The 62,490-nt window shown below is 38.5% G+C and overlaps 3 protein-coding genes across 7 annotated transcripts; 2 read left to right on the plus strand and 1 right to left on the minus strand.

The window, feature by feature from the left end:
- Positions 1-6,455: 6,455 nt before the first annotated feature.
- On the minus strand, positions 6,456-22,394 carry RCHY1 (ring finger and CHY zinc finger domain containing 1). Its single transcript, XM_030877871.3, is given in 10 exon segments — positions 6,456-7,026; positions 7,028-7,117; positions 8,924-9,044; positions 10,017-10,043; positions 10,132-10,190; positions 10,301-10,345; positions 12,003-12,081; positions 16,851-16,966; positions 17,218-17,337; positions 22,093-22,394. Coding segments are annotated over 10 exon segments (789 nt in total). The 5' UTR covers positions 22,183-22,394; the 3' UTR covers positions 6,456-6,984.
- Positions 22,282-42,706, plus strand: THAP6 (THAP domain containing 6). Of its 5 annotated transcripts, none has more exons than XM_060299484.2 (7): positions 22,402-22,417; positions 23,326-23,428; positions 24,283-24,387; positions 24,795-25,002; positions 28,015-28,167; positions 28,337-28,462; positions 39,877-42,706. In XM_060299484.2, exons 4-7 carry the CDS (start codon positions 24,838-24,840, stop codon positions 40,129-40,131), a joined length of 699 nt encoding a protein of 232 aa, XP_060155467.1. In that variant the 5' UTR covers positions 22,402-22,417; positions 23,326-23,428; positions 24,283-24,387; positions 24,795-24,837; the 3' UTR covers positions 40,132-42,706. The 5 variants fall into 5 exon arrangements, with proteins under 5 accessions (XP_060155463.1, XP_030733733.1, XP_060155467.1 ...); XM_060299483.2 differs by lacking the exon at positions 22,402-22,417 and adding an exon at positions 22,431-22,650; XM_060299480.2 differs by lacking the exon at positions 24,283-24,387 and having other exon boundaries at positions 22,282-22,417; positions 39,877-42,699.
- Positions 42,707-47,567: 4,861 nt separating this feature from the next.
- Positions 47,568-56,292, plus strand: ODAPH (odontogenesis associated phosphoprotein). Its single transcript, XM_060299485.2, has 3 exons — positions 47,568-47,700; positions 47,812-49,680; positions 55,681-56,292. The coding sequence occupies exons 2-3, from the start codon at positions 49,614-49,616 to the stop codon at positions 56,043-56,045; spliced, it is 432 nt and encodes a 143-aa protein (XP_060155468.1). The 5' UTR covers positions 47,568-47,700; positions 47,812-49,613; the 3' UTR covers positions 56,046-56,292.
- The last annotated feature ends 6,198 nt before the right edge of the window (positions 56,293-62,490 follow it).

A 62,490-nucleotide genomic window follows, 5' to 3' on the forward strand; every position in this document is an offset into this window, starting at 1 on the left:
CACACAACATAGGAGCACCTCAATACATAAGTAAGGCATTTGCTAACAGCTCTAAAAGAGGAAATCGACAGTAACACAATAATAGTGGGGGACTTTAACACCTCACTTACACGAATGGACAGATCATCCAAACAGAAAGTTAATAAGGAAACACAAGCTTTAAATGACACAACAGACCAGATAGATTTAATTGATATTTATAGGACATTCCATCCAAAAAACAGCAGAACAGCAGATTACGCTTTCTTCTCAAGTGTGCACAGAACATTCACCAGGATAGTTCACATCTTGAGTCACAAATCAAGCCTCAGTAAATTTAAGAAAATTGAAATCATATCAAGCATCTTTTCTGACCACAATGCTATGAGATTAGAAATGAATTACACAGAAAAAAACATAAAGAACACAAACACATGGAGGGTAAACAGTATGTTACTAAATAACCAAGAGATCACTGAAGAAATCAAAGAGGAAATCAAAAAATACCTAGAGACAAATGACAATGCAAACACGACGATCCAAAATCTACTGAACCAGGAAGCAATAGAACACATGAACAGACCAATCACAAGTAATGAAACTGAAACTGTGATTAAAATCTTCCAACAAGGCTTCCCTGGTTGCGCAGTGGTTGAGAGTCCGCCTGCCGATGCAGGGGACACGGGTTCGTGCCCTGGTCCAGGAAGATCCCACATGCCTCGGAGCGGCTAGGCTCATGAGCCATGGCCGCTGAGCCTGCGCGTCTGGAGCCTGTGCTCCACAACGGGAGAGGCCACAATGGTGAGAGGCCCGTGAACCGCAAAAAAAAAAAAAAATCTTCCAACAAACAAAAGTCCAGGACCGGATGGCTTCACAGGTGAATTCTATCAAACATTTACAAGAGAGCAAACACCCATCCTTCTCAAACTCTTCCAAAAAATTGCGGAGGAAGGAACACTCCCAAACTCATTGTGTAAGGCCACCATCACCCTGATAACAAACCAGACAAAGATACTACAAAAAAAGAAAATTACAGACCAATATCACTGATGAATATAGATGCAAAAATCCTCAACAAAATACTAGCAAACAGAATCCAACAACACATTAAAAGGATCATACACCATGATCAAGTGGGATTTATCCCGGGGATGCAAGGATTCTTCAATATACGCAAATCAATCAATGTTGATACACCATATTAACAAACTGAAGAATAAAAACCATATGATCATCTCAATAGATGCAGAAAAAGCTTGACAAAATTCAAAACCCATTTATGATAAAAACTCTCCAGAAAGTGGGCACAGAGGGAACCTACCTCCACATCATAAAGGGCATATACGGCAAACTCACAGCAAACATCATTCTCAATGGTGAAAAACTGAAAGCATTTCCTCTAAGATCAGGAACAAGACAAGGATGTCAACTCTCACCACTATTATTCAACACAGTTCTGGAAGTCCTAGCCATGGCAATCAGAGAGGAAAAAGAAATAAAAGGAATACAAATTGGAAAAGAAGATGTAAAACTGTCACTGTTGCAGATGACACGATACTATACATAGAGAATCCTAAAGATGCCACCAGAAAACTACTAGAGCTAATCAATGAATCTGGTAAAGTTGCAGGATACAAAATTAATGCACAGAAATCTCTTGAATTCCTATGCACTAATGATGAAAAATCTGAAAGAGAAATTAAGGAAACACTCCCATTTACCACTGCAACAAAAAGAATAAAATACCTAGGAATAAACCTACCTAGGGAGACAAAAGACCTGTATGCAGAAAACTATAAGACACTGATGAAAGAAATTAAAGATGATACAAACAGATGGAGAGATATAACATGTTCTTAGATTGGAAGAATCAATACTGTGAAAATGACTATATCTACATATTCAGTGCAATCCCTATCAAATTACCAATGGCATTTTTTACAGAACTAGAACAAAAAAATCTTAAAATTTGTATGGAGACACAAAAGACCCCAAATAGCCAAAGCAGTCTTGAGGGAAAAAAACGGAGCTGGAGGAATCAGACTCCCTGACTTCAGACTATACTACAAAGCTACAGTAATCAAGACAATATGGTACTGGCACAAAAACAGAAACATAGATCAATGGAACAATATAGAAAGCCCAGAGATAAACCCACGCACCTATGGTCAACTAATCTATGACAAAGGAGGCATGGATATACAATGGAGAAAAGACAGTCTCTTCAATAAGTGGTACTGGGAAAACTGGACAGCTACATGTAAAAGAATGAAATTAGAACACTCCCTAACACCATACACAGAAATAAACTCAAAATGGATTAAAGACCTAAATGTAAGACCGGACACTATAAAACACTTAGAGGAAAACACAGGAAGAACACTCTTGGACATAAATCACAGCAAGATCTTTTTTGATCCACCTCCTAGAGTAATGGAAATAAAAACAAAAATAAACAAATGGGACCTAATGAAACTTCAAAGCTTTTGCACAGCAAAGGAAACCATAAACAAGACAAAAAGACAACCCTCAGAATGGGAGAAAATATTTGCTAACGAATCAACGGACAAAGGATTAATCTCCAAAATATATAAACAGCTCATGCAGGTCAATATTAAAGAAACAAACAACCCAATCCAAAAATGGGCTGAAGACCTAAACAGACATTTCTCCAAAGAAGACATACAGATGGCCCAGAAGCACATGAAAAGCTGCTCAACATCACTAATTATTAGAGAAATGCAAATCAAAACTACAATGAGGTATACAAGAATGGCATACCATTCAGAATGGGCATCATCAGAAAATCTACAAACAACAAATGCTGGAGAGGGTGTGGAGAAAAGGGAACCCTCTTGCACTGCTGGTGGGAATGTAAATTGATACAGCCACTATGGAGAACAGTATGGAGGTCCCTTAAAACACTAAAAATGGAACTACCATATGATCCAGCAATCCCACTACTGGGCATATACCCAGAAAAAAACATAATTCAAGAAGACACATGCACCCCAATGTTCACTGCAACACTATTTACAATGGCCAGGTCATGGAAGCAACCTAAATGCCCATCAACAGACGAATGGATAAAGAAGATGTGGTACATATATGCAATGGAATATTACTCAGCCATAAAAGCGAACGAAATTGGGTCATTTGTTGAGACGTAGTTGGATCTAGAGACTGTCAGAGTGAAGTAAGTCAGAAAGAGGAAAACAAATATCATATATTAACGCATATATGTGGAACCTAGAAAATGGTAGAGATGAACCAGTTTGCAGGGCAGAAATTGAGACACAGACACAGAGAACAAACGTTATGGACACCGAGGGGGGAAAGCCACGGGGGGTGGGGATGGTGGTGTGAGGAATTGGGCGATTGGGATTGACATGTGTACACTGATGTGTATACAATTGATCACTAATAAGAACCTGCTGTATAAAAAAATAAATAAAATGCTAAGTGAATTAATAAAGATTATCCAAAAAAAAAAAAACTGGAACAATACTGTAAAGACGTCAATGTGTGGAATCTGGGCTAAATCAAATATACGGTAGGGAGCCTGTACATTATTTTGACTAAAATTATAACAAGTAAGTTTAGGAAAAGTAATCTGGCAAGATGGACGTGAGGCAGACAGAAAGTGAAATCAGATGGAAGACAACCAAGTAGGTATGAAACTATTATGGGAATGAAAACAGATGTGTAAGAACAAATTACAAAAGCAGACCTGCCTAAAGGTGGCATGTAATACAAAGGATTAACTGGACAAGCACAAGGGGAAAAAATCGACATGAAAATGACAATAAGAAATAAGTCCACATAGTAAGAAATAAATTCAGTGAAATAATACAAACGGCAAAAACTGTAAGAGAACTTAGAGATGATTAAAGAAATGACACAGACTTTTGAACATCCATTTCAAGTTAATTAATTCACTTCAAATTAATGTATTCACTACTGAACACCTATTAGGTGTCAAGCACATATAAGATAGGATGTTGGCTCCTTACTACTCACATTTGTTGTGATTCATGACCAAAATTTTTTTAATTAAAAGAAAATTAAATAGTGTACAATATGAAAATAGGTTTTAGTGGAAAAAAAACAAGAATGAGTTTAAAAATCTATGACACCATAAACATACTACTACTTCAAACATGAGCTAAAGTCAGTATCATACACAACTCCACAATCTGGTTAAGAAGACTCTAGAAACTACAAGAGGTAAAAAGTGAACAACTTGATATACACACTTCATTAATGATAAAAGGGGCCAACAGGCTTCCATGCATCAAGAAATTCATAAACACATTGAGTTACTGGTTTTTACACTGTAAGTACACTGTACATACAAATTCTGTGGCAAGGCAATCTGACTTATTTTAGGGACAGATAATTCTGCTCTACCTTATTTCAGGGACAGATAATTCTACCATACCACCATACCAAAGATCAGACTAAGTGTTTAACATTCCTAAGCTTTTTTAACGTCTCTATGAACAAGAAAAGAACGAAGTTATCCATTAAAAAATATTAACAGTAGTCATCTCTGAAAGATGAGTTTTTTTTAACCTTCTTTTCCTATCTCTTTCCTACAATAAAGATATTTTTGAATTAGGACAAGCCAAAACAATTTTTAAGGTTTTCCATTTTAAGTATTATGTATTGAATGCTAAGGAACTTCTGACTGTGAATGAGAACTGTTGAAGGATTTTAAGCATTGAATTGACATGTCATGGACAAACCCTTGAAGAAACCCTTGGTACATAAACTTCAAGGGCATTTGAAAACTGCTTCAAGCACATGACTGATATCATAAACACAAGCACATGATATGATAAACAAGCTTTTACATTACCAACTCTGCATTATTTTGGACAGATTTGCACCCTGAGTTGAAGATATAACTAATCAGATTTAGAGATAAAAGAAGGCAACTAAAAATGGAAGGTCTATCAAATCACAAGCTCCTCCATGACAGATGACTTAGCTATCAAGGGTAGTTTAGCAAAATGGAAGTTTGAGTTAAAGGCAGCATGGTATAGTGGGTTTGGGGTCATTGACCTGGATCTGATTCCCAGCTCCAATACTGAGTGCCTGTCACTAACTCAAGCATGTCATTTAACCTCTGAACTTCAGCCTTCTCATCTATGAAATGACAGCACCTACCCTACAGAATTATGGTAGTGATTAATGCTAATCACTAAGCCTGGCAAACAGTAGATGCTCAAATCAGAACTTTGTTACTATTACAATACTCACTCCTACTCAAAGAGCCAATGATTCTATGATTAAAAGCAACAGTATGATTTAAATCAGTTTAGCAGGATTAGATAACAGAAATAAAAAGTAATACGACTGGAAAACTAGTCTTTCCTTATCTGTATACTGACTGGTAATACCTAGCAAAATATCCCATTCCTTCCCCAAATCAAGATCAGCATGAGTGCTCTGCCCAGGCGGAGGAAACGGACAAAGGGAGAGAACACAAGAGCAGAACATGGAAGACAGGAAGACAGGATACAATAAAGAAGATCTGGGCCCAAAACTGGAAATCAATACTGCTGCCTTGACTTCCCTGCCAGCCCAGTGGTCAAGATTCTGTGCTTCCACTGCAGGGCGTGCAGGTTCGATCCCTGGTCGGGGAACTAAGATTCCCGCAGGCCACACAGAGTTGCCAAAACAGACAGACAAACAAATATTGCTATCTTTGTCCAGGTAGAGATTTCAACAAAGAAATAAATGTACCAGAAATGTGAGGATTTTTAGTTAAAAGCCTATCTTCCTTATTCACAGGAGATTCAACTAACTCAAAGCTGGAAACATAATTGGTGTTTAATAAATACCTGTTGACTGATATGTACACATTTTACGTCCTAACCTAAAGCTTTTTATAAACAGACTAAGTTGGATACTGGGACACTGCTGTAAAAAAGTTCAGGTCATCAAACATTTTTGTGTACCATGTTCCTGAATTAAGAGGTATATCTAATTCCATCACGAGTCCCTGAAAAAGTTACATTTCATGTCCCTTCTACTCATCCATACCTACTTTCAAGCATTTAGAGAAGAAAGAACCCACCCCATTCACAACAAAGACAACCACTGCATACATAAAGAAAAACAAGGAAAAAGCTAGTCAAGTGTGAAGAACACTAAAATGTAACACCATGAAGGCAGGGACTTTGGTCTGTATTGTTCACTGTTATCTGTATAGCATCTAGAACCACAGCCAGCACATAACAGTTGCTCACTAAATAATTGCTGACTGAATGAATAAATTATTCTTTGAAAAAATAATTCTGGACAACCAAAACGATTATTTTCAATGTTGATGGCTTTCTTAAGGCTTAGAAGAGTTCTATTATTTTACCTTTTTCCCAATTACTCTTATAGAAGAATACTTCAAAATAAAGAAAAGAGAATTGCTCTGAGCCAAAATAGATAGCCTTGGAAAAAAACTTTCTATAAAATACTGTTTCAATATAGTTTTATTAGCAGTTATTACATCATAATTCACATTTACAGGATCCAAAGGACCGTCTTAGAAAATTCTAAAGTATATGTAATTAGATTTTAACAGTAAGATAGAACATATTCTCACAGCACACCCCGTAAAGAGTCAAGAATAATACTGAGAATTAAGTACAGTTCTATCAAGAACTAGAAAGGAATTCTGTGTGCATAGTGTCACTTAAAACAAAGTTCCATGTAAGTATAATACATCTATGGATGTGAATTTCAGTGGCAAACATTAACTTCCAAACAACTGACACCAAAGGAATTTCCAATCAAAACACAAGCATGGTGGCTGTCATTCAACGTAGAGCTGTGATAATTCTACAGAGACCCTGAATCCTTAAGTCCTGTAATATGATTTTACCCTGTGACACTAATACAAAACACATCAACTCTAATGCACAGATTCTGACGCACCATGATAAAAAGATAGCCTTTTTCTATATCAGAAAATGCTCAGTTGTCCAGTACAGTATAGGCTGGTCATTGCTGATCTACTGAAATTCTACATCCTCCAGACTGAGCGAGCAGTATTGTAGGACTCACAAATATTACATTTCATGCCTAATATATGGAACTGGACTGTAGATTTTCCATTGCAATCATTGCAGAGAATCTGAAAAGAGATGAATTAAAATTAAGTATACTAAACCTTATAAATAGAAAGTGGCACTGTCTGCTCAAAACAATTCCTTGAAAATCATACTAAAGATATGAAAACATACATATGTTAAGTCTAAACGTTTCCATAAATAGAAATACCTTTTATTTGTTCACTAAAATCTCTAATAAGAGATTAGCTGTGAATTTAGAAAATGAAAATGTGGATTTGAGCTAAGAAGTCTTATTTTAAAATAGTTCCCAAATAGTATAAATAGTAGTAGCACAAAAATTAACATAGGCATCATAATCAGATCAACGCCTATACTAATTCAAAACAACACACAATTTCATTATTTTTCACTGACACTTAGAATATTATCTTAGTTAACAAAACGAACTTTTACATACTTATAATATTTTTGCTTATCCTTTAATATGCTAAGTTCCTAGCCTTCCATGCCTCAAAAATGAATTAAAGTCCAAAAGAATACTTTCTAAAGTTGAACAAAGAAAAGCTTTTGGCTCGTCCCTAAAATGACAATAAGATGCCACTTAGGAATTAATCTCTTCTAGTACTGAGATACTGAAAAATAAAAAAGGTGTTAACCTGAAAAAAGATCAATAAATTACTATGTGAGAGAAACATTAGCTTTAGAAGAGCCACACCATAATAAGTAGAAAACATCCAAATTTTCTCTAAATTATAATTTGGAAAGTAATTCTTTTAAGAATATGATCTAAATGTAGAAAGTAGATTACTCGTTGCCTAGAGCTAGAGGATTAAGGAATGACTGCTAATGGCTATGGGGTTTCCTTTTGGGGTGATGAAAATATTCTAAATTTGATGGTGGTTATGTTTGCACAACTCCAAGAATACACTAAAAAGCACTGAACTGGATATTTTAAATGGATGAGTTGTATGATATGTGAATTATATCTCAATAAGGCTGTTATTTTAAAAAATGATCTAAATAGGACATAGCACATTACAGGCTCTAATAAAACATGACACAACTATCAGTATTACAAAAGTGATCTTTCATTGATCTTACTAACAATTCAATTATCCACATGAATTATGAAATGCTCCAGTGTGAATAAAACAGAAAATAATTTTTATCTGTCTTTGTTAAGTGATTTTTATCTTTTTGTGTAGAAGTATTTGAAATGAAGATGTTTTGAAAATTCATGTCAAAAAGTTATTAAAGCACCAGAAAGCTATCTACTTTCCAATTCTAACCTGTAACTGAATGTACTATGCTGAGACTAGATAGCAGCACATCTCAATTAATGGAGAAAAGATGATCATTCTCCACAAGGCAAAAGGCACAGAAATACCTCTTATATTTTAGATTACAGGCTAAGACCAAATAAAGTCTTAGACTAAAAAGGGTAATAAACATTAAAAACCAAGAAGTAATCTTAAAAAAAAAATCAGTAAACATGTTTGCCTGAAATAAAATTTAAAATAATTAAAATTAAAACATAATTAAAATAAAACATCAAACCAGTAATCCACCTCTACTCAGTTACATTACCAACTGACTCTGTTAAGTAATATGTAAATTATTCAGAATAAAGTTTTTGCCTGCCATCTAGTGTTGGAAAGAATTTCACAAAGGTATTCTTGGATTTTTTTTCCTGGTCTTTTGAGTTCAGAGTAACTAAAATTTAAAGATTATTCTGTCCTTCCCGTTAATCATCACATTGGCATCTATGCCCAAATAGTATTTTTTAGACAGATCTGAGCAAAAGGGCAAAAATAAACATGAACATCAACAAGGAACCTGAAGTTTTTTTAAGCATTGATTCTACTCACATCCACAGTCATGTTCTGATATTCTGATGGCATAGGAGTCTGTGCTACCTCATCATCCAGCTGTCTCCAGTAACTAGTCATATCTAAAGCAGAATGCATACATAATGGACACCTGTAGTCTCTAGGAGAGATAAAAGTTATTTCCCAAACATTAAATGGGGAGTATATCAACTCAGGTATACAAGAAGATGCATGCTAACTGGTACATAAACCATCCAAGATAGGTATTATTTTATATTTCAAGATCATCTTACAAATCTGGAAACTTTCATAATGTAAAAGTTTTCAATTAAATCCTGTGTCATAGGGTGTTTTTTAAACCTACTTCTTTTTCCTCAGTTCTCTAAAATGAAGAGGAATTACTCAATATTCTCTGTAGAATATACTCAATATATTTTAAAAACCAATTAAACTGCTTTTTAGCTAAACAGCCTCAATTTCTTAACCTATTCAAGCAAAGGAGAGATTGTATTCCTTAAAACTTATTCAGATCATATTATTTCCTTTCTAAAAATTCTGAAAAAGTTCCCTTCTATCTGGCTCTTAAAGTTTCTACTCATTAATTTGCAAGACCAAAATACATTTACACAGTCTCCTCTTTCCTAACTATTTGCATCTCACTTTAGCATCCTTTCCCCACAACAAAATCAGCATTAGATAAATCTTGTTAGAAGCTTTTTTTGGCAGGTCATTATACTGGGCCGATAAAACAACTAAGAATTTTGAGCAACATGCCTCAGTATTTTTATTTTTTACAACGCTATGACTGCCTCTGGCAGAGACTGAGCTCCCCAACAAGTACAGCCAGAAAATGAGAGTTATCTGTCTCAAGTTGCGGGATGAGATAAGGCATAACAGAAACAAGAGGACAAAGGTATAGTCCTATGCCCCCACCATGCTTTTTGCTCAATTTAACACTACCCATCTACCCAACCCATCTCGAGAGAAATATCTACCATGTCCAATATGGTGCAAGTAACTGCAAGGTTTGTCCATTTCCCCCTCCCCTCAAAAAAACAAAAAAAAGGAAAGAAAAGAAAAGAAAACAGAGGTCTTACAATTACAGTTTTTTTAAATCCCATGAAACACTCACTTTTTCAACATTTCTTCATAACACGTTCTGAAAAATATAACATTATTTTAATAAAGCAAAAAGTACCTCCACTATTTCCAAACATTTTTTAGGAGAAAAACCAAAGTTACTTTACCTGTGTAAAAGATGTCCACATGGCAAGACACGAGCAACAATACGGGATGTGTGAATGTCCTGTAAAAGGAAATAAATGTTAGTGCTTAATTACATGAAGACAATATAAATACCCAGTATTTTAAATTCAAGAGGGGATATTTCCAAAACAAAAAATATTTTAAGCTTACCTCCAAACATATTGGACAATCCTGCCGGGAAACATTTTCAATACACTGTTTAAAAGCAAAACTAAAATTACCAAAGCTTAACTAGATGGAAATGATATAACCATAGTATTAATAATAAAAACAAAGGAAACCATACCAACTTATTAAAGATAATAATGAACATTAATACACGTTTCTTATATGTCAGGCAAAAATTGAACAGTTAACTCTCACAACTATGAATATGTCTTAATTATTCAAATTATTTTATAAATAATAACAGTTCATATTACAGAGATTGTACTACATGCCATATGCCAAGTTCATTACCTGTATTACCTCAATTAATTCCCACAACACTAAATCAAACAGGTACAATTATTACCCCATTTTACAGATGATGTATTTGAGGCCTAGAGAAGCTAAAGAACTCCCAAAATTATATGGTGGCAAGAGGTGGAAATATATTTGAGCTCCAACACGGTGCCCACAGGGCCAGAGTTCTTAACTGGACAAGACAGTGTCTGATTAGGTGTGAGGAGGTAAAAGAAAAAGCACCAAGCCATGGATGATGCCCAGGTTTTTTAACTAAGCACCTGAGTAGATGATACGACCATTTACTAATATAAACAATAAAAAATAACTGAGAAACAAAATAAAAATACCACAAGAGAAAATGAGTATAGTTTTCTAAAGACAACACAGGAAGCATATCTTGCTATCACCCTAAACTCAAGTCGGTAAAACCAAACCCAATCTTTTATCTCCTACAAATTCACAATCTATTAATCAACTACTTTAAGCCAGCACTAAAAACCTTGGATGTCATCTTTATTCAGCCCCATTGTTTCTTCCTTATACTCCTCACAATATCCCCTACGTTCATTATTCACCTCACCACCTCAGTATTTTAGGCCAGTTATTATCTAGTATCTATTTTTAAAACACCCTCGTTAGTCTCTCCATTCTCTAAATTCTTGGATAGAATCAGTACTATAAACGATAGTTTATTAGATTTTCTCCTAAGTAATGAAAAATAATTTTTAACAGGCCTAGGATCATGACATAAAATTTCTACATCCAAATGAAAAATATTTGTCTAATTATGAAAGGAATACTGAATTTTCTTGGAATGCTGTGTTAACAAAAGGTTACACTGCTCTGTATTTCTCCTGTACCGCATTTTTTTTTTTTTTTTTTTTTTTTTTTTTGCGGTATGCGGGCCTCTCACCGCTGTGGCCTCTCCCATAGCGGAGCACAGGCTCCGGACGCGCAGGCTCAGTGGCCATGGCTCACAGGCCCAGCCGCTCCGCGGCATGTGGGATCTTCCCAGACCGGGGCACGAACCCGCGTCCCCTGCATCGGCAGGCGGACTCTCAATCGCTGCACCACCAGGGAAGCCCTCCTGTACCACCCTTTTTAAAAGCTATTCTTAATACCAGTATCAATGATAAGAATCCATAAGTCAATTTAGAAGTTGTCTACATTTCACTAATAACTGATGGAAGTATTCTTACACACCATAGAGAAGAAACGGAATTGTAGATCAGATATTCTAAGGTGTATACTTTAGAATATCTACTTAATACTGCTGAAAAATAAAAAGCAACATGATTGTACTCGGTAATATCTGAAAATGAGCATGCTTTTAAACAAATTAGGATTTGAGCTGTTTTCAAAAACACTGTAATACTTTTTAAATCATGCAAACTGAATTATATACCTTGTGCTTTCCTTGGAGATTTACTGTGAGGCATAAGTTACATTTCAGACAGTGGAAAAAATCTTCCTTTGGACCAATCCTAAAAACAGCATGAAAAACAAACACATCTTTTACTACAGTGATAATCTGTTCATCATATGTAAGTTTCGTTTCACTGTAAAGAAAGTTCAAACCACACTGAAGAAATGAGGTAAACCCCTACCTCCCCAACAGCACTCCCCAAATGTAAAAGCACTATAAGCAGAATGGTACCTACCCTTCCATGTCTTTTTCTCCTATAAAATTGCCCATATATATATACAGACACACACACTTTGGGTTTTGTTTTTTACAAAGATGGATTCTTTCTATATATCCTGTTCTGCAACTTTCTGAAGAAAACAATTATTTCCTGAAGAGTATTCTATGTATGAATACATAGAACCACTTTATTCCTCTCTACAGTTTCATAATATTACATGGTATGGATATATCATAATTTTTTTAATATTCTTTTATTGATATAATTTACTGTCTTTAGTTAATACAATGATACAATAAATATCTGTATACAGACATCACTCAACCTACATGTTGATGACTTTTTATAAGATTCCTAAAAGTGAAACTATGGGATCAGAGGGCATTGCATCATCAGTTCTGATGCTGCCAAACTGACCTCCAAAGACAGCACAGTTTATACTCCCACCAACAATGTGTGACAGCACCCATGTTCCCCACACCCTAGCCAACACTGGTTACCTATATGACAGACAAATTTGAAGAGTCTTTTTAATTTGCATTTCTCAAATGATGAGACAGGGAGCATATTTTAATGTTTATGAACCATTTGGATTTCTCCCGTGGATTGCCTGTTCATGTCCTTGGTTCATTTTTCTACTAGGGTATTTGTCTTTCATCAACTTTGAAGAGGTCTTTTTGGGACACCCATGGTGGTCCAGTGGTTAAGGCTCCATGCTCCCAGTGCAGGGGGCCCAGGTTCGATCCCTGGTCAGGGAACTAGATCCCACATGCCACAACAAAGATCCCACACGCGCCAACAAAGATCCTGTGTGCCACAACTAGGGCCCAGCACAGCAAATACATAAATATTTTTTAAAAAGCTCTTTTTTTTAACTGAAGTATATACTTGATTTACAATATTATATTAGTTTCAAATATACAGCATAGTGATTCAATATTTTCATAGAAGACTTCCCTGGTGGCACAGTGGTTGAGGATCTGCTGGCCAACGCAGGGGACACAGGTTCGATCCCTGGTCCGGGAAGATCCCACATACCGTGGAGCAACTAAGCCTGTGCGCCACAACTACTGAGCCTGAGCTCTAGAGCTTGCGAGCGACAACTACTGAGCTCGCATGCTGCAAGTACTGAAGCCTGCACACCTAGAGCCCGTGCTCCGCAACAAGAGAAGCGACCGCAATGAGAAGCCCACGCACTGCAGCGAAGAGTAGCCCCCGCTCACCGCAACTAGAGAAAGCCCGTGTACAGCAACGAAGACCCAAAGCAGCCAAAAATAAATAAAAATTTTAAAAAATTTTTCATAGATTATACTCCATTTAAAGTTATTACAAAATAATGTCTATTATTTCCCTGTGCTATACAATATATCCTTGTTCCTTATCTATTTTATACATAGTGGTTTGCATCTCTTAATCCCTTACCCCTGTATCTTGCCCCTCCCCCCTTCTCTCTTCCCACTGGTATCCACTAGTTTGTTTTCTATATCTGTGAGTCTGTTTCTGTTTTGTTATATACATTCATTGTTTTATTTTTTAGATGCTACATATAAGTGATAACATACAGCATTTGTCTTTGTCTGGCTTTTCACTAAGCATAATACTCTTTAGGTCCACCCATGACATTGCAAATGGCAGAATTTCATTCTTTTTCTGTGGCTGAGTAATATTCCTCTGTGTGTGTGTGTGTGTGTGTGAGAGAGAGACTGTTATGAACAGTACCACTTGGGGTGCATGTACCTTTTTAAATTAGTGTTTTCATTTTTTTCGAATATGTACCCAAGAGTGGAATTGCATATAGTATCATATGGTAGTTCTACTTTTACTTTTTTTGAGGAACCTTATTTAAAGGAGCTCTTCACATACCTTGGGTATTAATCTTTTTCACTTGCGTATGTTACAATTATTTTTCTGGTATGTCATCTTTTTTTTACATCTTTTGTTATACAGTCATTTTAATTCTTATGTAATAAAAAGACGTATTTTCCTTTATGCCTTATGCTTCTGCCTCTGGTCTTGAAAAGACTTTTGAAACCCACAGGTCATGAACATATTCCTCTATATACTTCTAATACTATGGCTTGTAATTTTTATATTTTTCTTTCATCCATTTGAAATGTATTAGGTATGGTAAAGGTGAGATTGCTAGCTGTCCCCAAATTTCTCTTACACCTCTTCTTGCACAACAACAGAACATTTAGCTAGGCACAGGGCTGCCAGAATAAAAACTATTTTCTAACTTCTCTGAAGGTATGAACAGAAAAGAGAAATGAAAATTCTGTCTCATGCCCTTAGGAGAAAAGGGTATACCTTCCATTCACCTATTTCCCCCTTTCCACTGATATATCAGAATATGGACTCTTCTAAACTATGTAGGCAAGAAAACAGCTTATGGATGGCAAAAAAATAAGAGGAACCTGGACTTCTGTTTAATTAACTACATGGTTCAGACTTTTCCATAAGAAACATAAACGTCTACCTTTTTTGAAGCACTTGTTATTTAGAGTTTCTGTCGCAACATGCTAAAACCATATTCTAATGAATGCACAGTTTTAGTAATCAATTTTTTGTTCGCAAATGGATAAACAATTTTCCTAATTCCCTTTTCTCCTGATCTGAAATGCCACTTCTGTTATAAATTCATGTGTATAAATATGTGAATGTACACAAACACACACACACACTCACAAACACACTGTTCTTCCCTTTATCTATTTGTCTATTCCTGTACAAAGAACACACCATTTGAATTACTCTAACTTTATCATGTTTTGATTATGTGGAAATGCAACCCCCTCCTTGTTATTCTTCCTTTTCAAAATCTGCTTACCTACGTGGATTTTCTCTTCCAAGTGAAATTTAGAATCAGCCTGTCAAATTCCACAGGTAAAACCCTGCAGGGAGGCTTCCACTACTGCCCGAGACAGAATAAGAGAGACTGGATCTACCCTCTTGCCTAAAACCACCACCACAAAACCCAAACAAAATATATGAAACAAGTTTCACTGAACATCAGGCAATGAAGGACAGTGATCTGTGAGATACGGGAAGCAAATTAAGTGAGCCCTACAATTGCCCCAGTTTACTGCTTAGAGCACTTCCAGGCCAAACAAGTTGAAGGAAGTAAGGCAGAGTCAAAAAGACTTCCTGACTGAGAAGATGGCTGGAGTTCACAGGACAGAGTACCAGAGAGGACAGAGCTGCACAGGGGAGCCCCCTCAGGTATTTAGCAGGATACACATCAGTGCATCCATGTGAGGAAACTACCCAAGGCCAGAGAGAGAACCATCCAAGAGAACTAGAAGGAACAGTGCTCAGCACTCAGACATGGCCAGGATCAGTGCTTACTCCCATCAGCCAGACTGGAAAACCTTAGAACTCATGGGATACTGGGTAGAGTACTGAGGAAGGTACTGAGTAATACCTCAGTAGTGAGGAATAATTATTCCTAGAATAAGCACACCTCCAGATCCATCTAACAAATTAAAAAAGCAAGTCCCAGAAGTACCAAACTGTTTCCAAGTAACTTAACTGCATCTCAAAATAAAGCTCACGAAGATTTGTAGCAATATGAAAATATCCCAACAAGGTAAAAAATCACAATGTCTGGTATCCAACAATGACCAGTAACACAAAGCAGCAGGAAAACCCAACCAAAAAATAATAATCCATCAATCAGAATCAATCCAGAACTGACAAAGATGTTAGAATTAGCAGAGAACATGAAACCAATTATTATTTCTATATTCCACACGTTCAAAGAGTATAGACATGAAAGCTATAAAAGACCCATATCAAACTTCTAGAGTTAAAAACTAGAAAAAGGTTGTTTGCTTATGATTGGTACATCTTTTGATATGTTTGTTATCCTTCCTTAAAAACAACTACATAAAAGAAAAGAAAGCGATTTAAAATTCTCCAGTGGGATCAAGGAGAAAGGATTAACATAGAATACTTAAGAGCTCCAGCAGTATTGGTAACATTCTATTTCTTAAAATGAGTGGCTTGCTGTATTAGTATACTTTAAAACAAACACGTTACATATATGCTTATGTATACATCTAACACTTCAGGATTTTTAGAAAGAAAAAAATTCCTATATACCAACATGTCAATAGTACCTTGTCAGTGGGTGATTGGACTTCAGGCTGTTTTATCAATACTTTCATTCTTTCTACTTTTCTGTATTTTCCAATTTTTAAGTCTGTAGTGATTTTATCAAAACTTTTGACAATTTTTTTTAAACTAATCTTCAAAAAGGAAAAAAATCTACCCTAATTTTTTACCTTCGTTGCCTACAAAACACTTCATATAAAAGCATATTTTCTACCCCAAAGTTAAAATTTAAATAGGCACACAATTGTTGATGGCCTAGTTAAATGATGAAGGCATGAAGAAACTTTTTAGAATAATGGAAATATTTTTTATCTTGATTTGTGTTGGTAGTAACACAGTATATGTATTTGTCAAAAGTTACTGAACTAGACACTTAAGATGAATGCATTTTATAAGATGTATCAATAATTATATTCCAACTAAGTTGATTTTAAAAACTACTATTCCTCAGATATATCAGAAGCAATTAGAAAAGAATACTTTACATACAGTACCTACAAATTCCGCAGTCTTCACAATGATACTGTTTCTTGTCTTTGTCAAACAGATGGCATATACTGCAATAATATTCTCCAAACAATGTGCTACATTCTTCACAAGTCTGTTGTGCCTAAAAAAAACACGTAACTAAAAAATTAGAGTTTACCAAAACATTTTGAATTACTATTTAAATATCCAGAATTTTTATTAATGTACACGCAGTTTTATCTTTACAAGTTTTTATACACTGAAATCCAAGATAAGGCTTACTTTAAGAGCTAAAGAAGTCATACTGGCAATACTCTTGATTAAATTTTTAAAACCACCTTAGGATAATTTTTTTTTAAAGAAAGAAAATAGAAATTTGTGATAAAATCTTACACGTTGGATTTTTTCACAGTTTATGCACTGCACTTCCTTTATTTTAAAGCGATCTAGCAGATGATCTTCATTGTTATCATGACACAACCGGCAAGAATAAAGCTTGTCACAGCATGGTGCCTAATCCCCAAGGGAGAAAAACAGTTATAAGAAGCAAGAAAAGACAAGTTTGCAATGCAAAAAGAAATTTCCTTCCTCCTCCTCCTCGGAACAAGGTCAAAAGATTACAACCAACAGATCATTTGGTAAACTGACACTAAACATGACATTTCACTGTTTTTCCTTCAACATCTACATTTCTGTGTCAAGCTGAACACAACCTTGTAGTTAAAGACAGAAGAACTGTGAAGGATGGAAGTCCCTAGATTGCAAAACTAATCCCACAATACCCTAAACTCATTCTCAGCCTAAATGGCACGCAGGCAATTTCTACTTAGACATTCCAGATAAATTCATTTACCAACTTCAAACCCGAAGCATTAAATACTATAAAGATTATATTTTAGTCCTCTTAAGTTTACTAACCATCAGCTATGTATCTGATACTTTAGAAGATGCAATAAACGTAAAAGACAGTCCTTGTTTTCAAGAGCAGCAAAGACTGCCAGTTGTCCAACAAAATCTACTGTCTCCTTCTTCCCGGGCACATGACTGCCCAGCTATACTACAGTTTCCTTGCTGTTACCTGTGACCAAATGACTAAGTTCTTACAAACAGAATACACACGGAAGAAATCAGTGCCACTCCTGGGCCTACGTATTAGGAAACTGGGCATGCCTCCTCCTCCATGGCAAAATAATACAATGGAAAAAACTTGTCCCTAGGATAATCATGTGAAACAAAGCCTCATTACCAAACTGGATCATTCACCTTGAATTGTTAGGTGAGAAGAAATAGACTCTTTATTCTTTAACTCACATTACTACTGGGTCTTTTTGTAGACCTTACCCTAACTAGTACATGGAGAAGTCTGCAGGCCAGTAAGCTAACCTGATACTTTCCAGTACACCGTGACCTTTCAGATCCTCTCATTTCTGAAGACTTCCTATGCCATGACTTCCCATAACATGGATCATTCTTTTCTTATTTTAACACTCAACTGGCTCCTTTTCTTTCCAATATTACTCTTGTCCTAAATCTTAGTTATCTGCACATCCAACAGTGATAATCCCTCCAATACCCTGAACGCTCAGTTCCCTTTCTCACTTCCAGTGGCCTTGTCCTCCAACCCTCCTCAACCACATATTCTCAGTCATGCCACAAAACAGTGGTTCTCAAACATTGTGGTCTCAACCCCTTTACCTATAGTCTTAAAAATTATGTTGTATCCCAAAGAGCTTTTGTTTCTGTGAAATTATATCTATTGACACCTACCATATTATAAATTAAAACTTACAGGTTTTAAAAATATTACTTATTTTTAAAATGATAGCAACAAACCAATTACATGTTAACATAAATAACACATTTTAATGAAAAACAGCTATATTTCCCCCCAAAATAGGTAGCTTCTCGTATGTGCTTCTGCATTCACACAGTTTTGGCTGAAGTATATGAAGAAATTTTGGGCTCACACAAATATGTAGTTGGAAAAGGGAGAGGTATTTTAATAACCTTCTTAGAAAATTATGGATATTCTTCTGATACGACACCAAAACTCAACAAATCTTAAGAACAGGTAGTTGCAACATGAAATCTGAAACTAATCAGTTAACTTTTCTCCCTTCCATTGATCTATCTTGCATTGTGAATGGACCTTTTATCCACCCACTGGTCATTTGGAAAATATCAGTTCACTGAATTATGTAGCTCTTCCCAATGTTCCCACATTTCACATGCAATATCAAAAAATCACATTTGTTAACATCACTAACCATCTTAACAGAAAAATAAGTACTGTGAAGCTTTCAAGCTCACAGAGGCTGACACAGGTTTTCCAAAACTCTAATTTTGACATGAAAGCTTGAATTTTATCAGTGCTGACTGTTTTCCTTGCAATGACAGTCTCACTTCCCTCCTAGTGGAGAAAATGTCCAGCAAATACTCAAGTGTGAATAATCACAGTTCAAGTAAAAAAATGTCCCATTAAAAAAGAAATTCATTCAGTTCATAATCCAATTGCACAGAACTTTTCCTCATAACAAGCACCTAATGTAAGTCTGCAAAAGTGCCTGATGAAAACATCCCATTTCAAACATACAAAAAGACATGTATTCAATGGTTGGTATTTTATACAATTAATAATTTTACTGCTTTAATTCTATCAATGACATTCTTAAGTGAAACTGGATTTTTTTTTTTTTTAAACTATAGGTTTAGTACAGTTCGGTGCCACTGCCTTGATTCACGTTAAGGTGCTAGCAGTTTTAGTCATTAGTTTCACACATGCTAAAAAAGACAATAATGTCTTAGCAGTATAAAGTGGTCTTCTAATGGGCCTCAGGAATTCCCAGGGGTCCAATCACCCACACTTTAAGAACCATTGCTTAGAACAAGAACTGAATCCTGTTTGTATCTTAATTTCAAGCATTAAATTCCCTAACCACTACCTCCTCCTTTTCCAACTAATTCCACTTCTTCCCTTGCATACACCCTAGTTCCTTCCTTCTCTATTTACATACTCACCTACCCAGAACCCCAACTCTGGTTAAATCCAATTCTCTCCTACTCAACCTGCATAGGAACACCTAAATATGGCTAAAGCAAAAGTACCACCACACTGGCTGTTCTCACGTTTAAGTCATAACCCCTAATAAAAAGTGGGGTCTTACTACCATGTTTCCCTAGTCAATTCCTTCATTCTTCCACCGTCTAGGACCGAACACCTAGCTGATTATTTCATATCTTCTCCTCTCTCTTCAAACCTCAAAAACGTCTTCTTCCTGCTACACTCTTGCTTATTTCACTATGAAAACAGAAATAATCAAGAGAGAACATTCTCCCACAAACTCTGTCAACCTACTTGCAAATGTACCTCACACCGTCTGTCCTTCTGTTACAGTCTACAGTCCACGTTTTTATCTAAGGCCAACTCCTCTCTTTGTACACTGGATCCCCTCTTCAGTTTGGCTACTCAAAGACAGGTCTCCTACAGTTTTCCCTCTTCCTCCTGCATGATAAATGTTCTCATTTTGGGGGGGGTCACCTCTAAGAATATACATACATGCTGCAACACCTCCCATCTTTCCCTCCCATGGGGGGAAAAAAATCCCATGATCCCACATCTCCCAACAACCACAGCCTCAATTTTTTTTTTTTTTTTGCTCTCTTTTACAGCAAAACTCCAACAATTGTCTATAAAGGCTATGTCCATTTCCACTAATCCCATTCTCTCTTGAATCCACTCCAATCACACTCTATCCCAACCTCTCCACAGAAACTTTTCTCCTCAAGATCACCAGTGACCGGGGTCTCCTTACCAAATTTAAAGGCAAACAGCAGCTTTTAATTTAGTTGATTACTTCCTCCTTAAAACTCTTCACTTGGTCTCTGGTATTTAAGGGAAGGGGTGGGGGGCAAAAAAGCATTTGATACTCAGGGTCAACTACCTGAGTGCTATGAAACACGGAGGTATTTGTGTGACTTCTTGGGGGGAGAGGAGGATGAGGATGTTGAATTCAGTTTTAGACCTGAAGTTTGAAACTCTAACACATCTCAATGGAAATGGAATCATACGGATAGCACTCACTCTCCTTCAACAACACCTGGTGAATGACCACCTTTGAAAGAGCTTTATCCAGTGCAGTGGAGGAATGGTCACCAAACCACCGCCTACAAAAAAGGCTTTAGGTTATCCTTACAGGCCTCATGCTTTTTTATGAAACAGGAACTTCTATCACCCATATTTTATATGTGGGGCATTAACCAGTAGTTTTCTCAAAAGTACTGAGTTATCGGGCTTCCCTGGTGGCGCAGTGGTTGAGAGTCCGCCTGCCAATGCAGGCGACACGGGTTCGTGCCCCGGTCCGGGAAGATCCCACATGCCGCGGAGCGGCTGGGCCCGTGAGCCATGGCCGCTGAGCCTGCGCGTCCGGAGCATGTGCTCCGCAACGGAAGAGGCCACAACAGTGAGAGGCCCGCGTTCCGCAAAAAAAAAAAAAAAAAAAAAAGTACTGAGTTATCAAAGAGCAGAGCTAAAATTTGGGGGGTAGGGCTGTGGGACTCCAAAGCTCAAGCTTTCTAAGCAAAATCTTTAAACCGCTTCTTGCAAGAAAAATTAATGAACTTTAATTGGACGGATGTGAATTTTTAAAATTCTAGATTGACTAGGAATTTTTCTCAAACAGCTAAAGTAACAGTATATGCATACTAGACACTCTCCTACACATAATTCCCTATTTTGTGGCAATTACATAACTGTCGTCCTATTACACACATACGTTTCCTCCTTGGCAGGCTTAGGCATAATCCCTGACTCTAAAACGAAACTGGCAAGCTGTAAAACTTACTTACGACAGGAGATGAAATCGTATTCTGATTCTAAACCTGCTTACCCCTCTTCTCTTATTTCATCACACACCTGAAAGTGATCCTGGAGAAAAGCCGGCACAGGCCTAAGGCTGCCTCAGTCTACTTCCAGCAGCGAAAGACTAAATAAATGAACCCACCGATAAACTAACCAATGTGCAAGGCCAGGCTCTTCCCAAGCAAGATGAGCTTTGCTCGCAAAGCACAACACAAGAGAATAAGTGGGCCCTGTGGTCGCCTTGCCATAAACGTTCTCTACAGCAGGAACCCAGTTAGAGGGGAAGGTATCCTGACAACAGCTTAACCTCAAATTTCAGCCCAAAAGCCTAAAACTGCCCTGCCTGCCCACCCCGCCCCCAGCCCAGCCCGCCGGAAGCTCGTAGGGGAAGAGCCCACAGAAGTCCTCACCCTCAGGAGACATCCTCTATCATAGTGCTCGCAGCCCCGCCGCCCTTGCACTTGCCCGCGGGCGCCGTCTTCCCACGCCAAGGCCGCCATCTCCTCCACCTCCCCTCAAATTCCACGGACCCTTCCCCCAGGACGAAAGCTACGTCCTGAGAAGCATCGCAGCTCTACCCTACCCCCTGCCGGGTACAGCTCCCACCGGAACCAAGATGGCGGCTGGGCACGTGACCCGGGGCAGCCGGATTTCCGGTTCCCGAGCTGACGGGACGGAAGCGAGGGGAAGCGCAATCTCTTTAGTCTGCGTTAGTCGCTGCCTTCGCCGCAAATGGTAATGACTCTTAGGTTGCCTCCCCTTTTCCCCCTTTCGCTACCCGCCCATAGCCTGGGCGTGGTTCGGGGCGAGGAGGAAAGCCCCTGAGGAAGGGCCGCTCTCCGGCCGCATCCGCACTTGTGATAGGGCGGCCCCTCCGTCTCCCGGCGGCGGCCGAACCCTCGAGAAAGGGGCCGAGCTCGGCCCGCCCTCCTGGCTCTGAGCTGGTCCGGCGCGTGCCCCGCCGGCAGGTAGGCGCCCAGGCGCTTCTCAGCGCCCAGAGCTCCTCTTCTCCTTTACTTCCTCTTCATTCCTTCAGTATATATCCTAACATTTACTTTGTGCCAGTCAGCAGCCACGCCGTGGGGACAAAAGTGAGAAAAAACGCACGCCCCACCGTGCCCTCAGGGAGCTCACAGACTGGTGCCGAGAAAGACGTTCATCGGGGACTCTGAAATAAATGGAGGATTACAGCTTTGAGAAGTGCTAGGAAGGAGACGTGTGTGTTCCCCGAGAGCTAATCCTAGAGAGGATCTGACTTAATCTGGCTGTCAGGGAAGGTTTCCCTGGGGAAGCAACGCTTGGGCTGGGAGCTCAGCCTAGGTTAGGGTGCCAGGAGGAGTCAGTGTGCCAAGGCGTGGTGGCGAGGGAACATGGTGCCTGTACGAAGCGGTGGGAGGGACATGTACCGGCCTCCTAAATGGAAATCGGGCGCCTCTGTGCATCGCTAAATATGACTTGCCTTATTAAAGAAGCCAAACCCCTAGAAAATTGTATGAGCAGAGCTGCAGGTTTTGCAAGAAAATATTTCCCTTTGGCTTTCTAGCATGATTTCATGTTACCTAGAACATACTGGAAGGTACCGGGAACGGTAACTGTGTTACTCTTAGCTTTGGAGTTAACTAACCCTTTTAATTTTCTTTCAGTTCTGGTATGAGTTGCTAAAACCATGGTGAAATGTTGCTCGGCCGTTGGATGTGCTTCTCGCTGTTTACCAAATTCCAAGCTAAAAGGACTGACATTTCACGTGTAAGATTCTGCTGTAGTTAAGCCAAGTACTTCTGACTGTTAGAAAAAGCAAAAGATAGTTCTACTTTAATCATCAGTTTTGCAGCCAAATGCTGTACCCCTGAGCTATACGCCCTAGACGTTCAATTTTGAACTTTAGTTTTCAGGTTCTTTTTAAATAGCCTTTTGAGTTGAATTTGAAATGACAGTGATACTCTTACACTTTTATCATTTCGTTTAGAAGCTTAAGATACCTGCAAAGGTATCACAGGCTGATTACCAAAACTATCATCAACCTCATTTTTGCTAATATTATTACTTTGTATTTTAACATACCTGCTAAGAAGTTCAGTGTTGTTTACGTATAGTTTACAATCCGAAGGATCTTTGCCTAAATATATTCTGTCCTTTAGAAATAGATCAAGCCTATGTTGTAGAGAAAAAATATAAATTACAAGTTCAGGATGGTCCTGAACCAAATTACAACCAAGATCGTCCTAATTTAAAATTTTAGTCGTTCTTCTGACAGAATAGGAAAGAAGAAGCAATAAGATTTAATAATTATGCATTTGCTAAAGGTTTATTTTGCTGCTTTTGGGCCAGACACTGTGCTGTGTGCCAGAGAAAGACCTGCTAACTACTTTGCTAGGTATAAGGAAATCAAAAATGAGTATGTGTACCCTACCGTATTCCAAAAAGGATTTGAACCAGCTGGAAAAATTGGAAAAGATATGGTTATTGGCCTCCAGATCTCAAAATAATTCTGATCTCCAGAATTCCAAACTCTGCAGGTGTTCTCTGCATTCATTCACTAAGCATTTATACCCCTGTTTTGTATTAAATGCTGTACTAAGCAATTTTTTTGATGCTGACAGAAGAATGAAAGTACAAGTGTCTCTGTTCATCTGGGATAAATTCCTCAGATAGGAAAAGGCCCAAGTGATATTCTTTATCATCTACAGATGAAGAAAAACCTTCAGGTGTGGATCTTACTAAAAGGTGTTAAATGTCTTTTGAAACTTTACTTCTTTATAATGTGAGAAAGATGTAAATGAGGGCCATATGCCTGCAGCATGTTTGGTAGAAAAATCTGACTATGAAAACTGAAAGTTAAGAAAGCATGAGTCATGATGGTTTCCTCAATATTCCAGTTCCCAAGAGTAATACCAAGAATCAATTTAGGCACAGCCTTAATTCAAGTATATAGATATATAGATATATAGATATAGTATATAGATATATATATCTATAGTGTTTAATTTTAAAATGCTTCTTGTATGTATATAGTATATATATATACTATATATATATATCTATATATATAGTATATAGATATATATATATCTATAGTGTTTAATTTTAAAATACTTCTTGTATGTTTTTCTAGATTCCCCACAGATGAAAACGTCAAAAGAAAATGGGTATTAGCAATGAAAAGACTTGATGTGAATGCTGTAGACATTTGGGAGCCTAAAAAAGGAGATGTGTTGTGTTCAAGGCACTTTAAGAAGACAGACTTTGACAGAAGTACTCCAAATATTAAACTGAAACCTGGAGTCATACCCTCTATCTTTGATTCCCCATCTCACTCACAGGTTTGTTTATGACATACTGCTTACCATCATTACCCACTTTTTTTTTTTTTTTTTTGTGGTACGCGGCCTCTCACTGTTGCGGCCTCTCCCTTTGCGGAGCGCAGGCTCCATACGCGCAGGCCCAGCAGCCATGGCTCACAGGCCCAGCCGCTCCGCGGCATGTGGGATCCTCCCGGACCGGGGCACGAACCCGTGTCCCCTGCATCGGCAGGTGGACTCTCAACCACTGCGCCACCAGGGAAGCCCCATTACCCACTTTTTATGGTACTATTTAAGAAACTTCACCACACTTGCTACCATTTTTATTGTTTGCTTATTAATTTGAAGCCCATTCTTTAAGTTTTTAGGTTTGTAAACCGCTGCTTAAGCTTTTGTAATGAGTAGTAGGAGAATTTTACCAGAATCCACTCAGAAATATCTGTATATTATTAAGGTTTGGTGAAGCAGGCTACCTTAGGAGTTGGTATAGCTCAAGATTCGTGTCTGAAAACTGGAGGAACATGAGAGGGTTGAACTGGAGTTCCAAGGTGGCAGTGCTCCTCACACTGCAGCAGAAGTCAAGAGCAGAGCCTCTGACAGACCCAAGGTATAGTTTTAGAGCCACACACACACATTCAAGCTTAAAGCCTAGGTAGGACTAGAAGGTAGAAAACCAAAACAGGAGAAGGAAAGAAGAGAGGTCAGAAAAAGACAATTAAACAATTGTTGACGTAAACTCTGGTTGAATTCTGTGTTTTTTCCTCAATGATGTTAGTGCCATGGGTGGGCTGCTTCACCCTCACTATCTCACTTGACTTCGTATACCTGAAAGTGTATTCATGTCCAGAAACTATAGAGACTGACTGATTCCAATGTGGAGAATTCAGGGAGAGCCTGTGGGTTCCCACAACAATAGTCGTGAACCTCCATTGAAAGGTGTCTCCTTCCTGACAGCTGGAAACGAGGAAAGTAGTCTAGAAGAGTGCCCGCTTCCAGGTGGTCTGGGTCACGTTTGCGGCTGTTCATATTGCAGTACCTGAGCTATCCGGTGGAGACTGCCTCACTTACTTCTATATTAATAAGTGTACAGTATCTTGTGCAATTTGCTCTCAAGGGTTTGTTTCCTATAGCAGGGAGTCATCTGTAATGTTAGGAGGACCTTAAGAAATATGGACATACTAAATCAAATAAACCATAAATTACTAACTTTGAAAAACTATTTCCTAATAACAAGTGAATTTTTTATTATAGGAAATTAGATGATACAATCAAAAAGAAAATTAAAATTAACAATAATCACGTAATCCAGAAATAATACTGTTAACACTCTGATGTGTATCTTTCCAGTCATTTGTATGTGTATGTTTGTATATAAATTCATCTATATATATTCTTACAAAATAGAATTATACTGTATATCCTTTTTATTTTTTGCTTCACTCTTTCGTTCTTTCAACAGTCATATAGTGCTGGCTGTGTGCCAGGTACTAGTCTAAGCACTTTACATATAAACTCTTTTAGTCCTCAAAACAACCATAAGAGTTAAATACTATTATTATTCGCATTTAACCACTTGAGAAAACTTAGGCTCAGAAAGCTGAAATACATTCCCCAAGTCGCACTGCTGTTAAATGGTAGAGGCTGGATTTGAACCCAGGCATTTTGGCTCCAAAGTTCACTCTTAACTACTGTTTTCCATGATGTTAAACATTTTTCCACAAGGAGACTTCCCTGGTGGTCCACTGGTTAAGACTCCACGCTTCCACTGCAGGGGCATGGGTTCGATCCCTGATCAGATCCCGCAAGCCATGTGGCATGGCCAAAAGAAAAAAAAAAAGACACAAGGACAGTGTGACAAATGTCCTCTTAAAAATATATATTTTTTCCACAACAATGGCTTTCAAACTTTAGTCTACATAAGTATTATCCAGGGAGCTTGCTTAAAATGCAGAATCCTGTGCCCCTCTCCCAAAGAATTTGATTCAGCAAGTTTGGTTTGGAGTCTAGGAATCTGCACTTTTTAACAAGCACCCCGCATGATTGTGTTGCAGCTCAAGGGATCACGTTTTTAAGATGAACCTATATGGAACATCAATTTTTTAACTAAACTTTATAGTGAAGTCAACATATATAAAGGCCCACCATAAAGCTTATACCAATCTGCTTACCTACTAGTTATGCATAAAAGTGTCTGTTCCCCCTAATCCTCAATGTAAATTGTGATTTTAATCTTTGGTAAAATTGATAGGCAAAAATGCCATCTTATTGTTTTAATTTATCTCTGAATATTAGAAAATGATTATTTCTAATATGAATATTAGAAAATGCGTTTCTGCATTTTTTTCATGTTTATTAGACGTTTTTATTTCTTATGTGAATCACTTATTCAGGTCCTCTTCTATTTTCGTCTTTTTCTAAGCTGTTTTGGAACAACACTAGATATTGAGGCTATGAATCATTTAACTGCCATCTATGTTGCAGTTACTTTTTGTTATTTGTCCTTAGCTCACATTATGGGGTTGGTTTGTTTTGTTTTGTTTGAAATTCAGACTTTTTTTTGAGTAGTCCTATATTTTCTCTTGTGCTATCTGACTTTAGCCTTTAAGATTATGTAAATATTTCCCATGTATTTTTCTACTTCCTCATTGTTTTCATTCTTACATAAATTTTCAGTATATAGAATTTCATTTTGACCTATTATACATAAAGGATATAACTTTTTCATAATTAGTTCATTTTTTCATGATTTATAGCCTTTCTCCACTTATTTAGAATGACACTTTTTATCCTAAAGGCTTTTATCTACATGATCTATTCAGATTTTTCTAAGAGAGTAGTACACTTTTTAAACTATTGTTACTGAGTAGGGTGTTTTTAATACTTTGTAGGGTATATCTTCCCTCATTGTCACTCTTTTTCCAGAAAAATTCATGTTTCCAGATCAACTTTAAAGTTACTTTGGGGAAGTTCCTTTAAAGTACTCTCAGTAAATTTAAATTGTACTGACTTTTCTTTTCTTTTTTTTTTTTGCAGTACACAGGCCTCTCACTGTTGTGGGCTCTCCCGTTGCGGAGCACAGGCTCCGAACGCGCAGGCTCAGCGGCCATGGCTCACGGGCCCAGCCGTTCCGCAGCATGTGGGATCCTCCTGGACCGGGGCACAAACCCGTGTCCCCTGCATCAACAGGTGGACTCCCAACCACTGTGCCACCAGGGAAGCCCCTAACTTTTACTGACTTTTAATAGCAATTTCCAGAAAAAGAAATATATTAATTTTACTACATACAGTTAAGAAGGTTAAAATTTTTCCAAAGGATAGAAAATCTACAATGATTGTTATTAACTATTCTTAACAGGGGAAAAGAGAAAATCTTCACTGTAGGAAAAACTTCACCCTCAAAGCCCTTCCAGTCACAAACCACAATCACCAGCTTGTTGGTGCTTCCTCGTGTATCGAAGAATTCCAGTCCCAGTTCATTTTTGTAAGTAAAATTACTTACTGGGCTAATGTTAATATTAAGATGACCATGTCCTCTCTCTTAGGATTAAGTTTTCAAAATCTTATTGAAAAACTAGGAGTTTAGGTGTTTGAGATTTTTTTTAAATATGTAATATCCAGAAATATTGCTTCCCAGGGGCATTATAATTTATATATTTGCAATAACGATCCACAGGTAGTTAATCTTTTGTTACATAGTTCAAAGAGTGCTTTCACAAGGATATTTCAACCAATAAAATACAATAATTAATTCCTCCCTATAGGTACTATAGTTTCTATATGGAAATATCTAATTTAAAAAAGTTATGTCTTTAGGTTTTCTTAAAGGACAGTCGTACACACACATTATTGAAGCTTTATTCATCTCATTGCCTGTTGATGTTAAAACCAGGCCTGGAATCCAGATCTGTTTTACTGTCTTGATTACTATAGCTTTATAATAATTCTTGAAATAAGACAGTGTTAATCTTCCAACTTTGTTCTTTTTCAAAGTTGTTTTGGATATTCTGGGTCCTTTGCATGTTCATATGAATTTTAGAATTACTTTATAAATTTCTACAAAAATCCTGCTGGAGTTTTGACTGGGATTATGTTGAACCTACAGATCTACTTGGGAAGAACTGACATCTTAATAAGACAATTTTATGTCTTCCAGCCCATGAATTCATTGTATCACATAATTTATTTAGACCTTTAAATTCTCTCAGCAGTGTTTTGTAGTTTTCAGTATACAGGTCTTTCACTCCTTTTATCAGATTTATCCCTAAATATTTTATATATTTGGATGCTGTTATAGACAGTGTTGTTTTATTTACTGTTGAAGTGGGGAAATAAATTTTTTTTTTACTTTTTTATTTTATTTTTTTATACAGCAGGTTCTTAATAGTCATCAATTTTATACACATCAGTGTATACATGTGAATCCCAATCTCCCAATTCATCACACCACCACCACCCCTACACTTTCCCCGCTTGGTGTCCATACATTTGTTCTCTACATCTGTGTCTCAATTTCTGCCCTGCAAACCGGTTCATCTGTACCATTTTTCTAGGTTCCACATATTTGCGTTAATATAGGATATTTGTTTTTCTCTTTCTGACTTCCTTCACTCTGTATGACAGTCTCTAGAACCATCCACATCTCAACAAATGACCAAATTCCATTCCTTTTTATGGCTGAGTAATATTCCATTGTATATATGTTCCACATCTTCTTTATCCATTCGTCTGTCGATGGGCATTTAGGTTGCTTCCATGACCTGGCCATTGTAAATAGTGTTGCAATGAACATTGGGATGCATGTGTCTTCTTGAATTATGTTTTTTTCTGGGTATATGTCCAGTAGTGGGATTGCTGGATCATACGGTAATTCTAATTTTAGTTTTTTAAGGATCCCCATACTGTTCTCCATAGTGGCTGTATCTACATTCCCAGCAACAGTGCAAGAGGGTTCCCTTTTCTCCACACCCTCTCCAGCATTTGTTGTTTGTAGATTTTCTGATGAAGCCCATTTCTAACTGGTGTGAGGTGATACCTCATTGTAGTTTTGATTTGCATTTCTCTAATAATTAGTGATGTTGAGCAGCTTTTCATGTGCTTCTTGGCCATCTGTATATCTTCTTTGGAGAAATGTCTATTTAGGTCTTCAGCCCATTTTTGGATTGGGTTGTTTGTTCTTTTAATATTGAGCTGCATGAGCTGTTTATATATTTTGGATTAATCCATTAATCCATTAATCCATTAATCCTTTGTCCGTTGATTCGTTAGCAAATATTTTCTCCCATTCTGAAGGTTGTCTTTTCACCTTGTTTATGGTTTCCTTAGCTGTGCAAAAGCTTTAAAGTTTCATTAGGTCCCATTTGTTTATTTTTGCTTTTATTTCCACTACACTAGGAGGTGGATCAAAAAAGATCTTGCTGTGATTTATGTCAAAGAGCGTTCTTCCTATGTTTTCCTCTAAGAGTTTTATAGTGTCCGGTCTTACATTTTGGTCTCGAAACCATTTTGAGTTTATTTTTGTGTATGGTGTTAAGGAGTGTTCTAATTTCATTCTTTTACATGTAGCTGTCCAGTTTTCCCAGAACCACTTATTGAAGAGACTGTCTTTTCTCCATTGTATATCCTTGCCTCCTTTGTCATAGATTAGTTGACCCTAGGTGCGTGGGTTTATCTCTGGGCTTTCTATATTGTTCCATTGATCTATGTTTCTGTTTTTGTGCCAGTACCATATTGTCTTGATTACTGTAGCTTTGTAGTATAGTCTGAAGTCAGGGAGTCTGATTCCTCCAGCTCCGTTTTTTTCCCTCAAGACTGCTTTGGCTATTTGGGGTCTTTTGTGTCTCCATACAAATTTTAAGATTTTTTGTTCTAGTTCTGGAAAAATGCCATTGGTAGTTTGATAGGGATTGCATTGAATCTGTACATGGCTTTTGGTAGTATAGTCATTTTCACCATATTGATTCTTGCAATCCAAGGACATGTTATATCTCTCCATCTGTTGGTATCATCTTTAATTTCTTTCATCAGTGTCTTATAGTTTTCTGCATACAGGTCTTTTGTCTCCTTAGGTAGGTTTACTACTAGGTATTTTATTCTTTTTCGTGCAGTGGTAAATGGGAGTGTTTCCTTAATTTCTCTTTCAGATTTTTCATCATTAGTGTATAGGAATGCAAGAGATTTCTGTGCATTAATTTTGTATCCTGCAACTTTACCAAATTCATTGATTAGCTCTAGTAGTTTTCTGGTAGCATCTTTAGGATTCTCTATGTATAGTATCATTTCATCTGCAAACAGTGACAGTTTTACTTCTTCTTTTCTGATTTGTATTCCTTTTATTTCTTTTTCCTCTCTGATTGCCATGGCTAGGACTTCCAAAACTGTGTTGAATAATAGTGGTGAGAGTGGACATCCTTGTCTTGTTCCTGATCTTAGAGGAAATGCTTCACTTTTTCACCATTGAGAAGGATGTTTGCTGTGGGTTTGTTGTATATGGCCTTTATTATGTTGAGGTAGGTTCCCTCTGTGCCCACCTTCTGGAGAGTTTTTATCATAAATGGGTGTTGAATTTTGTCAAAAGCTTTTTCTGCATCTATTGAGATGATCATATGGTTTTTATTCTTCAATTTGTTAATACGGTGTATCACGTTAATTGATTTGCGTATATTAAAGAATCCTTGCATTCCTGGGATAAATTCCACTTGATCATGGTGTATGATCCTTTTAATGTGCTGTTGGATTCTGATTGCTAGTATTTTGTTGAGAATTTTTGCATTTATATTCATCAGTGATATTGGTCTGTAATTTTCTTTTTTTGTAGTATCTTTGTCTGGATTTGGTATCAGGGTGATGGTGGCCTCCTAGAATGAGTTTGGCAGTGTTCCTTCCTCAGCAATTTTTTGGAAGAGTTTGAGAGAGGATGGGTGTTAGCTCTTCTCTAAATGTTTGATAGAATTCACCTCTGAAGCCATCTGGTCCTGGACTTTCGTTTGTTGGAAGATTTTTTATCACAGTTTCAATTTCATTACTTGTGAGTGGTCTGTTCATATTTTCTATTTCCTCCTGGTTCTGTCTTGGATGGTTATACCTTTCTAAGAATTTGTCCATTTCTTCCGGGTTGTCCATTTGATTGGCATAGAGTTGCTTGTGGTAATCTCTCTGGATGCTTTGTATTTCTGCAGTGTCGTAACTTCTCCTTTTTCATTTCTAATTTTATTGATTTGAGTCCTCTCCCTCTTCTTCTTGAGGAGTCTGGCTAAGGGTTTATCAATTTTGTTTATCTTCTCAAAGAACCAGCTTTTAGTGTTATTGATCTTTGCTATTGTTTTCTTTGTTTCTATTTCATTTTTTTCTGCTCTATCTTGATGATTTCTTTCCTTCTGCTAACTTTGGGTGTTGTTTGTTTTTCTTTCTCTAGTTCCTTTAGGTGTAAGGTTAGATTGTTTATTTGAGATTTTTCTTGTTTCTTGAGGTAGGCTTGTATAGCTATAAACTTCCCTCTTAGAACTGCTTTTGCTGCATCCCATAGGTTTTGGATCGTCCTGTTTGCATTGTCATTTGTCTCTAGGTATTTTTTGATTTCCTCTTTGATTTCTTCAATGATCTCTTGGTTATTTAGTAACGTATCGTTTAGCCTCCATGTGTTTGTGTTTTTTATGTTTTTTTCTGTGTAATTCATTCTAATCTCATAGCGTTGTGGTTGGAAAAGATGCTTGATGTGATTTCAGTTTTCTTAAATTTACTGAGGCTTGATTTGTGACCCAAGATGTGATCTATCCTGGAGAATGTTCCGTGCACACTTGAGAAGAAAGTGTAATCTGCTGTTTTTGGATGGAATGTCCTATAAATATCAATTAAATCTATCTGGTCTATTGTGTGATTCAAAGCTTCTGTTTCCTTATTTATTTTCATTTTGGATGATCTGTCCATTGGTGTAAGTGAGGTGTTAACGTCCCCCACTATTACTGTGATACTGTCGATTTCCTCTTTTACAGCTGTTAGCAGTTGCCTTATGTATTGAGGTGCTCCTATGTTGTGTGCATATATATTTATAATTGTTATATTTTCTTCTTGGATTGATCCCTTGATCATTATGTAGTGTCCTTCCTTGTCTCTTGTAACATTCTTTATTTTAGAGTATATTTTATCTGATATGAGTATTGCTACACCAGGTTTCTTTTGATTTCCATTTACATGGAATATCTTTTTCCATCCCCTCACTTTCAGTCTGTATGTGTCCCTAGGTCTGAAGTGGGTGTCTTTTAGACAGCATATAAATGGGTTTTGTTTCTGTATCCATTCAGCAAGCCTGTGTCTTTTGGTTTGGGCACTTAATCCATTCACGTTTAAGGTAATTACCTATATGTATGTTCCTATGACCATTTTCTTAATTGTTTTGTGTTTGTTTTTGTAGGTCCTTTTCTTCTCTTGTGTTTCCCACTTAGAGAAGTTCCTTTAGCATTTGTTGTAGAGCTGGTTTGGTGGTGCTTAATTCTCTTAGCTTTTGCTTGTCTGTAAAGCTTTTGATTTCTCCATCGAATCTGAATTAGGTCCTTGCCGGGTAGAGTAATCTTGGCTGTAGGTTCTTCCCTTTCATCACTTTAAGTATATCATGCCACTCCCTTCTGGCTTGTAGAGTTTCTGCTGAGAAATCAGCTGTTAACCTTATGGGAGTTCCTTTGTACATTATTTGTCCTTTTTCCCTTGCTGCTTTCAATAACTTTTCTTTGTCTTTAATTTTTGCCAATTTATTACTATGTGTCTCGGCGTGTTTCTCCTTGGGTTTATCCTGTATGTGACTCTCTGTACTTCCTGGACTTGGGTGGCTATTTCATTTCCCATGTTAGGGAAGTTTTCTACTACAATCTATTCAGATATTTTCTCGGGTCCTTTCTCTGTCTCTTCGCCTTCTGGGACCCCTATAATGCGAATGTTGTTGCATTTAATGTCCCAGAGGTCTCTTAGGCTGTCTTCATTTCTTTTCATTCTTTTCTCTTTATTCTGTTCCGTGGCAGTGAATTCCACCATTTTGTTTTCCAAGTCACTTATCTGTTCTTCAGCCTCAGTTATTCTGCTATTGATTCCTTCTAGTGTATTTTTTATTTCAGTTTTTGTATTGTCCATCTCTGTTTGTTTGTTTTTTAATTCTTCTAGGTGTTTGTCCTTTAATTCTTCTAGGTCTTTGTTCAACATTTCTTGCATCTTCTTGATCTTTGCCTCCATTCTTTTTCCACAGTCCTGGATCATCTTCACTTTCATTATTCTGAATTCTTTTTCTGGAAGGTTGCCTATCTCCACTTCATTTAGTTGTTTCTCTGGGGTTTTATCTTGTTCCTTCATCTGGTATGTATCCCTCTGCCTTTTCATCTTGTCTATCTTTCTGTGAATGTGGTTTTTGTTCCACGGGCTGCAGGATTGTAGTTCTTTGCTTCTGCTGTCCTCTCTCTATTAAATAAATTGACTTTTGTATATCAATCGTGTATCTGTCAAACTTGCTAAACTCACATATTAATTATCAAAGCTTTTTTTTAGAGGTTATCCGGTTTTCTACATAGACAATCATGGTGTCTGTCATTAAAAACAGTTTTATGGTATCCCTGGCGGTCCAGTGGTTAGGACTCCACACTTGCACTGCTGAGGGCCCAGGTTCAGTTCCTGCTTGGGGAACTAAGATCCCACAAGCCACGTAGCGTGGCCAAAAAAAAAAAAACAAAAAACAGTGTTAATTCTTCCTTTCCAATATGAGTGCCTTTCATTTCTTTTTCTTGCTTTATTGCACTACCTTGAACCTCCAAGGTTATGCTGAAGGGAAGTACTGAGAAATGATCTTTATGCTTTGCTCCTGATTTTAGGAGGAAGTTGTTCAGTCTTTCACTATTAAAGATATTCATATGATATTAAATATGTTATTTCATAACTGCCCTTTATCAGATTGAGGAAGTACCTTTCAATTTTTTTCTTTCAGTTTTACTGAGATATAATTGACATATAGCCCTGTATAAGTTTAGAGTGTACAGTAATGGTTTGATTTACATATATCAGGAAGTGATTATCACAGTGAGTTTAGTGAACATCCATTATCTCATATAAACAAAGTTAAAGAAATAGAAAAAAAATTTTTTCCTGTGGTGAGAAGTCTTAGGATATACTCTCTTAACAACTTTCATACATAACACAGCAGTGTTAATTATATTTGTCATGTTGTACATTATATCCCTAGTACTTATTTCTCTTATAACTGGAAGTTCTTACCTTTTGACTGCCTTCATCCAATTCTCCCTCCTCCTATCCCCTGCCTCTGATAACCACAAATATGAACTCTTTTTCTGAGTTTGTTTGTCTGTTTTTGAAGTATAATTGACCTACAACATTATGTTATTTCCTGTTATACAACATAGTGATTCCATATTTCTATACATTTCAAACTGATCACAATAAGTATAGTTACAATATGTCACCATATAAAGATATTACATAGTTATTGACTGTATTCCCAACACTTGTACCTTTCATACCTTTGACTCATTTACTTTGTAACTGGAAGTTTGTTCCTCCTACTTCCTCACCTGTTTCTTTCCTCCCCACCCCCTCTAGCAATCACCTGTTTATTCTCTATATCTACATCTTTGTTTCTGCTTCATGTTTGTTCATTTGTTTTGTTTTTTAGATTCCACGTATAAGTGAAATCATACAGTATTTGTCCTTTTCTGTCTGACTTAAATTCACTTAGCATAGTACCCTCTAGGTCCATCCATACTGTTACATAGGAAGTGCCTTTCTACTCCTACTTTGCTGAGAATTTTTATCAGAAAGGAATGTTTTGTCAAATGCTTTTTCTGTGTCTGCTGAGAGATCATTTGGGTTTTATTTTTTAGTTTGTTAGTATGATTAGTTACACTGATTGATTTGTTTTTATTTTTATTTTTGGCCACACCACATGGCTTGTGGGATCTTAGTTACCCCACCAGGGATTTGAACCTGGGCCCTCGGCAGTAAAAGCAGAGTCCTAACCATTGGACCACCAGGGAATTCCCCAGTTAATTTCTTAATGTTAAACCAGCCTTGCATTCTGGAATAAACCCTACTTCTTCATGATGTTATTCCTTTTATATATTGTTGGATTAGATTTAAAATTTAGTTTAGAATCTTTCCTTGTATGTTCACAAAGAATATTGGCCTATAGTTTTCTTTCCTTTGAATGTCTTTGTCTGGTTTCAGTATCAGAATAATGCTAACCTCAAAGAAAAAGTTGGAAAATGTTGCCTTATTTTTCAATTTTCTAGAAAAGTTTGTATAGATTTGCAGTTATTTCTTCTATAAATATTTGGTAGAATTTCCCAGTAAAACAATCTGGGACTGTAATTTTCTTTGTGGGAAAGTGTTTTAAGGAGCTAGTTACCTTCCAAGGGATTTGTCCATTTTATTTCAGTTGTCAAGTTTATTAGCTTAAAATTATTCAAAATATTTCCTTATTATCTTTTCAATATCTATAGAATCTGTAGTGATACCATCTGTCTCATTTCTGATGTCAGTGATTTGTTTCTGTTTTCTTTTATTGCTGATTAGTCTGCCTAGAGATTTATCAGTTTTATTGATCTTGTCAAGAACTAGCTTTCACTGATTTTTCTCATTTTTTTTTGTTTTTATTTTCTACTTCACTGATTTCCACTCATCTTTATTATTTCCTTTTACTTATTTCAGTAAAATGTGCTCATCTTTCTAGTTTCTTTCTTTTTTTTTTTGGCGGTACGCGGGCCTCTCACTGCCGTGGCCTCTCCCGTGCAGAACACAGGCTCCGGACACGCAGACTCAGCAGCCATGGCTCACAGGCCCAGCCGCTCCGCGGCATGTGGGATCTTCCCAGACTGGGGCATAAACCCGTGTCCGCTGTATCGGCAGGCAGACTCTCAACCACTGCGCTACCAGGGAAGCCCTCATCTTTCTAGTTTCTTAAGATGGAAGCTGAGGTCATAGATTTGAGGCTTCTTCCTTTCTAACGTTAGCATTTAGTGATATTAATTTCTCCTTAAGTATTGCTTTAGCAGCATTCCACAAATTAAATGTGTTTTCATTTTCATTTAGTTCAAAATACTTCCAAATTCCATTTTGATTTGTTCTTTGATCCATGGGTTGTTTGGAAGTGTGCTATATAGTTTGCAAATATTGGGGAATTTCCCCAATATCTTTCTATTATTAATTTCTAACTTAATTCTGTTGTGGTCAGAGAATATACATTGTGTGACTTGAATGCTTTTAATTTTTTTGAGACTTATAGCCTACAATATGGTCTGTCTTGGTAAACGTTCTGCATACATTTGCAAAGAATGTATAGTTTGCTGATGTTAGCCAGAATGTTCTATAAATGTCAATTAGGTCAAATTGATAATGTTCAAATCTGCATTCTTAATTAATTTCTGTCTACTTGTTCTATCTTTTATTGAGAGAGAGCTGTTAATCTTCTAGTATACCTGTGGATTTGTCTAATTCTCCTTAAATTGTCAGTTTTTGCTTGTTACATTTTGCAGCTGTTATTAGGTACTAAATATTTAGTATTCATATGTCTTCATAAATTAACCCCTTTATTTTTAAGAAGTGGCCTTCTTTATCCCTGGTAGTATTCATTGCTCTGAAGTCTACTTTGTCTGATAGTAACATATCCACTCTAGTTCTCTGTTTATTAGTGTTATTGTAGTGTATCTTTTTCAACTCCTTTACTTTCAACCTGTTTGTGTCTTTTTATCTTTAAAGTGCTTTTTTTCTGGGCAGCATGTACTCTTGGGTCTTGATTTTTTTAATATAACCTGATAATTTCTGCCTTTTAATTGGATTATTTAAACTCTACACTTAATGTGATTATTATTACATTACTTTAAATTTTTTTATATCACATTACTTAATGTGATATGGTTTGGTTTAAATCTGTCATCTTACTTATTTCCTGTTCCATTTGTTCTTTGTTCTCATTTTCTTCTTTTTTTGCCTTCTTTTAGATTAACTGAATTTTTTTTACAATTCCATTTTGTCTCCTTTTTTTCACTCATCAGCCATAACTCTTTGATAGTTGCTTTTGGGTTTATAGCATCCATCTTTAATTTACCACAGGCTACATGATAAGTGATATTATTCCACTTAGCATATGGTATATGAATCTTATCATAATATACTTTATTTCTCCTCTCCAACCTTTTTTGCTACTGCTATCATACATTTCACTTTACATATGCTATGAACCCCACACTACATTTTATTATTTTTGTTTAAACAATAAATTATCTTTTAAAGAGATTTAAATAATAGTAAATCTGTTATATATTATTTATTATGATAACAAATCTATTAAATTTATTATAAATAAATTTAAATTGTAAGTTTTATGTGCAGGTATCCTATTTGATTCTCTTTTAATATCTTTCATGTCTCTGCTTAACTTTTAAACATATATAATACAGTTTTACTAACTTCGTTAATTCCCTTGTCTGCTAATTCTAACATTTGTGAGTTCTGGGTTGGTTTCTGTTGATTGGTTTATCTCTTATTATGGCTCGTATTTTCCTGCTGCTTTGTGTGCCTGGTAAATTTTGAGTGCCGGATTTTACCTTGCTGGATGTTGGATAGTTTTTTGTCCTGTTTTCTTGAGCTTGGTTACGGAGTTCGGTTATTTGGAAACAATTTGATCCTTTCAGGTTTTGCTTTGTTAGGTAGGACTAGAACAGTGCTCAGTCTCAGGCTATTTATTCTCCACCACTGAGGCAAGACTTTTGTATACTCTGCTCAGTGCCCCATGAATCTGGTCTGCCTGGTGGGAGTAGTGTCTATGCCCTGTGAGCTCAGGGCACTCCTGACCTGTTCTGGTCACTCTTTCCTCAACCTCGAGCAGTTTCCTACAAAGAAATACTTGAGGGGGAGCCTCTGAAGATCTCCAGGGTTCTCTCTCTGTGTAGCTCTTTCCTCTCTAATACTTTGCCCTATGAACTGTAGCCACCTTGGTCTCCCTGGATACTTTGCACTATCTCCTCAACTCTATCTACCAAGCTCTACCTGGGTTTCCTCCCCTTGCACTGAGGCCTAGAACTCTCTCAAGGCAGTAAGCTGGGCAATCTTAGGACTCACCTCTTTGTTTCCCATCTCTCTGCAGTATCTGCTGATGTCTGTTTATCTTCAAACATTTTTACATCTTTTGGCCATGTGTTGGGGTTTTTTTTAGATAGGAGTCAATCCAGTCTATGTTATTGCATCTTGGCTGAAAGCAAAGTCCTCTTCACTAATTTTAAGTAACAGCTTTTCAAAATTATTTTATGTTACATTTATAAGATATGTCAGTGTTGTTTTTGGATGAAGAAAAGTCTACCCAGCAGACATAAACATAACCACAGTAAATACTGAGAACTTAAATTATCACTTTAAAACCCCAAGACCAGAGTCATCTCTAAATCCATAACACCCAGCCTGAGGACCTGCTTCAGTGCTCCTTTCCTTTCATACCTTATAAAGTGAAATATTCATCAAAATAAAGCAATTCAGTTAAAAGTTTAAAAATTTAAGTTTTTGTGATAGGTAAAACTTAAACTTAGCAGCTCCACACTTAGGGACCAAAAGCTGTATAGTCATTGTGAATGTCTCGCTGTTCATAAGCAGATACCTACCTCCAGGTGAGAAGTACTTCCCATCCACAGGATTCTGTACTCCTCGTGTATGCCTGGCCTTAGACAAAGAGGGAGGCCCTAGGCGCCAAAAATACTGTTCTACCCCCATCCTCTTCCTGTGTTCTTTAAACCTCTTAGTGTCACCAACTTAAAGATCTTCTCTAAGTATAGTAAGTGGAGAAATAGCTGAGGCCTAGTTATAATTTTTTATCTCACTGCTTGTCTGTTTGGTTTAATAACTTGGTGTTTATGTTTTTAGGAACATAGCTACAGTGTGATGGACAGTCCAAAGAAACTTAAGCATAAATTAGATCAAGTGATCAGCGAGCTAGAGGATACCAAGAAAAGTCTGCGGAATGTTTTAGGCCGAGAAAGACGTTTACAAAAATCATTGAGGAAGACAATCAGGGAATTAAAGGATGAATGTCTCATCAGCAAAGAAACAGCCAATAGACTGGACGCTTTCTCTTGGGAGTGGTGTCAGGAGAGCATAGAACAAGACTATATTTCATGAAATAATTTCATGTTATGTTCTACCTAAAATTGTTATTGGTACAGCTTTTCAGAAAATGATTACCATCATTAAATAATATCTGTCATTTAGAGTGCTTCTTTGGATCCTCCGCAGCATTACGCATTAGTGTTATTATCCAAAGGCTTTTTTTTTTTTAAGATGTGCAGAAATTTGTGTTGGTTGTCATGTTATTGGGTGACTTGTGACAATTATGTTTTTATAGACCTAAACTAGTGCCAGGTCACTATTGTAAGATGTTAAAAATCAAGAAGATTCTGTAGGACTAAGGAAATGATTTCAAATCAGCCACATTAAGCTGTAATAGTAGAAACTGGACACTTTAGCAGCATCAGATTTTTGGCTTCAAAGGAGTACCTTTGCTTATGTAGGCTTTATGGTAAGTACGTTGAATTGTACTTTAACTGTATTTTACCACAAAGCAAAATTCATTTATAACACATGTCCATCTTGGATCCAATCCAAGGTTCTTTTGTTATCAGTAATACCAAAAGATCTTTTTACAGGGCATCCCATGGTACTGACCTTGAGAACAACATATGGTGCAGATCTTTTGGCTTTTAAAGTTGTTCAGAGCCAAGTTAAGAAGACCCCTGATGAGGTCTTGTTTTTTCGGTACAGTACATCATTTCTCCTCACTAGGAGTACTTTGATGTAAACCAGCATAGCTTTAACAAATTTTTAAAGAGGGTCATAAATCTGATTTTCAAATGGTTACTCTGATGGTTCTGAACAGTTTGTTTCATGACTGTTATTTCATCATAAAGGTGTATCTTCAAAATCTGAATGCCAGTAGTAACTGGATACTTTCAATGCTGTTTTGTATTTTACAGAAAGTAGTGTTACTAACGTTTTTTAAAATACGAAATGCAGAAGAAACCATTAAAAATAATGATGTGGCTCTTCTAGTTAAAATAGGAATTGGAGAGAGAGTTATAATATTTTCCTTTAATTAGGAGAGTAGATTACTATCCAAGAGCTTTTATTTAGAGAATTGGATAAGTAAACAGCAATTTTAGAATAGCTTCTTACTGAATTTACAAAAGAATAACTCTTAGTTATTTTCTAATTAATCCAAGGGTCAGAAATTTAGGTTTATCTCCTAATTTGTTAGTAAAAACAACTGAAATGAAGAGTCATAAACACTGTGGATCAGAATAAAATTACTAGCCCAAAGCCAAATTCTACTTTGAAGCATGTGTACATTCATGAACTTCATTCACACGTCCATGCTATAATAGTTACAGTTTGAATATCAGTTATTTCAATGTGTTAACTAGAAATGAGCTGCATTTTTTGCTAATGTTCATTGTAATTTTATTTGTGTTACATTAATATCAGTAAGGATATGGTCACTTGAATTTTTTTATATTTAAGAATTTTCTGTTTTAACGCACGTTACGTTTTTATGTAGGATTCCAAACCTTCCCTCTAAACGGGATTTTACCCACATTTGAAAGATTAGCATTATGCTAAGAAGAAATCATGGAGGTCCTGTCGTTTTACTACCTTAAAAAAAACCTCATTACCTACCCATTATTTATTTGAGTTATTTAATTTTGAATTCATAGTGGACACTCTAATGGGAAGTTTGGGTATGATCTTAAGTTTTATGGAGATTCTGTGATAGAGGTGGAGACTCTTTCCCTCAACCTGTTTTTGAGCAAAAAAAAAAAGTCAGTGGACAGTGGAGAAAACTAAGAGGACAGATCCAAGCACAGTATGTCCAAATCCTAGATCTCTGCTGGCTGCTTAGAATAAATCAAGCCCAGAAGACCTATCCAAAAATCAGTCCCCAGTTTCTGCCACTATCGTCACAGTTGCCGCAGTCACTTCTGCTACTAGTGTTCACAGTGAACTCAGCTTTTGTCTTCTTTTTCGTTGGTCTTAGTATCATCAAGAGAGAGAGAACTGTGGGCAAAGTATTGGTATCATCAAGAACCCAGAGCTTTCCACTTGCCATTTATTTTTATGGAGAAATGATTACCAATAGATAGAAATCTGACATAAGAGATAGGGTCCTCTCCACCTGCCACCCAAACAAATGCCTGAACATGGTGCATACCTCAGTCCACTGTTCCCAGAGATTCCAGCCTAGCCTGAGAAGGAACTGTCCTCTGCAGAGCAGAGCCAGTCATCCCGCATCCAGAGGTTCCTTAAGCAGCCAAGGCCAACCTAAGACTATCACTTTGCTTTCAAGCTTGGAATAGCCTCTGGATCCTGGAACAAACCAATACACCAGTTCAACCTCAGCACCAAATCAGGTACAAAGGACTTGATATGGCATTTTTCTCCATATCAAGTTTAAATTTCTGGAAATAGATTTTGGTTGCTAAAGATAATCACAATTATACCATAGTCATTCATTTGAGAAAAGATGAAACATATTAAAAATATATATTTACGGGGCTTCCCTGATGGCGCAGTGGTTGAGAGTCTGCCTGCCGATGCAGGGGACACGGGTTCGTGCCCCGGTCCGGGAGGATCCCACGTGCCGCGGAGCGGCTGGGCCCGTGAGCCACGGCTGCTGAGCCTGCGCGTCCGGAGCCTGTGCTCCGCAGCGGGAGAGGCCACAACATTGAGAGGCCCGCGTACCGCAAAAAAAAAAAAAAAAATATATATATATATATATATATATATAGTTTTAATAAAAAGATAAAATTATTATAGAAATAATTTGAGTGGTGAAGAATCCATTATATATTTGAAGAATAAAAAATTTTTTTCCAGTAATGTTCTCTATGTGGTTTTTATACATTCAGTTATTCAATAAAATGAGCCGAGAAAAATCAAGAGTATGTATACAGTGGTTTTGCTTTAACTTCTGCTACATTTTTTCCTCCACCAATAACTGTAATATCTTAGGGTCTGCTAGGTTAGGTGACCCAAGTAGCAGGCCTGCTTCCACCACAATATGAATCTGCCATAGACCTCTTTCCTTTCAGCCTCGCTCGAAACTGGCAGCCTCATGTCACCAGTATATAACTGAGAGCAGTATTCTCAGATTTGTAATACACTGCCGTCAGAACCCAGAGAGGCTTATTAGGCATTGTGCTTCCTTATTCATAGTGGGAGATGCAAGTTGTACTTTGTCTTTTACTTCAGAGGGCATGTCCTAGCGTGCCCCTGGTCACTGGACACTCCTCCCCCAAAATTTTACTCATGTGGTAGGCCCCTGAATTTCATGAGTTTTATCTCACCCTCTAGAGCATATGTACTTTATCAAGGCGTCAAATTTACTAGTCACATCTTGCTCATCCCATTTGATTAACATAATCCATCAATATAGTGAACTAAGTGATTTTCTGTAGAATATCTACCTGGATTGGGTCTCTCAATTATAACAGAAGCAGGAGAGTTATAACGTAGGCTGTTAACATTGCTTTTTATTAATTCCATGTGAATGTGAACTGTTTCTGATCTTGTTTTTTAATAGGGATGGGAAAGCATGCACCCAACCGATCACTGATTGCATACCATGTACCCAGAGCCATGTTAATTGACTCTAGCAAGATGTCACATCTGGCACACAGCTGTAGTCAGGGCTACTACTTGGCTGAATTTGCTTTAGTCTGCTGTCATCCTGCAGCATCTACCTAAATCTGCAGGAGCCAGAGTGGTGAATTAAATGGAGATATGATGGGGGCCACTGCTCCTACATACTGTAAGATCTGTAAAGGTGGCACACCCCCCACACAAACCTGAAGCTGAGGGGTCTGAAAAAAAGGAATTAGCATAGCAGCCCTGAGACTGCTGGCCGTAGAAAGACCTGATTGCAAGGTTGGCTGGCATCTGGGAATTTGGATTTCAGAAGGGTTTCCACCATTCCCTAACTGATAAGAGGGGCTCTGTGTGCCTCAACAGTTTGTAGAAACTATGTGGTTTGTGCCGAGCACATTTGATAATGTGCTGATATTGGGGAATATCTTAGGCAAAGAGTACCTACATGAGCAGCCCCCAGGAAAACTTGGACACTGAATCTTTCATGAGCTTCCCTGGTAGGCAGCATTTCCTACGTGTTGTCACAATTCCATGCTACAGGCATTAAGTACTGCACTAAGAGAGGACTCCTGGAAGCTTACACCTGATAGACTTGGATTCCTCAAACTGCATTTCACCATACTTAAGAACTGTCACATCTCCCTTTTGGAGATTTGCTCAGGAGAAACCGTGGTGCCCATGCTCCCACATCCCTCACTTTCCTCCCAGCTGTACTTCTGCTCATAGAATTATGCCTGATGCAAAGCAGGAGCTGGAAGAGATGAAGTTGGGAGAAGAAGATGTCGGACCAGTACAAGGAAACCTCAGAAGCAGAAGCCAGATACAATCTGTCATTTAAGAACCGCATGGGGGTCCATAGTAAGCACCAGTAACAAACAGCAGTTTAAGAGGAAATGCTGAGAACTTAGCACATTCAACCATTTCACAAGTATTTTTCAAGTTTCAGGAACTGTATGCCAGAAAATGTAGGCACTAGAGAACCGATAAAGAAAAGACCAGTTCCTACCCTCAAGGAAGTTAGAGACTAGTAAGACGTTCCAAAAGTCATAATCCAGGGACACCAAGGAGTGCATTTCAGGAGGATGGGCTGCCTGATGCCTTTCTCCTCACTGTGCCCTGCTTTATTAGTAGACACACGTGCAATAGAATTCATGCCGCAACATCTTAAAGTATAAGGGCTTCAGTCTCAGTCTCATTCATTTAATCTTTATCTTAGGCGCATAAAGAAGTTTATAGACTAGCATATTTAACATCATAACCCCATCGAGTGTGCCGCTTTCAAAGCCCCATACACTGTTGCGAGGGATACAAAGATGATTAGATGAAGGAATTCACAGCCTACAGGGACGCACATGTATGTAACACAAACACAGAGAAGTGGGCCACATGGCAGGACCATGGCAATTAAAGTAGGTGACTATGAAATTAATGGAGCCTCCAAGTTCCAAAATGGAACTTAAGTGTGTCAGTGTGGGCACCTTAAACGGTTCTGTCCCAGGGCCTGGATTCTGTTAGCACCCTCCTTAGATGTGAGAGTAGGAGACCCAACCACCTGGGGAGAACCAAACAAACCTGGGTTCAATTCTCAAGCCTGTCAGTTTATTACATATGGGACCTGGGCCAAGTTACTGAGCTTCTCTATTTACACAGTGGACAGTAATACCTTCCTCACCCTGTTGTAGTGAGAATTATATTTAACTGGTTGTAAAACATAGACCATACGATGAGCTCTCCATACATTATTTTTCTCTCTTTAAATGCCATGGCAGGAGCATGGGAAAAGGAGATAAGAACAGGAAGAAGGGCAAAACACAAGAAGGGGAAAATGAACTTGATAGGGAGATAGGGAATAATAGTAGTACGGGCAACAGTGGCCGGTTGAGCTATTTGTGCCTTAAATAAACTTTCCCTCTCTGTGGCAGCTCAAAAGCAGGCAAGGAACATTGTCCCACTGAAAGGGAAATTTTTATTTAATCATATCCTCCCACGTCAACCCTGAAAAGTCATTTATCTTAGATATGTCTCATTCATTCATTTATTCATTCGATGTCACTTTAAACAGTGCTACTCATCATGTGGTTCAGAAACCCGTGTCCAAGTGAAGGAGCTGGCACCAGAAAGTAAATCAACTACATCACCAAGCCCACTATTTAGTCAACATTTTTTCACAGCAAGATTTTCTCCCTGAATGAAACAATGTGTTGATTACATTGTCGAACGAGGAGCACCTTATCTCATTCTGGACTAGCTACTTTGAGTAGCACTGTCTCAGAGTACCCAGTCACTTACTAAATAGACAGTCTTTGAACTAACCTTAGCTGAGGAGTCCCCGACATATTTGTGTCAGATAATAAATTTCCCAAATCCTTGTGGTAGAGCTTGTGCAGTTCAAAAATAACATCACATATGACTCAGCAAATCTGGCCTCATGTTTTTCAAGAGACAAGTGTTTTATCAAACAAAGATAATGAAGCATACAGGCTGTGCAGAATGCTAACCACAAATACTAGAGGTGAGCACCTTGTGGAGATGGGCGTCAGTTGCAGACTTGCCAGCAAAGTGTACTCAACGTAGAATTTAATTAGAAATGAAGGGTACTGGTGCTTATAAAAGAGGTAGACTTTATAATGGTACAACGTGCTGCCAGGCTTTACAGCTGAAGGGAAAGACCTCTGAAATCCTGAGGATTTAAAAAAATGTTTTGGCTGCCACTCTATGAGTGACTGTGAGTTGTGGGTGGGTCTTAAAAATAGGGAATGCCTTACTGAGATGTACATTTCACCTTTCTGTGGCTGTCACCATTATCTGGACATATTTTGTTGAAAAGATAGGAAATGGTTTTAGCCAGCAATGAAATGTGGCTATCCAAAGGATCAAACTCACCAAGGCCCATAGGGACTGGAAAATTTTAGAGTGAAATGAAAACGTATTCTATAATTTAAATCTAAAAACAGTTTCAGCAAGTTATTTTTAAATGTACCTTATAGCAAAGGCACTCTGCATGTGCCCAGAGAGGGCTATGGGAGGATTGTTTGTAAGAGCAGAAAATGGAAAGCAACCCAAATTCCACCAAGTGGTGAATCAATAAATAAAACTATGGTGCACCCGTAAAGGCAATAACAAGCAACAATTCAAAAGAAAGAGACCAATCTATATGGATTGGCATGGAAAGAAAAGACATATTTTAAGTGAAAAAGAAAGAATTTAGAAGGCAACACAAAATATCCCATTTATATAAAAATTTTTTAAAGCCACCTACAGAACAGTTTCTGAGTATGCATGTATGTAAATATATAGGAAAAGGTATGGAAGGATATATGGCAAGCTGTTAAAAGTGCCTAGTTCTAGAGAAGGGAGCATATACTTCCGGTGGGCGGGGGCGGTGTGAGAGAGAGAGAGAAAGGAGAGGAAGGAAAAAGGCAGGCAGGGAGGGCGGGAGAGAAAATAAAATGTTAACAGCATTCTACAAATTTAAATCAAAACTATGCCATTTCTGAAAAACTAGTAGTTGCTTGTTACCATTACCCTCATCATCTCCTGGAGACATTGGCTAAAGTTGAATCCAAGTCTTAAGTTACTACCATTTCCTGTTACTCCTGGATATTTCCAAGAACTCTCTCAACCCCCGCCAGCTTTACTATTGCAAGTTACAGAAACCACTGTCTGGGAAGGTATGATGACAAGATTTTAGTTAGCTTGCCTGTGACTGATCACCTAGCAGAACCCCAAAGAAAACCCCCTTCATTTCCTGTTGAGAAATTTCCCATTCAGCTTTCCAACTGACTCAATACCTCAAAAAACTAAAAAACAGGACTTCAAAGTACTGCTACCTGAGAAGTATTGCACACTCTCATAGAACTTTTCACAATCTTCATAAATCCTCACATTCTGCCTTTTCTTTGTTTTGTTTCAGATATCCAGGTTCTAGAGGAGATGTTTGTCCAAGACAGAAAGTTGTATTATTTTTCAGTAGTAATGATAGCTAACATTTACATGGCACCAATCTCCACTGAAAGTGCTTAAATGGTATTAACTCATTTAACCTATGAGGTAGGTACTCTTATTATTCTCATTTTATAGATGAGGAAATTAGACAAGTCAGGTAACTTGCTCATGGTCTCAACAGCTGGTATAATGACACATTTTCTCGCTATTATACAGAGACACGTTGTCGACCCTGATCTACAACGCCAGACCCAGAGATTTCGATTCACTGAATGCTGAATTACTATTGAATATTCAAAACACCTGAAGGCCAGACTGCAATCATTCCATTCAGGAGCTCCTACTGGGGCAGTTAGAGGCTGAAGGATAAAATGCGAACTCACCCTATGTCTGAGGCTGGGGAAAGTCCATAGTGACTCATCGCCACAATCTGGATCTGTCTGATGTTACTGCCAAGCATAAACAGGGCGGCTGAGCATGCAGGGTGAAGTCACCTCACCGCATATATAGCCAAGACATTCAGGTATCCACAGCTTCCACCTGCTCGGGAGTCTGTCTAGTCACCGGGTTTCTCTCAGCTCTCAGGAAGAATGCATGGAATGAGAAAAAGATCGGTCTTAATCTCTGCAAATGCCTTACCCAGCCACTGGAACTGACGTAATTTTCTACTCCCTGTCTACTTCTATAGTTTGTAATCAAATACAAGAATATAAAAGTTAATAGCTGTTCTTTCCATTTAGCAAGCAGCACTAGACTTAGAATCTTTATTCTCTATGTGATTTGTTTCTATAAGTCTATGTTGGGAATACTTTAAAATCCATTTTAGCATACCACAGGCCGTGCCCTGTGTACGGCTTCAGGTATAGCTGGATTCAGAGGTTCAAATGTTGTTGTCAGAATCTGATATCTCTCCACTCTGTTTTATTGAGCAGACTCTTCATGTCTCTTCCCAACTTCAAGTCCAAAGGCAAAATGTGTGCCTTTTTTCCAATCACTTATACAAAAGACCCAGGACTAGTTTTTTTTTTCTTTCTTTCTTTCCTTTTTTTTTTTTTTTTTTTTTTTTGTGGTACGTGGGCCTCTCACTGCTGTGGCCTCTCCCATTGCAGAGCACAGGCTCCGGACCCGCAGGCTCAGCAGCCATGGCTCACGGGCCCAGGCGCTCCGTGCTCCGGACCGGGGCACGAACCCGTGTCCCCTGCATCGGCAGGCAGACTCTCAACCACTGCGCCACCAGGGAAGCCTGTGTCTTTCTCTTTCTGACCTACTTCACTTAGTATGATCATCTCTAACTCCAACGTCCGTGCTTTTAAGCACTTGTGACCGCCCACTCCCATTCCTCCAGCAGCTGACAGGAAACAAACCAGGCATCTTACGGGCAGTTTGATGAATCAGAGGGGGCCTTGGAAGGACAAATCACTAAGTTGATCTCCCAAAATTTTCATGTTTGTTTAGACAGTGACCATGATGGCTACTAGAGAAGATAGTTTTCTGACTCTGCTGCTCTTGGCTCCTTGACAAAAGCAGAGAAGAAGTCGTAATCCCTGATCCAAGATCTGTGAACAGCCTCTTCAAACTGCCGGGGTCACAAAGCCTTTAGATAACGTCCTCCCTGTCCTGTTTGGTTTTGTTAAGTAAGTAAGCTACACAGAAGGAAGCGGTGCTGAACATTTCCTGGACAGATTCTTTCTCTTGCTGAGGGAGACCTATATACACAAGTAATGAGAAGGCACTAAGAGGGGAAGTTTGAAGGAATTAAAAGGATAGTGAGGGCGTGGTTGTCCACAATCCAACTCCAACCAAGGACAGATGAATGACGTTTGGCTGTCATTACAAGAAGCTCTGGTTGACAAATACTGTCTGGTATTTCCTTGCTGATTTCTTACCCTCACACCACAGGCCCTAATCCCTGTGGTCCACTATGCAAATGAAAACTCCCTGAATCAGTCTGCAGGTGACTCACCAACCCCTTTTAAGCCACGTTGGGTTCAAGGCAGTGACTGCTTGGGGTAGAAGCCATGGCTCACAGACTCTGCTTCTCCTACTGGCTACTGGTCTGCTGGTTGGTGGTAACTGTGGCAGAAGGTAAGGGTTTTGTTTTTATTTTACTGTGGGTCCAGTAATTGATAAGTTGTGTGAAAAGACAAAATTTGGCTCCATGATTATGCATATCGTGAACTGGAACTATTTACGTCAGCTTTCATCAGCCTGTGTGGTTAAAGAGAAAGAGGCTGAATTTTATCATCGGAAGGTCCTAGTCTCAGCCCTAGCTATGTGACTTTAGACACACTTAACTGTTCTGATTTCCATTTCCTCAAGTGTGAAGTGACAGCATTAATGATGTCCATTATTATGGGGGTCGTGAGGACCAAATGAGCTATCATGCAAGAAAAGCTCTTCATCCTTCAAGCACTATATGAATACTAGTTATTATTGATATAGAGCTAACAATTTCCACCCTGAATTACAGCAATGTCCACCTCTTTATATGCCCAACAGCCTGGTATTTTGCCCATGGTGGGTGTTCAGTCTCTGTTTATTAACTGCTTTAATTAATCACATCTAGTCAGTTGTGTCTTGGTGCTGTGGAGGTTAGCCTAGACTTCTTTCTTTAAGGTTCTATTAGATTCAATTTCTCCCCTACTCCTTTCTCTTTCCTTTTCCCCCACTACAAAATTTCCAGATGGCCTGAGCCAGAGCATTGGTTTACAAACGCTGGGGACAGGAAAGAAAAGGGGGAGAGCCCCAGGAGTCAAACTGAGTCCTCCACCACTTTCACGTGGCCTGGGGCTTTGCAGGAGCTCAGTCAGACCCTAGTCATCCCCTAGCAAGTTCCCTGCACCCATCCACCAAAGCTCACAACAGAACAGAAAGGGGCAGGGACATCAGAGGTGGTGGTGAGGCCACCAGAGATCACCTTGTCCAATCTCTGCATGAACTCAGGCGATCAGAGGGCAAGGAGACAGATTACAAAGAACACCTGCCCGATTCCCAAGACAAGACCTGCAAACATCACCCGCTAAAAGTGACATCTGAAAGTGGCACCATAATACAAAACCTGACACCGGGCACCTTTCCAGAAAGTCAACCACTCTTCAGGAAACCTTGTAGATACGTAGCTAAATAAGTTATAATGAGATTAGAGGTTTATTCACATTTTTTTTTAAAACACCATTAAAATGTGATTTCTGATTTAGGCTCACTCTTCCCCACTATCCCTCAGACTAGCCTCAAAGACCTTCAAATGCAGGTTCACTCTCCCCAGGCAGCCCTGGCTCCAGGCCATCACCCACTTACACATGCCCTGGCTCTGCCAGACGGGGTCATGTGTGGGTCTCCAAACCCACCCTGTTCTCTCTCTCCTCCACAGCAGCAGCTATGGTTGCCCCCGCTCCTGATTTCACCTCTGTTTATTGCAATTCTGCTTCACATGGTGATGTTTAATGTCACTATAGTATTACCTTCACATAAGGCTTTCTTAAGACACATAGCTTTAAAATTGCAATCTCCCTCTCTCTGACATCTTTGAATTCTTAGAGCAATTTGTATATCACCCATGGTCCATACTGCATTCTGCTCTGCATTATAGATCCATGTACTTGTAACGTCTCCCCACCTCTCGAGGGCAGGCCCCGTGTCTTCATCATCTCTGCATTTGTCACAGCACGTAACAAAGTAACCTGCACACTGTTGAAACTACTAGACTTATAGCATAGGATTGAAAGAGGCCTATGTGAACTGGTATGAACTGGGCTCCTATGTCTTTACCTGTAAAATTAGAGATTTGGCTAAAATACCCAGTTATTCTGTGAGTCTACAAAATGAATTAAGTTGCAGTTACTGTGAGCAAATTAATCACAGGACTTATATTTCTTTTTGGTTCGACTCTAAAGGCACCTGAGAATTTTTGTGATCCTCCAAGTGTAAAAGAAGAACTGCATACTTATACATCAAGTATAAAACTTACTTCTCTTAGAAATCAGGGTAGTTCACTACAAACCAGCTATTGTCTGCCCAAATAACCACAGAGTACAGATAATTATATTTTTTTAAAAAAGGTCATCTCACCCTTACTTTTTTTTTTTAAAGTACTAGTTGTTAGCATACGATGAATTTCATGTCTAGACTATAGTAAACCCACTTAAAATTGATGTCCAAACTCCAAGCAATATTTTGGGTCTTGATTATTTTATTATCTTTTAATTTTTTTAATTTATTTTATTTTATTTTTGGCTGCATTGGCTCTTCGTTGCTGAGTGAGGGCTTTCTCTAGTTGCAGCAAGCGGGGGCTACTCTTCGTTGCGGTGCGCAGGCTTCTCTTTGCAGTGGCTTCTCTTGTTGTGGAGCACAGGTTCTAGGCGCACGGGCTTCAGTAATTGTGGCTTGTGGGCTCTAGAGCACAGGCTCAGGAGTTCTGGCACACGGGCTTAGTTGCTCCACGGCACGTGGGATCTTCCCAGACCAGGGCTGGAACCCGTGTCCCCTGCATTGGCAGGTGGATTCTTAACCACTGCGCCACCCGGGAAGCCCTATCCTCTAATTTTGAATGTAAGTTATTATTGCAATTTTCCTGGGACTGGAGGGACTTCCCTGGCGGTCCAGTGGGTAAGACTCTGCACTCCCACGTCAGGGGGCACAGGTTCAACCCCTGGTGAGGGAACTAAGATCCTGCATGCCGGGCAGCGAGGCCAAAAAAAATTTTTTTCTGGGACTGGAATGAAATACTGAGCTTCACAAAACTCTACAGAGAGGAACTCAGCATCTTCACTCAACATCTGCCTCATTCAATTAATCAGCTATGTACTGGGCATGAGGCCAAGCCAGGGACTGTTCTGGGTACTAGGGACATAGCAATGACCAACAGAGTCAACAGGCCTTGTGTTGATGGAGGCCAATAACAACAGCTAAGACCTACCAAATGCACGTGTCAGGCATGTTCTCAGCACTTTACAAGCCAGTGAGATAGGTAGTTATTATTTTCTCCATTTTACAAATAAGGAAAAGAAGACTGGGAGAAGTTAAGGAAGCTGTCGATGGTCACACAATTATTAAACGGCAGAGCTCAGGGATCCTATGCCGTTCTGCCTCTCAAAATGTTTCCAATCTGCACTTAAATATTTGACCTACTTTGGTCTAATTATGGTTGCAAAAGAGCTCTTTGTGTTTGATATTCAGTATCTTTGGTGTCATGTCAGTATGTTACATAATGAGAAATATTTGCTTATTAATGATCACATTATCCCTGAGAGGTAGGAATGTGGTAACTTTTGAAATTATGGAAACTGAGATTTCTCTCAGTCTGTTCAAGTCCACTGTAGGCACTGGGCTAGCGATGAGACCAGGTGTACAGAATGATCAGACAGATACTTCAGTGCAGGAGGAATACAACCGCTGAATGGTAATCACATGACTGATGAATATGATGAAAGTGGACTCACAGGGTGCTAGGGAAGCATATTGCCAGGGGCCTTAAGCCAGCCTCAAGGGAGGGAAGGCCTCCCTGAGGAAATGAGACATGATCTACCATAAACTTCTTTGGTTCTACTTCTCTCACTTCAAAGAGAACTCTACACACTTCTGAGTCTATTTTTTCCCACCTATTTAAGCCACTGGAATCTGACTCGGTTTCCTCCATTCCACAAAAACTACTTCAAAAAAATCATCCATGGCTCTGGGCTTTTAAAAATCTGGTTCCAGATGCCTAGAGCACCATTGTCAGGAGGATTTGGAGAATAGCCTCAGTTTTAAGAAGTAGAAAAAGCACAAGGGGTGGGTGTTTTTAAAAACTGGAGTCCAGCTTACTGAGTGGCAGAGCCCAAGACCTAGCTAAGCCTGATCTGATAGCAAAATGTCAAGATGGAGCTTAAGAATAAGGCTAGCTTCAGACTTCCCTGGTGGCACAGTGGTTAAGAATCCTCCTGCCAATGTATGGGGCACGGGTTCGAGCCCTGGCCCGGGAAGATCCCACATTCCGCGGAGCAACTAAGCCCGTGCGCCACAACTACTGAGCCTGCGCTCTCGAGCCCGCGAGCCACAACTACTGAAGCCCGCATGCCTAGAGCCCATGCTCTGCAACAAAAGAAGCCACCACGATGAGAATCCCGCGCACCACAACGAAGAGTAGCCCCTGCTCGCCGCAACTAGAGAAAGCCCGTGCATAGCAACGAAGACCCAACGCAGCTAATAATATATAAATTTTTTTTAAAATTTAAGAATAAGGCTAGCTTCTCCCCTAGTGACTGGATTCTCAGCAGAAAGTTTTCATGTTACAAAGGTTCAGAATTGATCTGATTGTGTAGAGGAAAGAATGAGTAATATGGGATTTAATCATCTTCTGTAGTTAGAAATGTCTTAATCTAGTTTCAGCCATAAGATTTTAATACTCAGTAGCCTGGGTGGGTATGGGAGAAAGGGTCAGTATTTAATTCAAGAAACAGACACCCATTCAAGCTGGCTTAAAAGAAAATGAATAGAGCTGGAGGTGGGGTGATTATTATAAAGATATTTCCAAGGAACTTAAGTACAGCCAGCCCTCAAAAAGACCAGCCCTGAGAAAGTCAAGAGTCAAGGTTACTCTCATCATCACTCTGTTACCACAGAGGCACTTGTCTCTTTTTCTCTTTGAGAGACTTTCCCCATTTTACAGCTATGGAAATATTGGTTTCTCTGTTTATTAAACATTCAACTGGCCAATACCTGACACTCCAGCCCCCGCCCTACCACTTCCAGTAACATCTTCCACTAGTTGTGTCTCTGTTGAAATTCTTGAGTGAGAATCTGATTGGTCACTGGCCAGCCAATGAATGAGTTGAGTGTCTAACAACAGTCCAATCAGCCATAGCCAAAGGAGTGTAGTACTGACCTTTCCAGATATTATGGGTGAAAGAGAATCTCTAGAAGGGGCTTTGAATAAGCAGACCCAGTATAACCAAGAAACCTGAATTCAGCTGTTTTAAAGGTGAGGGGAATCTAGCTCTCAACTTACTGTGAGGAATTCATTTTTCCATCATTCACACTCAGCAACCCTTTCCAGGCCTGTTTTGGTAAGTCTCTAAGGGAGTGAAGAAATAATTTCCTAAAGGAAAGCTTGCTTTTTCGCAGCCAGTTTGATTGTATGATACAGTTAGAGGGAAGACCTTGACACTGGAGGTTGATCCAAATTTCTTCTCAGAAATTAATGTCATCCTGGTCCTCAGTGCTCATTCCCCTGGAGCAAGTAGATGTTCCCTCCCTTCCTCTTCAGGGAATGATTTCACTGCTGGGGAAGTGAAGCAGGCCTTTTCTTTACATTACTTTTTTTCCATCAAATTTTCTTTCTTTATGTATAATTTATGCACAATAAAATGCACAAATCCTAAGGGTATATATTGATCACATTTAGATATGTGTGTGTGTATCCGTATGTGTGTACATTTGTACTTTTGTGTATATAGGTATGTATGTGTAAATGTAAATGTGTGTGTGTGTATCTATCTCCATATTCATGTAACAACCACCCAGATCGAGATCTAAAGAATTCACTGGTTACTTTTTCCACTAAATAACACCTACGCTAACCCTAAGCTAACTATTTTTGACTTTTTTTTTTTTTACCATAGATTAGTTTTGCTTGTTCTTGAACTTCATAAAAATGGAATCTTACAGTATGTATTCTTTTGTGTCTAACTTCTTTGCTCAACATAACATCACAGGATACATCCATGTTGTTGTATTAGTAATTCTTCCTTTTCATTGCTGAGTATTCTTTCATTGTATGAATACACAGTTTGTTTATCCATTCTCCTATTGATGGACACTGGCATTGTTAGCAGGTTTGGGTTAATGTTAATAAGACTGTTGTGAACGTTCTTGAACTAGTCTTTTGTAGATATAAGCACTCATTTCTCTTGGGTAAATTCCGAGTGGAATTTCTGGGTCATAAGGAGTGTCCGTGTCTCATTTTACTGGGCTGGGCAGTTCTCTCAAACATGCTTTGAGACTCTAGAATTCTCTCTTCCCCTCTTTCTCCCCTGCCTCCACCTGAAGACTCTCCCCTCTGCTCGTGTCATCAGGCCTGTTTCCTGACTTGCGCTTTTCTCCCCACAGGACAGGAAGAGGTATTCACCCCTCCTGGAGACTCACAAAATAATGCAGAGCCTACAGACTGCCAGATCTTTACACTTACCCCTCCTCCCACCACAAGGAACCCAGTGACGAGGATCCAGCCCATCACCAGGACACCCAGGTGTCCCTTCCATTTTTTCCCACCACAAAGGCCCAGAGTCCACATTAGGTTCCCATACAGACCTTTCCTCCCTCCGAGGTGCTACCACCATTTTCAGTTCCATCCATTTTTTCGGCCGCACAGTCGCCTTCCTCCTTATTATTATTTCCCCAGAAGAAGACTCTGGAGAGGAAGCTCCTCTGAGGAAAGCAGAGAAAAGAGAGAAGCGCCAAACATGCTGAAGTAAAAGAAGCCAAGGCCTCAGGAAAAAGATTTCTGTTTTCAGTGACTAAACTAAAACTATTGGACTGGAAAATTAAGCATCGGTGATATCTCATTGTGGTCTTGATCTGCATTTCCCTGATGATTAGAGATGTTGAGCCTTTTCATGTGCCTGTTGGCCATCTGCATGTCTTCTTTGGAAAAATGTCTATTCAGTTCTGCCCATTTTTTCATCAAGTTGTTTGTTTTTTTGATGTTGAATTGTATGAATGCTCAGGTACTTTTATATGTAAGAAAAAAATAAAGAAAACCACTTCTTTCCTTTTTCAAGCACAGAGCATATTTGACTAATTTTTATAATAAAGTATAAGTAAATTTCAGGTTCCAATAGGAACTTCCTTGTTCTAAACAGCAGAAGGACCAAAGCATTGAGGAGTGGGAGGTACAAACGAGCAGACACAACTGAAGCAGTGTATTTGGGGCAATAAATTCTGTATACCTGAGCAACTCCTAGAGTTATCACCAGGTAAAAGCACTGAGTCATCATAAAACAGCTCTAAACTGGAAACAGCATGAATGTCCACCAACAGTAGAAAGGGTAAATAATGATCATCTCATATCCTAGAATACAACACAGCCATGAAAAACAGCAGATCGCTGCTTCACACAACAACATAAATGAATCTCACAATTTCGTGTTGAGTGAAAGAAGCCAAACACAAAAGAATACATACAGTAAGAGTCCATTTATATGAAATTCAGGAACAAGCAAAACCAACCCATGGTGATGTGATAGAGGTCAGAATAGTGATGACTTTTGAGGGGATATTGGCTGAGTAAGGGCAAGAGGGAGCCTGCTGGGACCTGAAAATATTCCATTTCTTAATCCGGGTGATGGTTACACAGGGTGTACACATTTCTAAAAATTCACCAAGCTGTATGTTTAAGATTTATGTATTGTACAATATGTAAATTATCTTTCAATTGAAAATGTTTTAAATGCTGCAGTGCAGAGGAAATCAGTAAAGGTATGCTAATTATAACTGTAGATTTAATTTGTTAAATAAGCTTTCAAATATTTCACTGACTGGTAGTTGGCAAGGTTATATTAAGTAATATTTCACTGATAAGTCAGACATAGAAAGACAAATACTGTATAATATCACTTATATGTGGAATCTAAAAAAGCCAAATTCACAGAGAGTAGAGTGACTGGGAAAGGTGGAGAAATGGGGAGATATTGGTCAAAAGGCACAAACTTCCACTTCTAAGATTAACAAGTCCTAGGGATCTAATGTACAGTGTGGTGATTATAGCTAATAATACTCTATTATATATTTAAAAGTTGCTAAAAGAGTAGATCCTGAATGTTCTCATCACAAAAAAGTGATGGTAATTGTGTAACGGGATGGAGGTGGTAGCTAATGCTTTGGTGGTGACCGTTTTGCAACAGGTAAGTGTTACAAAATCAACATGTTGTACACCTTAAACTTACACAATGTAATATGTCAATTACATCTCAATAAAGCGGGGAGGGGGAGGCACTATTTCACTGAAATATCACCTCATAACAGTAAGCAGAAGGGACTTCCCTGGTGGCGCAGTGGATAAGACTCCATGCTTCCAATGCAGGGGACCCAGGTTCTGATCCATGGTCAGGGAATTAGATCCCACATGCTGTGACTAAGAGTTCACATGCCACAACTAAGGAACCTGCGCGCCGCAACTAAGGAACCTGCGCACCGTAACTAAGACCCAGCGCCACCAAATAAATAAATACTAAAAAAAAAAAAAATAACAGTAAGCAGAAGACTTTGCATATTTTTTAGCACGAAGTAATATGTATTTGTCTTTCCCAACTAAGGCAAATTTAAACCAGAAATTTTTTAACAGCCTCAAATATAACCCTATAGTTGGCTATCAAAAGAACCAGAAAAAGAGAGAAACACACATTCTGAACAGAAGTTATCTCCCACAATGTTGACATTGGAAATTTATGATAAGCATGAATTGGACAGTAGCAGTTCAATGATTTGTGTAGAAGGGGCCATCTATACTAATACATCTGAAACCTCTTGACACAGATGTCCAGGTCCTTAACAGTGGCCTGCATGACTTGGCCTCCCCACGCCTCATCCCCAGCCTCTTCCTCTCTGACCTCATCTCACACTACTCTTTTCCCTTCTCACTCCACTCCAGACACACTGCCCTCCTTGCTGGTCCTCACACCAAACGCACTCCCTCCTGAGGACTTGTGCCCTGGCGGTCCCTCTGGCTACGGTGCCTTTGACCCAGATAATACAGGTTATCCATAGGGGTCCTCCCCTCACTTCTTTCAGGACCTTCATAAAATGCCACCTCTCAGTTCCTGGCCACCCGAATTAAATGTGCATGCACAGACCTACTTCCTCTTCCCATTCCTGGCTTTATTTTTATCCCTAGCATGAATCACATTCAATCATTCTATATGTATTCATAGTTTCCTCTTTTATTATTTGTCTTTCACATCAGAAAGTAAGCTCTTTAAAAGCAGTGATTTGTATCTATTGTGTTCATTCCTTTATCTCCAGGACTTAAAACAATCCTTGCATATAGTAGGGATTCAATAAATATTTGTTAAATAAATGATCTTTTAAGGCTCCTGGTATTTTAACCCTATTTGCTTCCAAATCAATTCCCACATGTCAGAGGAAGTCTCAGGATTTTAAAATCTTCTCCAGCAAAAAAAGAACTTCTATTGAGGAGAGAAAGATAAGGTATAAACATCTCTCTCAAATAAAACAGTTACTGGCCACTGGTGCATGCTTTCAAACTTCTGTGAAGAATTTTAACATGAGTCTTTCTCTTTTCAGTGCTGATAAATTTTTTCCCTTTCAGTAGTTCGTTAGAAAATAGGTCAGAATGGTAACCAGAGACAGAGAATCCTCCAATTTAATTGCTCACTTAATTTTGTAATTTTTTCAGGCTTTTATTAGTAGAATCTATCACTTTTTTCAAAACCTGAGTCCAATACTCTTTGTAAAATCTCTCCAGGCTAGGTCAAGACATACAGATTGCCTGGGAAAGCTATTATCTGAGATGCCTCTTCAAACTGTTATTCTTTAAATATCTGTTCAACAAGCAAGGAGAAACTGATTTTCTGACAACAAAATTTATAGATATCTTGGCTTATGTTCTAAATAGGTGATTTATTACATGTTCTGTACATAGTAAACACTTTACCTTTTTTTGGAAAAATCTTTCGCCATGTTCCTTCACTTGGGGAATTAGATGCCCACCATCACTCAGAATAGAGGTAGATTTCATATAGTCATAGAATTGTGTGCAAAATGTGTCTTAAGTTTCTGTTTCCATGCTGGCAAAGTATTTCTCTTTTCCTATAGCCTCTTTTCAGTTTTCATTGGTGATTTATTTTTTCAAATCAACATGTTGAGAGGTATATCGAGGACTTTATTTTTAGACACATAATAGATAACTTGTTTCCCCTAAACAACATGCCCTACACTTTTGTAAATTCAGAACTCCAGTGGACTGACTGCTGACTTAACATACATCTTAGCTGACTGATACCAAGGTTGGAAATGTGCCTCAGGCTGTACCATGCGGACTCCCTATGCTGCATTCCAATATAATCAAGAAAAGTGGCCAGAGCCACAGTGTGGACTAATTTTCCAATTTCCATTCATTGTGAGCATCAACTTACATTTTGCTGCTTGTAAATCACACTTGAAGACCATATTTCCGATTCATTCCAAAGATGTTCAGCGCCCTTTTGTTGGATCAGCTCTCTTGGAAGTAGCCTGATCAGCCTTCCTGCCACTCTGCATTTGCCCATCCGCTCCCATTTCATCGTTGTGAGGCAAATTTACTTTCATAACTCTTCAGGGTTTTTTTCTTTTACTCAGGATTCTCAGTGAAGTTCACAGCTCCTCCTCATTGCCCCCACGCTCCCACCAGCCTACCTCTCCTCCAGCCACTGGTTCTGCCTTGCTGACCTCTGAGTCACCAGCCACCTGCTGACAGTAGGGGAGCCCTGATCCAATCAGAGAGACAAACGCCACGTGCGTTGGGTCTCCTCTGCTCCCACTCTGCTTCCTAAACCTTTAAGACCTGACTAACAGAGAGTTTAACTATCAATGTCCACCAGGGCGCGCCCCTCCACGGCCGGCACCATCCGATGGCCCGTCTGTTACAGTTCTTCCTTGCCACCCCTGCGGTTCAAATAGATTACGCAATCCTTAACACTGGGCCCTTAAAAACGGGGAAAGAAGACGGCTTATTGCATGGACAAAAGAGCAGATAATACCCCTCAGGTGAAATTTATCGCAGGTTTTAGCGCTTCTCTCCTTGGGAAGGAAATCGCTCTCTACTGCCCCCTCTTGGATCACGCTTGACAGCCCTGGGCAGTCCTGGGCGGAGCCAAAGGAGTAAGGTGTCGTCGTAGTGAAATGGATGTAAGGCCAGCTGCAGCAACCCTCGAGCTCAGACCTTTCACAACCCTCCTTAAATAATTCCTGTCCATCCGAACAGAGCTGACGTCTTCATTCCTCTGCCCTAGAAGGGAAAAAGTGCTTCTCTCGCATTAACTTATTTCCTCCCAAGACTCAGCAGAAGAAAGGGGATCTGAACACCTTACTTAGGACGACAAGTATAATTTAAAATACATTCTTCTGGCTGGGCTGCATTTCCAGTTTAAAATAATTTTTGATCTACAATATACTTTGAGCCAAGCTATATTATCTGAATCTGGTGTTTACCTTTGTTTTCAGGAAGTATGAAACACATCTACAAAGGAAAATCTCCAACACTCAAGCCTCACTTTTTAAGACCTTTAGTATCCTTTCTTCAAAGAAGGAACCCAAGTGACCAATAAATATCTAAAAAGAAAAAATCTATGAAAACATGTGTAACCTCAGTAGTAATCAAGAAAATGTAAACTAAAGCAAGACAATCTTCACTCAGCAGATTGGTCCACATGGAAATTATTAGTAGTATTATCTACCATAGTCCAGGCGTGGGGAGGTACTTTCCCAGACACTGTTGGTGAGAATGGAAATTGGTACGGCATTTTTGGAGGACAATTTGGCAGAATGGGTGAAAATCTAAAAGGAAGCATACATTTGCAGCTTCAAAACATCCTTATCTGGTGAGCACTGTGACTGTTTTCTCCAGCATCCATGTCCTGTATGCCTCCCCAGCTCTGCGGAAGCCTGGTGGTTCCATGGGTAGGCTGTCATTAGCCTAACCCAATCAGTATAATCCTGTTTCCTTTTGCTCTTGTTATTAATTCAAGCACAGAAATTTAACAGAGCCCCAAGCCAATCAGTGCACACCATTCCCCTGGCTACAATGCTTGATTCAAGGTGAGCAGTATCCAAATCTGGCTTAATAAGAGTAAAGTGAAGTTTTGTTTATGGCTGGAGAAACATGCTTCCTCCTCTGTAAGTGGACGAGGATGCGTGTAGCTCCAGGAGCCTAAGCTCCCAAGGTTTTTATTATCTAAACGAAAAAAATTTTAATTGATTCCAGATCTAAGTAATCATGACCATATATCTATTTCAACAAACACCCATGCCTCTATCATTTACTGAGTGACACTGAGTAACCTTCTTAACTTTCAAAGCCTATGCAGTAAGTCCCCTACATACGAATGAGTTCCATTCCAAGAGTGCGTTCGTTAAGTCCTGTTTGTTCATAAAGCCAACAGGGTTAGCCGAGGTGCCCAGCTAACACAGTCAGCTATATAGTAGTGTACTGTAATAGGTTTATAATATTTTTCACACAAATAATACATAAAAAACAGACACAAAAAATAAAGAAAACATGTTTAATCTTACAGTACAGTACCTTGAAAAGTACAGTAGTACCAGCTACATCACTGCTGCTTTTACGTTTGCTTCCAGGCATCCTGGGCTTGAAATAAAGATACTGTACTACTGTACTCTATACAGTACTGTACAATGAAGTACACAAAAGCACAACCACTGGTAGAGGATGCACGCACGTGACAATGTACGCCAGACACGTGAACTAACTTACGTGACTGGACACACGAAAGCACGTTCACAACTTTGAAAGTTCAGAAATTGAAGGTAGAGGACTTACTGCACTTTGCTTCTAAACCATGACTAACATTCCTACCTTCACAGGGTTACTATTATTATCGTCACGTAGAAATCACAGAGCTAGATGGTGTGGAACAGAAATAGACAAATAAGATGTAGTTCCCAATCTTTAGAGACACAGAAATTTTGGTGGGGGCGGTGACACTGGTTATTGTACTTGCCCATGTGCCTTCAGAATCTGGCCCTGACTCTTCTGGAGGGTCTAGGAGCAATTTAATAAACAGCTTTTCTACTTAAAAAATATACAGTGGAGGAGACAGACAGGTAGGTATACATGTAAGCAAAAGGAGTGATGATCTAAGGAAGAAGACTAAACGCAGGTTCAGGAGGGAAGTAACCAATGGG

The sequence above is a fragment of the Globicephala melas genome, chromosome 5 (genome assembly GCF_963455315.2).
Source record: "Globicephala melas chromosome 5, mGloMel1.2, whole genome shotgun sequence".
Classification (NCBI taxonomy): domain Eukaryota; kingdom Metazoa; phylum Chordata; class Mammalia; order Artiodactyla; family Delphinidae; genus Globicephala; species Globicephala melas.

Bases quoted from the DNA above. Each gene is read 5' to 3' on its own strand.
- THAP6 (XM_060299480.2), top strand. From the start codon at position 23,349: ATGGTGAAATGTTGCTCGGCCGTTGGATGTGCTTCTCGCTGTTTACCA. The intron at 23,429-24,794 runs GTAAGATTCTGC...ATGTTTTTCTAG, and splicing joins AAAGGACTGACATTTCACGT to ATTCCCCACAGATGAAAACG. The intron at 28,463-39,876 runs GTAAGTAAAATT...TTATGTTTTTAG, and splicing joins TCCAGTCCCAGTTCATTTTT to GAACATAGCTACAGTGTGAT.
- ODAPH (XM_060299485.2), top strand. From the start codon at position 49,614: ATGGCTCACAGACTCTGCTTCTCCTACTGGCTACTGGTCTGCTGGTTG. The intron at 49,681-55,680 runs GTAAGGGTTTTG...TTCTCCCCACAG, and splicing joins GGTGGTAACTGTGGCAGAAG to GACAGGAAGAGGTATTCACC.